Source organism: Coffea arabica, chromosome 8e, assembly GCF_036785885.1.
Source record: "Coffea arabica cultivar ET-39 chromosome 8e, Coffea Arabica ET-39 HiFi, whole genome shotgun sequence".
NCBI lineage: Eukaryota > Viridiplantae > Streptophyta > Magnoliopsida > Gentianales > Rubiaceae > Coffea > Coffea arabica.
Genome location: NC_092324.1, coordinates 4,703,994 through 4,766,912, shown reverse-complemented (window position 1 = coordinate 4,766,912; position 62,919 = coordinate 4,703,994). Strand labels below are relative to the sequence as shown.

Sequence of the window (62,919 nt, the reverse complement as noted above, 5' to 3'; positions counted from 1 at the left end):
CCGATCTGGTTTTGGAATAATTTATTGACCAAGCATTGGTAAGTGGCTCCGGCGTTCTTTAGCCCGAATGGCATCGTCCGGTAGCAGTAAGTTCCTTCCTCGGTGATGAACGATATTTTTTTCCGATCCTCCTCAGCCATCTCTATCTGGTGGTATCCCTTAAAAGCATCCAGGAAACACAAAACATCAAAACCAACAGTAGCATCTACTAACCTGTCGATCCTTGGCAGGGGAAGCAGTCCTTCGGGCAGGCTTTGTTGAGATCTGTAAAGTCAACGCACATCCTCCAGGACTGGTCCTCCTTCTTGACCAGAACAGGGTTGGCTAGCCAGGTCGGGTAGTAGACCTCCATGATGATTTTGGATTCCAGCAGCTTTCCGACCTCCTTTCTGATCACCTCATTTCTCTCTGGAGCGAAGTTCCTCTTCTTCTGCTTCACAGGCTTAAAGCGGGGGTCTATGTTGAGGTGGTGGACGGCCAGGTCGGTCGGGATCCCAGGCATGTCCTCTACCGTCCAAGCGAAAACCTGGGCGTACTCCCTTAGGAGGGCCTTCAGGTCATCCTTCTCTTTGGGCGGTAGCGACGCACCGATACGGATTATCTGGTCAGACCTGTCCTCCCTCAATGGGAATTCTTCGATCTCATCCTGAGTTCCCAGCTGCCGGTCCTCCTTCCCCCGGGATGTAAGGCTCCAAACTGGTCGCCTGAGCGACCACCTTCTCGTGTCCCCGGAGCATGGCGAGGTAACAAGCTCGGGCCACCTCCGGATCTCCATGCACCTCGGCAACTCCCCCCGGGGTGGGGAACTTGACGCTGAGGTGGAGCGTTGAGAGAATCGCCCGGAGGGCATTCAAAGCGGGCCGACCTAGGAATATGTTGTAATGGGATGGCTGTTTGACCACCACGAAGTTGACAGGGATGGTCCGGCATTTGGGTGCCTGATCTACCGTGACCATCAGGGTAATCATCCCCTCCGGATTGATGGGCGGTCCGGTAAAGCCTACCAGAGGTGTCCGGACAGGGGTTAGCTGTCCGTCCTCCAAGCCGAGCTCCTTGAACACCCTGTAGAACAGGATGTCCACTGTACTTCCCTGATCGACGTACACTTTCTTCACCCGATAATTATTGGTGACGACGTCTATTACGATAGCCTCATGATTTCCGGCTGCCAAGGGAACCGCGTCCCTCGGTCCGAAGGTGATCTCCTCATCCATGCGCAGACGCTTCAGTGAATCATCTTCGTCGGGGGGAGGTCGCCTGTTCTTCCGGGCTGTATGGCTGTCTCCTCCCATGGGACCCCCCGCTATGGTGTTTATAACCCCTGCCAGGTTCTGAGTGCCCTAGTTGGGGGAGTAGCCTCGGGCCGCGTCACGCCGATCAGGTCGGTCACGATGCTGGCCCTCGCCTCTTTCTCCACGGTAGGTGCGTCCCGACTCCTGGCCTGGGCGACCTTGCCGCACAAATCGCCCCAAGAAGCCGCGCTGGATAAGATTCTCGATTTCCCTCTTTAGGGCCCAACACCCCTCAGTGTCATGCCCGACGTCCCTGTGGAAGGCACAGTACCGGTCCTGGTTCCTCTTATTCCGAGGCGTGCCCATTTTAGGCGGCCGGTCTCCCAGGCCCTCTGTCTCCATGACAGCTAGGATCTGGGCCCTGGGTCGAGTTAGGGGGGTATAGCCTTTCTCCAGGATCGGTGGCGGAGCAGGGGCTTTTTCCTTCGAGTGCCGGTCAGACACATTCTTCTTGGTCGGGGCATCCTTACTCTCGGAGGGGTTTCCCTGTCCTCTCCGGTCTCCGAGCTCTCGATCTGATTCTCGTTGGCGGCGGTGTGAGCCCGGGTCAAGAGCTCTCCCAGATTCTTGGGGGGCTGTTCGACAAGCTTGTAGTAGAGCTCCTCTACCCTTAACCCGTTCATGAAGGCAGCCATGACCACATTTTCATCCTTGTCCCTAATCTGCAGGTTTTCTGTGTTGAAGCGCGTCATGAAATTCTTCAGGGACTCGTCCGGCTTCTGCTTGATGGCCATCAGGTGAGCCGCGTTTTTCGAGTAAGTCTTCGAGGAGACGAACTGGGCGGCGAACTGTCTGGCCAGCTCGGTGAAACTTTGGATAGACTCTGGTGCTAGGCCCTGGAACCAGAGCCGAGCCTTACCCTTCAGAAACATGGGGAAGGTCTTGCAACGGAGTGCATCCGCGGCGGTTTGCAGACGCATGTGCGTCAGGAAGACCGAGAGGTGGTCTTCCGGGTCAGTCGAACCATCGTACAGCTCGATGTTCGGGATTTTAAATTTCCGAGGTAACTGGTAGTCCTCTACCTCTCGGGTGAAGGGGGAGGTTGCGTAGTTGTCCTCGTACAGTTGTGGTCGCAGGATCTGCTCGAACTCGTCCCGGACGGGCTGCCATTGGGGAGGGTCCCGCGGCCGGCTCTTGATAGACCGGACGGGGAAGCGCTCCGGCTCGTTCCGCGCAAGCTTCCACGAGGAGGGATTCCTCAGTCGGCCCCCAGCGGACCGGTCGCGTGAGTATCTCTCACTGTCCCCGACCACCGAGGCCGCGGCCTGGGAGGAGTCCGCGGTCGTTTCCTCCTAGGGGGCTGGTCCCGGGACTCGTCCTCCGAGGGAATGGGGAGCGACTCCCTCTCCTTCCCCTTCGCCTTAGAGGTCTGCGCACCGCCGGCCTCACCCCCCTCTTTCGCCTGCCGGATTATGTCTTCCAGCATGGGGAAGTTCTTGGTTACAAACTGATAGATCTGCTGTTTCCGTTCCCCTGAAAGGGCCGAGCCCCCGGCGCCTCGGGCCGCCTCGGTCTCCATTCGCCGGCTCCGGGATCAATGTTATCCACGGTTCGCTTGGAACGCGTTTTCTCGCCATCAACACAAATACTCGTATCTTCGGTTCCCACAGACGGCGCCAACTGACGAAGCACGGAACTTCCCCGGACCGAGCTGACCTGATGAGCTCGGGGTGCTGATGGAAGAGCTGGTTCCAAGCCTGCAAGATAAACAGGAGAGTGAACTGGCAGGGGCCCCGAGGTTGTCCCCGAGGGCACTCCGACGGCCAAGTTAGCTTGCCGGTGGACGGAGTTTTTAAGAGTAATGTACTGTGAGGGTAATCTGCCAATAGTGAGCGTACCTTGTACAGTTGGTATGGGTTACCATTTATACCTGTTTAGGAGTCCGACATCCGTACGTTCCGGGACTTGCCCTGGATAGCTCCCAATCCCGCGCTGAGGGGGATTCTCCCCGCCCTCTGCGGGGTAGCTCTCGGGAGCCTCCCGGAGCCCTAGTCGCCGTGCGCCCTGAGCTGGTTCCCCATGGGCCCGGGGGGCAAGCCCAACTCGGATCAACCCTGGGCTGTCACGTGTACAGGCCCAGGACGGGGCCTCTGTATAGCCCATTCTGATTGTTCTACTTTCTCCTTTGGGCAATGGTTTTGCCTTCATCGGAAATTCGGAATTCAGAAATAGCATTGGACCTAAGGATGAGGCCCCTGAGGAGAGCCGCCTATCGGTTCTCTGTAGTTTGAAAAATGAAAACAAGAAGAAGAAAAACAATAATAAAGAACTCTTGATAAAAAAAAGAAAAAAAAAAGCATAATGCGGTATCAGTAATTTGATGGTTTTTAGATATTTGAATTTGTAATTTTAATGAGTAGTGACTACTCAGTAGTTAGATGGTGGTGGATTCTTTTTGTGGTTCTCAGAAGGATTCTTGCCCGATTTCTACAAACTACTATCTGTTTTCGTCAATGAAGATTCTTTGTTTTTTTGGGCTTCAAAAAAAAGATTTCAAATTCATTCTTAAACTTTGCTTCATAATCGTAACCGAAATTAAAATACAAGTTATAAAGTTCACTTTTTTTTTAATCTTTTCATTTCTGATCAAAAGAAAAGGAAGACATCGGAGATTCAAAAAGAAAGGCAAAAAAAAAAAAGAAATTTACTCACTCGTCGGGACGTTTTGACAACAATTTTCGAGCAGTTGAAATCTCAAATCAAAAGAGAATAATGACAATCCACAGCAGATTGAACGCCATAGCTAATGCTGCTTTCCTCCCCATCCCTTGTTCTTCTTCCCTGTATAAAGCTGTTTAGAATCAACGCTTAATAAGTTTGGGCCTTAATCCCTCTCCCATTTTGTGCTTATGTACGGATGGCAGCATGGCTCGGTAATACTGCTGAAGTATTCACCAGAAATGCGACTATTTGTGTATACTAAATTAATGTTATAAGATGTCCAATACTTTAGTAATTGCATACTAAATATTACAAGAATTACAATCATCGGACACAACTGTACCTTCTTGTGTTCCTTGTCTTTTACGTGCTGATGATTAATTTCTATATAGGTAAGACAGTAGCACACTAGAGCCTCCATTTTATAGAAGTTTCACTGACTAAAAGATTTAATTTGATTCTCTATAGTATTCTATTAATTAGCTACTATACTATTCCATCTATTTTTAAAAGGATTCTACTAGGGGTTCTATCATGCTTAGTAGATGTATTATGATGGAAGCAATATTCCAACTTCTGGAAGCAGGACTTGTTTAAGTTGCAAGAATGTCTCCAAAGCATCCAAATGGATTCCTGAATCTGGATGGAATTTGTTTAAGTTGCAAGAATGTATCTATTCCACCTAACTCATTTTTGTTGTGTATGTTTGTCTTTCTGTGGCTGGCCGTTCTGTTTGCTGAGTCCCGTGCTTACCTTACTACCAGGATGAAAGGAACTAGTTATAGCAACTTTCTTGGGACAATGATAGCAACTTCCGGTGTATCATATGCTTTGCCCGAGTACTAATTTCCATTTTTTTTAATCAACTACCTCTGGAGTAGTAGAGAGGCTTAAGAGTTTCCTTGGGTGGATAAAGGATCAAATCCCTTGACTTGCATTTTTCTCTAAGATTTTCTAGAAAAATTTATCAGCAGGTGCAAAGGTATTTATCTAGTTTGGTGGCTGTTCAGTCATCTTCGAGTTTTCCATTGATCTCCTTGGGTCCACCGCATTGCAAATAATTTTTTTTCCTTTTTGTTTTCAACGAATTGAAGGGGAAGAGAAGAGAGTTTTTGAATGCTATTTGTAGAAGGCGAGCTGGACTCTCTCAATTTTTAGAGCTTATAATAAGAAACGCCTCAAACTAGTGGAAAACCACTTCTGTGACAATTTTAATTACTTATCTTTCATAAAAGTTAGTCAGACAATTGTTTCCTTCAGTCATCGAGCCAATTCTGCCTTACTACGATCATCTCAATTTACCCCATTTCACCCTGGCAGGAACCAAAAACATCATAGTTACTTCATCGATCGTTAACTTCAACGACATGCAAATCTCCAGATTGAACCAATAACATTTCAGCTATGATCAAGCCATTATAAATTTCGTCGCATTTCTTATAACTTCTTGCGCTGCTAGATTAATAGTGCATCATAAGACAAACGGCTGTGTCCAGAAAGTATTCACCAATTAATATAATGATCTTCTTTATGAAGAAAAAGAAAGTTTTGGTAGCATGTTCGAATCGTTTTCTGGGCGTTGATAAATGGAGCCGAAACACTCATGAATTTTTGTATATGGAATGCGGGGCGCCGTCCATGCTGCAAGCCTGCAGCTAAGAAAAATTGTTTATTAGCTGATTTAACTATTCCAGAATTGATTAGATAGAATAAGTAGCTTGTCCTGTCAATTTCGTCTCTATGTTTCTTGGAGGCAGTCTAGTTTCAGAATATATAAAATATAGTACGGTATTGGTTTGAAAACCACGAAGTGAATGTAAGGAACCTGTCAACAGCCTGCTTTAAGTGGCTTGCGGCTAAAAATATTGAGGATGAACGTCAAAACTTCCCTATCCCTTGTCGGGAAATGGACTGAACTATTGCTAGTATTATTGTTGTTGAAGAATAAAATAACTTTTGAACAAATTACAACAGTTGTGTAATATTAGTTTGTTGTTTATGTAAACTCCATACATAACAATTGTGTCTTTATTATGAAATTATGCAAGTGGTTAATAACTAATTATATCTTATTCACAAGATACTACAGTTGTATTAACAATCGTTTTTGCCCCTTTTTCATCCATTCTTGATGTCTAGGATTTTGAGCACTATGCAAGTTGATTCTACTGAGTCTATAAGATTATCTACATTGGAGTTTACGAAATAGTCAGACGAATTTCTCTTTTTTGCGTGGAATTTATACCTGTTGAGAAACTGAAACTCATTGCCCAAACTCACCAGTAAAAATGCTTTAAGATTTCACTAGTGAAAATCTTTACTCACAATTTTTGTCGTCCAATTCAGAAAGAGAGTGACTTGTGAAGAGGAAGTTCTTAGATCAATCATATCTCTCACTTACAAATTATTTTTGCTATACTCTATACTCCTCTTCACCGTTTCTCTGTCTCGCTTTGCGTCCTTCAGTCTCTCTATTTCAACATTTAGCCTTCCTTAATTTGAATAGGCTTCAAATGTGATTCAATTTGCTGCTAGCTTATATTCAGGTCAGCAGAAACGATATTTGTATCCCAAATTGCTCTTAGAGCCAAATCTACTTGGATTAGACTGCCTTCTCACCAATTTTTCCTTATGGATCCCGCAGAATAAAGTAGTTGTGCTTACTCCCATTACCGCGAGAGGTTTGTTCAACTTCAACAATTCTTCGGGAGTTGGAAAAATAAGTGATCTTTGTCTTCTTCATAGGTGACCATCGCCAAGAAAATGTCAATCAGAGGAGATTAGTGTTTAAAATCAATGATTTCAAAATAGGACCGTTAATTGAACCGGCGAGGTGTTCGGGTCGCGGTTCAACTCCGGTTCAAAGATTTTTTTTAAAAAAATATGTTATATAAAAATATATATATGCATAGAATAAGATATTCAATGGACTAATTTAAAATTTTATTTGATAAAAAATTTCATATTTTTAAAGAACTTGGACTTTCACAAACAAATTTTTTAAATTATAAGTTCATACAAATAAATTTTATCTCAATTTTATCTATCAAAATATAATATTAAATGCTACCTAATAATACTACAATATTCTGAAATTAAATAAAATTCATGTCTTTAACAACTGGGCATTGTGAATTTAAACTTTAATCATGGCTTTGGAAATTAAGGATTGCAACTTTGTTAAAAGAAAAAAGAAACTTGGAGCCTGGATGAAGTTGGGAAATTAGAAAGTGGAGATGTAAACTTGACAAGCGGCAAAATATGAAAAGAAAGTGAGTGAATGTGACACTTAGTGACTAGTTTTTGGAGTTAATAAGAACCTATTCTTTTTTTTTTTCAGTTTAATAAACAAAAACAAAAAAATTGCCGGTTCAACGATTCATTCCAGTTTGAACGGTTCACACGGTTCTCTTCAGCTTTTAAATTCAGTTAATTCAAAGTATGAATTGGATGGAACCATGACCGGTTCGCTGTCCAACCTATCAAACCGACCAATTCAACCCGAGTTTTAAAACACTGTTTAAACTTAGTGAATTGACAGCTCAGACATGGAGCAGATTCAAGTTACTTTTAGGTGGTTTACCTGCATTAAATTATTTTTGCTACCATCTTTTGATAATGCGAAGCCTCATAATAAACAGGGTCGCTGGAAAATAGTTTTGGCTAAGACGCCCATTTTTGTTTTTAAGACAATAATCTTAGACTATGTATTTCAAGTACAAACGATATTACAGCTTAAATTTGATACTTTCTCTTTTCCCAGAAACTTTTTCTGATTAACAACAAAAGTCCTACAAGGGGTTATCCCCCATAAAACAAACACAACAAACATTCTTGACGAAGATCACGGTAGGCAAATACAAAGATAAACCTGCTACACCAGTAGATACTTGATATATAGTACTACTACAGCATTTTTTGGCCAAAAGGGCAGAACAATGTGAAACATATATACCCCTTTATTCTTGCAGATATACCATAGTTCTAAAATTTTTGTTTTTCTTCAAGTATGGGGATAACGCAAAGTGGAACGGCTTTTCTCAAGGTTAAACCAAACTGCTCTTCCATGTCCAATTTCTCTGGAGCTATTCCTTCAGGCAATCTCCACCTAAATGCTTGAATACACGAAGCCAACATCAGACTAACCATCCTGATAGCCAGTGGAATTCCAGGACAAATTCTTCTGCCAGCACCAAATGGTATGTACTCGAAATCCCTCCCTTTAAAATCCAAACAGGACCCTAAAAATCTCTCAGGAGAAAATGAAGCGGGATTTTCCCAATAACTCGGATCTCTTCCAATGGCCCATGCATTCACTAGAACTTGGCTGTCTTTAGGTACGTTGAAGCCAAATACTTGAGTATCCTTGTTAGCTTTGTACGGTATTAACAGAGGAGTAGGGGGATGGAGTCTCATGGTCTCTTTCACCACAGCTTGAAGATATGGAAGTTGATCAATGTCTGAATCCTGAACTAACCTTTTAAAACCAATTTTTTGAATTATTTCATCTCTTGCTTTTTGCATGGCTTCAGGTTTGCGAAGAAGTTCAGCCATTGCCCATTCTACTGATATTGCATTTGTGTCACTTCCAGCAATAAAAAAGTCCTATCATTATTAGATCAATGTCATGGCAATGATGATATAAGCTATACTAGCTAAATGCAAATTTGGAATCTCAAGTACCGGTGGGGAAGAATTATAAAGGGATCAATTTCTTGAAGAATTAATAATGAGGAGTTGAGGACTGCCAATCGACTACCATCAGTTGTCAGATAATATTAAGAAGTACTATGACTCGTCATACTATACGTTTATTATTAAAACTCTACGTCCTGATCTGGTTAATTATTCCAAACTCAATTAAGAAGCATTATGACTCGCTGATTCTACATTTAAGTTTATAGACTATCACAACTCCAACAAGTCCCTGTCGTACGTGTTGGTTAGTTATGCATAATCTTCCTGACCTCTCTATATAGATTAATAATCCCTTTTGAGACATATATCTATAGATTTTGTAGAGACTAGAAACAGAAAAGAACATATACCAAATAAGAAGGCTGTCGAAGTTAAATTTTCTCCGACTCCTTTTGCTCTTTAACAATGTTCTTTTTTTTTTTTTTTTTGTAGAAAGTCAAGAATATTCTAAATTAAAATCCTTTCAGCATGAAATGGCATGTAAATTTATGGTTTGACTAATTTGATCCCATGAATTAGTGTAACAGAAAGAGAACTTACTGTACTCAATGACTTGATAGTTTCATGATTAAATCCAGACCCCTCTTCTTCGCACTGATCAAGAAGCACATCCAAGAAATCATCTTTTCTACTCTCCCCAGATTTTCGGGCCTCCAATCTCTTGAAGATTAGGTCATCAAATATTTCATTCAACCTTTGATAAAAAGGTCTAATATTTTGTTTCACTCCTTGCAAGTCAAGCGGTTTTATCAGTGGAAAATAATCCGACAAATTTGGCTTCCCAGCATTATGCGTGATCCCCAGAATCAAATCCTTAAACTCCTGAGCATTCTCAGAGTCTAAATCCACTATGTCAATGGAAAACATTGTGCTGGATATTACATTAAGCGCGGTTGCAAAAGAAGCCCGACCTATGTCAACTGGAGCTGTCGAGTCAGAATGTTTTTTGAAGTACAACATGAGATCTTCAACTTTTTTGTGCCTCAAAGGCTGAAGCAAGTCTAATCTTTGGTTGGTGAACATTTGAGTGGCGCATATACGTCTGTAACTGCGCCACCGCTGGTCGCCGGGGGCCCATGCTAGAGACGTTTTATGGTAAGGCTGAGCGGTGACCACACAAGGGACAGTTCTGTCTGAGAAAACTTGTTCTTGTTTTTGGAGGATTTCTTTGGCTGCTTCAGGTGAAGAAGCTACAATGGTTGTGATGGAACCGAGTTTCAGAGTCATGATTGGGCCATGAATTTTGGCTAAGGCAGCTAGTGATTGGTTTGGTCGAGGTCCAAGCTCAAGAAGCGAACCAATTATGGGAAGGCCTTTAGGTCCTGGTGGGGTTTTCCTGGATGAAGAACCGTGGAAAAATGGTTTCATAATGAATAGGAAAAGAGAGATACAGAAAAGAAGGATGTGTAGCTCCATTTTCTCTCTTTACTTTCTCAAATTAGATTGTGTTGATTGCACTTTGTACTAAACTTATGCTTCCTATTTATAGAAATTGAAGAGGTGAAAGTTTCAATGACTGGTAATATAGTTCCGGTTCCAATTGGAGATGGTAGCATGCTGGAATCTTTTATGGGATTTTAATTTTCGATAATGGAGAGAAGATGACTAACTAGAGAAGAAGTTAACTATATGCAAACAATTGTAGTCAATGCAGGGCATTGTAGGTCGTCGTTTGGTCTTTAATTTGAAATAATTTGTGACACCTCCAGCTGTAGTTCTAAAGACTAAATCATAGAATACTGGCTCGAAAGCTACACTCTCTCTTTATTCTAGAAAAATCCTGGTGGAAGCAATATCTCAACTTCAGGAAACAGAATTTATTTTGATGCAAGAATGTCTCTTCTAATTCTTGATCCTTCTTTGTGTACCGAGCACCCAACTGCGGAGTCGTGCATATGGAGGAAATATGGTACGGCAACAGATCGAGCACCCCCTGCCGCTCTTCCACCAACTCATTTTTGTCTGGATCTGTTTTGTTGCTAAGTCCTGTGTGCTTATCCTAGTATGAAGCTGAAAGGAAATGGCGAGCAACTTTTTGGACTACCTTAGCAACTTCTCGTGTTTAATGGACCGGGGAGGAACGATTGTTAGATCTACTGTCTGAACGTGTAACATTTTTTATATATTTTGTAACTCTAAATAAATAACTTGTACGTCCTTGCAATAAAAGCATAATATTCCGTTATTGTACATGTGACTCTCATGAAGAATGATTGTATCTCTATTATAAAATTTTACAAGTAGTTCACATAAAATTATAACTTATTAAAAAATATTATATCGTTCAGGATCATTGTTACCGACAACCGTTTGTACCCTGATCCGTGTTTAATATGCTTTGTCTAGATTGAATTGTCTTTAAAAAATGATTAAGTTGAAATTTGCATTGTCATCTTCTTGCAAGAATCACGAAATTAAATTGTTTATGAACAAAGATTATTGGTCTTGCAGACTTAACGGACCCGTGTACCTTTTCCACCAAAGTTCAATCTGCATGAGCGGCCGAAAGACAATTATTTGAAACCTAAGCACAGCGCAAACTTTCCCTTTCCCTTTCGGGTTTGAATTGCTTAGGGTGAGTTAATCCGGAGAGTTTGAGAGGCTTTAACTTATAACTTCACAAACTGAAATCGTGCATAGTAACTATCCTGGTTTTCTCATGAAATCACTTTAGGTGAGTCAGTCACCAGACAAAACAAAAAATAAAATTTTTGCCATTGGAGGAATGTATCCTCTGATCTAGAGATGGGTTTCTCTCTCTCAAATTCTGTTTGTCTAGTTGGGCTCTCCCCTACTATAGATTAGAATAGAAACAATGTGTAGATGTTACCGATTGATAAAAAAAAAAAAAAAAAAAAAAACTATCTTGTTTTCAAATTGACAAGTCAACATTCTTAATTAAAGCGTTCCGCCCATGAAATTATTTATCCAGGGGCACAGAGTATGATGTAGTGGTTGTTTTACATACAAATTACTTGGATTGAAAAATTTCTTAGTTTGCAGAAGAGATTTAAGTGTTTACTAGGAACTTTAGTAAAAAAATAATAATAATAATAATTGGAACTTGGTTTTTAAACGTCAAACAAAAAGTATAAGAATATGGTGGCTTCATGTTTCTTCCGATATTGGGTGCATCTTACTCTTGAATGTCATGCAAGAATCGAGTTGGAAGACCATTATTTGCATTCATCCAATTGTATTAAGATTAAAGAATCAAGATATTACCACTGGCCTTATGGTCAAGTTCTTTGCATGTCAACTAAACATTGCTTTTAAAAAAAAATACATGGTTCTTTATTTTGATTCTCGTATGCAATTAAGATTTAGTATTATGGGGAATATTAGCAACTCAAATAGTTTTTGAAAGGATTTCCTTCATAGAGGTTTAACGGACACTCGATAATATACTTGAATTACTATTTAAGTGCACGTGCTTTAATTTATAGTCCCTTACATTTATAAATTTTAGGTATAACTTTTTGAAAAAAAAAAATCAATGCCTAATGCTCCTCTTAACGAATACCAAACTATTGGACAAATTCTTTTTCTTTTTTTTTTAAGGCTTTTTCCTTAAAAAAAAGAGAAAAGAGCAAGAAAAATATCTTTCCACGCCTAGTTTCATCAAATCAAGTCCCTAAGGTTCATTGCAGTTGTTTTCACGTCGATTTGTCAGACGTACGATGTGAATACAGATGACTTGTTATTCCTGACTTAAAGCCCCACGGACTAAAGAGAATTTGGAGTTGCTAATGCATCTTAACCTTGGTTTGTTTATTTTTTGATTCGAACACAGATGAACTTGTAATGAGCTGAATTCCGTAGCTTCTAATTTCAAATCTTATGTGGTTATTTAGTCTAGTTTAAGCCAAGTTCGAATTATGGGTAATGCTCAAGCTTTTCATGGTGCTAAAGGCTTTAATTAATTTTTCCTGACGTATTGACTTATCCGGCTCTCAGATTTTCCACAACTAAGAAGTACTATAAATTACAACTAATTGCATCCGGCCATGATTTATTTAAGGAGAAATGCAGTTTTCGACCCTAATATTTGGCTAGGTACCAAACGGGTTGTTAATGTTTTGACTAAAACAAATTTGATCTCCTTAATTCAAAAATTCTAATGGTCAAAATCACTTTGCCATCAATCAATAGTTCTGATTTTGCATTTTTTGTCTCCGTTTTTTGGAATTGAATAGTTAAGGTCCCTGAAGTTTCGAATCATTTGTCTCCATTCACCTTTTGGCTGTAGGAATCATGCCAAAAAGTATCTTTCGTATGATTGACCGGGTATGTGCTAATTTCTTGTGGGGGACGTCTGAAGAGTCTAGGAGGTTTCATTGGATTCGGTGGAGAGACTTATGTTTCCCCCCAGAGGAGGGTGGCGTTGGGTTTCGGTCGACTGATGATACTTACAGGGCTTTCTCCTGTAAGTTGTGGTGGACCTTTAGGCAGAATCTCTCACTGTGGGCTGTGTTCATTGAGCCGAATATTGTCATGACACTCACCCTTGTCAGGTTGGCCTCAGATCTCCTAGTTCAGCAGCGTGGCACCGCATGTTGGACATTAGGGGATTTGCGGAGTTATTTATACTTTGGAGACCTTATAGTGGCTTCTGCCACTTCTGGTATGACAACTGGACGGGTTCAGGTGCATTATATCTTCGAGCGGAGGTGCAGGATCATTTGTCCTTCCACGACTTTATTGTGGGCAGGGCATGGGATAGCCGTTTGTTATCTCATGTCCTTCCGCCTGATTTAGTCCAGGCTGTGGTGGGCATGCCAATCCCCGGTACCTCTTCGGTGCACAAGATGGTGTGGACGGGGTCATCTTCTGGGAGTTTCTCATTATCTTCGGTCTTCCAAGAGGTGCGGGAGGCTAAACCCTCGTCCTTCATGTTCAGGCATGTTTGGCATCCGCACATCCCTCTAAAAATTACCTTCTTTATGGTGCGGTTGTTATGGGGACGGTTGCCTTTAGATGATATTTTAACCCGATTTTCGATTCACTTATCGTCTAAATGCTTTTGCTGTGTGGAGCCTACTGTTGAAACACTACAGCACGTGTTCATGTCAGGTGATATCGCAAAGGCAGTTTGGACGTATTTTGGGTCTCTCGGGTCTATCTCTGGTCTTAACTTGGCTCAAGAGCATTTAAGCGTACATTTGGCTAATTGGTGGTACAAGCCTACTAAGTCCGCAAGGCTAAAATTTGTCTTTCGGCTCCTACCCGTTTCTGTGTGTTGGAATTTGTGGAAGGCGAGGAATTCAGCAGTGTTTGAAGGGGTTATCAAGGATGTTCGATCCGTTTGTCGAGCTGTTTTTCATAACTTGAAGGACGCTTACTGGATAAAATTTGGTGAATTGCAACAGGTCGCATCTTGGCCCCAATTCTTGGGATTGGTGGAGCAATGGCCTGATATGTTTAAGTTTCGTCTGGTTCATTGGCAGCCTCCAGGGTTGGCAATGTTTAAACTTAATATAGATGGGTGCTCCAAAGGAAACCCAGGGTTGAGTGGTGGCGGGGGAATTCTTAGGGATGGCTTAGGGAAGTTCATCTTCGCTTTCACTGGTTGCTTTGATGTTGGTACTAGCTTGCAGGCCGAGGCCAAAGCGTTAGTGCTTGGGCTGCGTCTGTGTGCCCAGAGGAACTTTTTACAGCAATTGATTGTTGAGTCGGATTCGCTAGTGCTCATTCAGATTCTGAGGAACGGTTACCAATGTCCGTGGACGATTAGTTATGAGGTCGAGCAATGTTGTGAGTTCTCTCAGGGGAGTATACAGTTCAAGCATTGCTATCGTGAGGCTAATAAGGTTGCGAATGTTCTGGCCAATGTGGAGTGTGCCTTGGTTGAGTCGGTATGTATTTATGAACATTTCGGAGACCTTCTAGGTGTAGCTAGAGGCGAATATCAGTTGGATAAACTATCATACCCTTCTATTCGCCGACGTCGAGTTAAGTAAGTAGGTGTCTTGTAGCTGGCTTGTATTGTAGAGGTCAGGCTTTTGTCCCCCTCAAGAACCTTTTTGAGGCAATAAAATCGATTCTTCTTAAAAAAAAAAAAAAAAGAGCAAAATATACCAAATGTAAGACAAGTTGATAATTTTATAATTTTTTCTTTATTCACTTAAATAGGTTATCAATAAGTTTCAAATGAAATAGGCAATTTCACAAAAGTATTTGAATTGTTCAATAAAGTTATCAATGCTGATAAACATTAAACAATTGTTTTATTACTTTATCAATCGATCATTAGGTTTGAATAGGAAGAAAACAGTTTAAAAAACAAAAGGAAATTTTTTTGGTTTAAAAATAGCTGAAAGCACTTCCTATTGATACTTACCTTCACTAGTTATTTTAATCTTAGCTTCATACTACAACCGTAGAAATCTATGCCCACAAGTATTCCAATTTCCAAGGATTTGTACAATTGTAGTTAGAATAGCGTTATGTGTTAAGAATAGTATTCTCCCCTTCTTCCACTAATATTTATTTATATATTATACACCATTATTCAATTGTAACTAGTTTAACAAAGAATTCTTCTTTAGTATATTGTAGTGCCTGACAGGATGTCGATGCCTATGCAATAATAAAAATTAAAAATAAACTTAGTTGCCAACCGGAGCAATCAAAACCCAATTTGAAGTACTGGAGTAGGGACTCTAGGTGTGCAATAGGTTACTTGATTTACCCTGTTTCCGAAGAGTTTGCTTAATCCGATATACCCAAATGAGATTGTTTATTCACAAATAATTATTGATTTGTAAACAGGGCAAGTAGGGCCATCTCCTCAGGGATTAGGGATATTTGTCTCTTTAAAGTTCCAATTGACAATGGGGGGTTTTATCGGAATAAAGTTAAAAACAATTAAGCAATTCAACTAAAAACGAATAATTAACTAGTACGAATGTAGACAGGAATTAAATCAAGAATAGATAAATTCTAGCAAAGGATACAACTTCTCAGACACAGTCCATTCATTCGATCATTGATGCAAGGGAGGTTCACTTAATTTATTAATAGATTAGTTAGAGTCGCCGACGAGCTCTGACGACCAATTTTTCCTTAATTTATTGCTAACCAAGGTACGATCATTGATCGCCCATAACCAGAAAATACTCTTAGGTATGATCGTAGGAATTAATTCCCCAATTGCATTAATAACTAGAAAAACTTAACTCCAATCAATAACACGCTACGACGGTTATTTAAATTAGATTGCACGTTCCCCTAGTTTATAAAAACGCTAGTTGCCACTAATATTAATTGATTAAACAATTACGGATTTAATTGACTAATTTGGTAGGAGATTAATAAGTCACATTGAACATCCGACCCTTGACATCCAATTAACAAAATAATCCCATATAAATTCAAGTAGACAACGTGCAAATATTAACAAATTAAGGAACACATGAAAACTAATTGGATCTCACAGATATTCAGCACTGCGTCGTCACGTTCATCCTTAAGTAAATGAAAACCTTAACCACGCTGCACAAGAAAATCTCCACGCAATTTAATTGAATTTCAAGACATCACGTTTTTCACTAAATAATCAAGAAAAAACTGTTTCTCCAGTCGGGACTATTGTCGAACAAAAGGAAAGCACCAAAAAGCAGTGTTTTGAAAACCGGACCGGACCGGCCGGTTCGACCGGTCGAACCGCGAACCGGCCATGGCACCGGTCCGGTTCCATGCTTAGGTTGACTTTGCCAGAAAACCGGTCAAACCCGTTGAACCGCATTGAACCGGATTTCGAATTTTCCCTTTTTTTTTTTTTTTCAAAATGCTTCTATCAAGATTCAAACTCAAGACCTTTGCAATAGAAAACCAATGTAATAACCATTGCACCATCACATCTTATTTGTTTTTTTTGATAATTTATTTATATAAAACAAACATCTATATTTCATTTTTCCATTTTTCTTACAAAATCTCATTCTCTCGTGACTCTTTCTTTTTAATTTTCAACTCTCTCTTTCTCTCTCATCTTTTTTTTTTGTCACTCCCTTTTTTAATCAAACCTCTTTAGTTTTAATTTATTGATATTTTCTTCTATCTTTTAATTTTGTTTTTGTCCATTAAATTGAAAAAAGTTAAAAAAGAATTATTTTTCTTTAACCCAAATTATTTAATGCCACAACCACTCACTTTTATCTCATTTTTTGTTTCTTATCAAGTTTGCATTTTTATTTTCAATTATCTTGACTTTTTTCGAACTCCAAACTTTCTTTTTTAAATTACAATATTTAAATCTCAAATATGTAAATTAAAATTTAAGTTCATAATGTCAAATTTTCATAGACGTGAATTTTGTATAATTTCAAAATATTGTGATATTTTTGGGTTGGATTTGAGATTTTTTTGGTAGATATAATTAAAATTGAGATGAAATTTATTTGTTTTAACTTATAATTTAAAAAATTTATTTTTGAAAATCCAAATTATTCAAAAATAGTGAACTTTTCATCATATAAAGTTTTAAATTAGTCTATTGCATGTCTTATTTTGTGCATATATATATTTATATAAATTATTTTTAAAAAAAATCATTGAACCGAGGTTGAACCGGTCCGACCGGTTGAACCTCGATCCTTTCACCTCACCGGTTCAATTGACGGTCCAGGTTTTAAAACATTGCCAAAAAGGCCGCACGAAAAACTCTCCCTAATCTGAAACAATGACTAACTTGCTCGTGGTCCCCGCCGAATTGAGAAAAGAGTACAAACGGTAAGGCTCTGCCGAATTCCCTCTTTTCCGTTTCCTATTGCTAGTAAAACTCCCTGTACAAGTCAACTACCAAATACTAAAGACTACCCATCAGCAAACGAAAAAGGGGCCTCCTTGTAGTTGTAGCACTATGTGGGGCCCGACTGGTAGATCCGTTGGAGGCTTCTAGCGTATGGAGACTTTGTCGTCAGATGGTTTTTTTTTTTTTTCATACTTTTCTACTCCACTTTCTGAAATTAAGTAATATACCAAATATAAGTATATGTTAACAATTAAAACAAGATTTGGCAAGGATAAAAGGGAGAAATTAACAATAAAATTACTAACAATTAACACCCTATCAGTGCCAATAAAGTGCTTTTAGAAAAATTTTATAGACATTTTAGAACATGCCTATCATGTATTCAATTTAATTCACATTTTATTTCACTTTAAAATCATATTTATATTTATTTAAAACCTAAGGGACCATATTGGTTGAAACTCCAAATCTTAGGGATAAAAAGTGCAAAGTCATACGTTTTGACTAACCATATTTTAATTTTGACCGTTACTTGTATAACATTGGAAATTTTGGGGACCAAATTTGTTTTGGTCGAAATATTATGTACCAATTTAGAATATGAGCCAAATTTTGAGAACCAAAACTACATTTTATTTCTTTATTTAAAGATTAGGAAAATCTTTAAGTTCCTGTCATGAATATTGACTTAAATAGTAAAAACTTCTCTTATATGCATAATTTATCATATTTTAACATTTGTGTACGTATGTATGTATATAGTGTATGTATATACCAACATACACACACACACAATATATATATATATATATATATAATAACCGAAAGTGCGTACAAAGGAGAAAAGTTTCAAAATCAAGCAAAAGCCAAGCACGGAATACTACTGAAACTACCAAAATACAAAACTAAACAACTAGCTAAATTCAGAAACTGTCTGGTTGACCATATTCTATACAATGCTCAGTTGTCCATTCTCCTTACTGCGTTCCATGATAGTATTAACATCAATCATGATATTATTCCTCAATGCCACTTCCGCAGGCCTGCTGATATTCCTCAGTACCACTTCTGACTTCAGTTTGTTTGGTTTCATTAACTTATCATTCTGCTGCCGAAGATTGACTTATAATTCTTCGGACTTCAGTTTTTGATATTTATGTTGCTTACAACATTTTCTGTGCAGAGCATGTAATCAAGAGTTGGCAAGCCACAGAGTTTATTTGGTAATTCCAAGGGTGATCAATTTCTTAAGAATGTTACTCTGCTAGATGCATGAGTTAAAGCATTACTTCTGCCTCTAGGAAATCAATAAAAGTTCTTGACAAACACAAAATAAAATAACAAGAAAAAAAATCAAAACATTCAAATTTATGTGGTGCAGAATTTTACTGTAAAGATGAAGAATGTAAAACCTTAGGAAAATATTTCTAGACCTACAAGCACTATTACAAACAATACAAGAGAAGAAGTAATGAGCACAATAAACCAAATTTCCCACTACAAACTCACCTGGGTTGCGCGCTTTGGGTTTGTTTTCTTTTATTATTATTTCACTTAAATATCGATCCTGATTTTAGATAATCAATTTTTTTTTTTGTTTTTACATCTAAATTTTAGATTTTTAATAGTAAAAAATACTGAAATTCATAATCTACCAAAAAGTTTCAAAAGATGATTCTCATCATTCTCTAGGAAATCTCAAGTCCAAGTCACCGACCAATAAAAATGTTCTGGAAACTCTTCACCAAGTAGCCCTACAGCAGCCCGTGACGAAGGGCAGCCAATGGAGTAACCTGTCTCTGTCGATACGTATCATGACTCATTAAATGCTGCTATATTTTGGTTATAGACTATTAAAACTCTCAAGTCTCTGTCGAAAAGATTGACTTAGATGCTCCTGCTAACATTTTCTTCCTTCTTTGCCATAATATATATTACCGCCTAAGATTGACCTGAAGCTTATAGGCACAGTAGCTATATGATCAATGAACCATGTGATTACGAAACATGGAGCTTATAATATATATCTTTTTTTTTTTTTAGACTGAGAGGTATCCGGACCTGGGCAGAATTACCTAAGGGGGCCAGACTACTCCTCACAAGTTGTGAGAGCCCGTCCCAAGGATCACAGCACGATAGCACCCGAGAATCGAACCTGAGACCTGCTCCTAAAGAAGAGACTACGGAAATCGTCTGAGCTGCCGGGGGAACTTATAATATATATCTACCTCATGACTTTTCTGGCAAATATCAAGGGTTAATATACAAAACGGGCAGCTTCTGGTATAGAAGCATATAAATAAAATAGCGAGTGATCGATCCCTTTCTTTTAGTAATGTGTGATTCGTTTAATATAAAGCCAGACTTGCTCTTTGCATGAGACACCAGGCAACACAATGGGATATATACTGATAGCATTAATCTCTATGTATATCTATGCAGTCATAAACTAAGGATTTAGAACTGCTTCTAATTGTGTATGGCTTTCCACTCTTTGCCCATAAAAACATTTTATCAGTGGAAAAATAATCAGACAAACATTTATAACGTTTTCTTGATTTATAGGATTTCTTTGGCTGTTTTAGATGAAGAAGCGATCCTGGCTGTGAAACGGATATGTATAAAAAGATGGTCAAAAAATAAAAAAAAATGATTGAAAAATATATTTATGATGTAATAAAAATTTTTATTGCAAATAAAGTTCAATCCAAAGTCATTTTGATTAAGATGACAATCTTACACTACAAATTATTCCCAGTACAAACATTTGAACAAATACTACTGATAAAGCAACGCGTGAAACATAATGCACTCATATTTTTTGGCTTCCAACAAGAAGACTAGGACAATACGATAATCTAAAATTTGAGATTTTCTTGAAAAGTAGGGATTGCACAAAGTGGAACAGCTTTCCTCAAGGTGACACCAAATTCCTCTTCCATGTCCAGCTTCTCTTGAGTTGGCCCTTCCGGTAGTTTCCACTTAAATGCTTGAATAATGGAAGCCAACATCAAATTGACCATCCTAATAGCCAATGGCATTCCTGGGCAAATTCTTCTTCCAGCCCCAAATGGTATGTATTCAAAATCCTTCCCTTTGTAACCAGAGTCAGACCCTAAAAATCTCTCAGGCATAAAAGATATGGGATTTTTCCAGTAATTTGGATCTCTAGCAATCGCCCATGCGTTGACTAAAACTTGGCTGTTTTCAGGTATGGTGAAGCCAAAAATTTGAGTATCCTTCTTAGCTTTGTATGGTAATAGTAGAGGAGCAGCAGGATGGAGTCTCATGGTCTCTTTCACAACAGATTGTAGATATGGAAGTAAATCAATGTCTGATTCCTTCACTGATCTTTCAAAACCAATTTTTTGGATTATTTCTTCTCTTGCTTTTTCCATGGCTTCAGGTTTTCGCAGCAGTTCGGCCATTGCCCATTCAGTAGTTATTGCAGATGTGTCACTTCCAGCAATAAACAAGTCCTATCATTGTTGAATTCATTAATCAAATTGTCTGATAAACGGATATGAAAATGATAAATGCCTATACTGGCCAGTAGAGTGTGACAATTCGTCAAATTTGGTTGGGGGTTGAGTGTTTGCATTTAGTACTACTCTTTTTTTTTTTTCTTTTTCTTTTAGTAGGGCATGAGTAGGAGATAAAATAAGTGGAGAAGAACAGACAACTTTAATTCTTAGAATCTCAACTTTAATTATTAGACAAAATATTTCTCCTACTACTATTAATTCTTAGTTTTCATTTTTGGCAAATTACATGTGTCAATGATGTTCAACACTCAAGAGGTCATTTGAAATCCCTGTTAATTTTACCATACCTTAATGGCGTTGCACATATTTTGGGGGATTTTTGTTGCTATTGTCAAAATCAATTTCCGAATACTCTAATATGTTTTTGGAAAATGCTACCATCTCTTTTGAATACAGAATTAACGATTTTAATTCACTTACATCTTGTCATGTTATTTATCATTTAGTGATTTAAATTCTTAAAATAATCTAAAAATAGATAGCTCTTACTTCATATTTAATGATGAATTTAATCTCATCAGTACAATATTCTAAAGCAATATAGGACTTCCCCATGTTTTATTATGATCTATATGTTAAGAAGGTGGAGGTCACAATACGTGTGTGCTTCATAGGAGTAGGTGGGCGGTATCTTCACTTATTAGCTTTCGGATTTTCCCAATTTAGAAGTATTATTATGACTCATCACATGTCACTATATTTGCTTACAGCCTTGCAGTGTTATAACTCTTAAGCTCCTGTATAAAAATAAATAAATAAAGGGTTTTCTAACGAGTGTCCATAGAACATTCGTCCTACATTCCACCCAATTTATTATATACATACACATACTAATAATTATTACTTTCTCTTGTATTTATATACTTTTTTTAATTAATTCCCTTGTATTTATATATTTTCTCTAATTAATCTTATATTTCTGAATTTGACACCTGAAATACAACTTAACTTTATTTATGGGCATCCGTTAGACAGACCGATAAATAAATAAACAAATAAACACTTCTAGTCCTGACACGATCGACCTAAATAATTTAATAATTCAATTATATGTTTCCACCGTCTTTACCGACATATAATTTGCTACCTAAGGTTGACTTTTAAATTAGCTATTGCAGCTTATGACACGCGGAGTTTTTAAAAAATTATCTAGTTCCCGAGTCTTTTGGGCAAAACGTGCAATCAAGATTTTTATTCTAAGGGGCAATCAAGAGTTTATTGTGATAAAATCTTCTCCTTCTCCTACAAAAACCTGAGATAGAATCTTGTGTGATACCTAAACAGTCAAAGATTTGCTACAATTGCATCATAATCAGACATGTTTTGGCATGGTGCAGCACAGGTAACAGAATTGAGATAGTGATTGTTTAAGCCTATTTGTACTATCTTATAGCCAGACTAATGTTTCCGGATTGGGGAGTAAACCAAATGAAATTTCGGTTCACGGTTCGAGCTCGGTTCAAAAGCTTAATTTTTTCAAAAAATTTATTTTAGTATTGACTATGTTGGATGAAATTGAAATATTTAAAAGAAAAAAATAGTGAAAATCGGTTGAACCATTAGTTTTTATTGATTTTGACCAAAATCAATCAGTTCTTGATTAGATTTAACTAGCTCGATTAACTTTTCGAGTTTGATAAGTTTAACTGATCAAATCGGCCATCGTTACCCCCTTTTTAAAAAATGATGTAAACTCCCCACAACTGCCCCACACATTAGTTTAATCGCTCAATTGTGTTTGTGAAATGTGTCTATCATTGTGAAGACAGAAAGTAAACGAAACAAATATATCCAAATAAAGAAGACAAGTCAAAAGTTTTCTTGTTCCTCTCTTTCTTCTATGTAATAAGTTTCCACACAATTTGGTTCTTCCTTCTTCACCTATTAAAAATGATAGTATGATAAAAGAAGGAAGGAAGAGCAAGGAAAAACCGAGGAAGCTAAAAATGGGACCTATAAGTGAAAACAGTAGAATTTCTACTCTTATGTAAGAAATCATTCTATGAAAAGTCAAGTTTCACTTTGGATGCTTGTCGTACGTCAGTGATCCTCGAACCAAGGAGTCACGATTTTTGACGCGGCTATAAAACTGATTAGGTGAAGCATCATCATGAAATGAATACACAAATTTTAAGGTCGGGAAAAAAAAAAAAAAAGAGAGATTCTAAAAATAGTCCTTGACGCAATTTCCAAGTTCATTGGAGTCCTTCACAGCTTAATCTGAACCTTCACTTATATACCTAAGTCTCAAGGGTTGAGCACTAAATTATTACAGATATTAGCAAGTACAAAAAAAGAATTCTTGTTTGACTTTAGATAATATTGTAGAGATCACCAAGAATGATTTGGTCCATTTCTATAATTTTTCCTTATACCGTCGTAGTAATCAAATGGTGTTTGTTAGTTCCAAGGACACGATTGATTTTAAAGATCTCAAAGTCCAATATTTTCATTAAAACAACTGTGATTATGCTATGAGTTATACATGTTATATCAATAACAGAAAAACTTACCAGAATCAATGGCTTGATAGTTTCACGATTAAATCCAGACCCCTCTTCTTCGCACTGATCAAGAAGCACATCCAAGAAATCATCTTTCCTGCTCTCCCCCAGCTTCCTAGCCTCCAATCTTTTCGCAATGACTTCATCAAATATTTGATGCAATCTTAGATAAGAAGGCCTAATATGACGTTTCACTCCTTGAAGATCAAACATCTTTATCAGTGGAAAATAATCCGACAGATTCGGCTTTCCTGCATCCTCCATGATCCTCCAAACTAAGTCCTTAAACTCCTGAGCAGTTTCAAACTCTGGATCCACCATGTCAATGGAAAAAATTGTGTTCGACATCAAGTTAAGCGTGGTGGCAAAGGCAGCACGACCTATATCAACCGGTGCACCCCGTGCAGAATGTTTCTTGAAGTGCAGCACAAGTTCTTCAACTTTTTTGTGCCTCAGGTGTTGAAGGGAGTCTAATCTTTGGGTGGTGAACATTTGCGTGCTGCATATACGTCTGCGGTTGCGCCACCGCTGGTCGCCAGGGACCCATGCTAGAGTGGCTTGAGGGTTAGGCTGTGCGGTGATCACATCAGGGACAGATCGGTCAGAGAAGATTTGTTCTTGTTTCTGGAGGATTTCTTTGGCTGCTTCAGGTGAAGAAGCTACTATGGCCGTGATGGAACCAAGTTTCAGAGTCATGATTGGGCCATGAATTTTGGCTAAGGCAGCTAGTGATTGGTTTGGTCGAGATCCGAGTTCAAGAAGGGAACCAATTATGGGAAGCCCTTTTGGACCTGGTGGGGTGTTCTTTGGGGCTGAGGAAGCATGTAGAAATGGTTTGAGGATGATTAGAAAGAGAGGTATGCAGAAAAGAAGAATGTATAGCTCCATTCTCTGTTTTCAGTTCCCCCCAATTTGGTTGTGCTTGATTGCACTGTGCAGTAAACTCATGTACGAGTGCCTCCTATTTATAGCAGGAAAGTTTCAGTGACTTGATAATACAGGCTGATTATTTAATCTTTGTGGGGTACATTAGCTACAACAATATGTTTTGTTTACAGATTTTACTGAGTGCTCAAATGGACATCCATTGTTAGTGTTAGTTTCACGAGTAAATTGGTCTGAAAGATAGATAAAGAGCGGTTAATATGTAAGTAAGGGTTCGAGACCTAATGACTTAAATTTTTGGGTCAGACTTGGGTTCCTAACTTATATATTGGGCTCTTTGGTGGACTCTCTCGATGTGTTTCCCCCTATCAAATTGATATTAGAATTTCAGGTTACTAGACTAAGTTACTCGTGGGCAAGTGGATTCTTCTCAGAATTGGACCGGTGAAAATTCTCTTCTTGATGGTGGACCAAGAAATTTGGTTGGTGTTAGACCAAGGAATCAAAGATTGGAAGGGGTCCAGAATGCAGTTTGGATGTTAAAAAAGAGTGGGTCCATATTTGGGAGAAAAGATAACCTTAGATGATAAGGTGGGATTACATTGAGTATTAAAGTGGATTCGAAGAAGGGTTTGTAAATTTGGATTTAATGTGAGAGGTTACTCATAAAGGGGGAGATTTGTTAGATTCATCAATAAAAGATTGTGTCCCACATTGATCCGCGAGATAGAGAAAAAACAGTTAATATATAAGTAAATGTCCGAAACCTAATAGCTTAAGTTTTTGGGTCAAAATTGAATTCTTGACTTACATATTGGGTTCTTTGATAAATTTTCTCAAGGTGTTTCTCGTTAGTACAACTAATCTACAAATTACATGTACAAATTTGTATTTATAGCCCTTTCAGTTTTCATTTAAACACCTTCCCGATAAAATGAAACTTTTTAAATGAACTAACAATTAATGTCCCTGCTAACGATTATCCAAAAAATAATAATAATAACATAGTGAAGGGGGAAAAGTGAAAATAACATAGTCCTAATCGCTTTTTGGGCTTTAATAATTAGTATATTGACAAGGAAAAATGAAGGAAAGGGAATACAGAAAAGACAACGTACTTGAAGTTTTGTATGCACATGCAACATTTGTCATAACTATTGTAGAATTGATTAGAAATACTAATAGTTAATGGAGCTTTGCCCATCAAATGGACTGATAGTACATGTAACTAAACACACACAAAACCAAAGGAAAAGGTGATGTTTTAAAACTCGGATCAGTGATTGACCCGATTGAGCCTCCGATTCACGATTTTACTGGTTCAACAGCCGGGTAAATTGTTCAGAATTTTTTATTTTAAAAAATTTAAAAGATCTGAAAAATCATCGTCTCCCTAGCAAGTGATGACTGCCCTTGCATAAAATCTTACCGGATCCCAAGTTCTCCATGTTCACCACGTCACCCACATAAAAGACTTAAAAACATTTTTGCACACATTAAATTCAAAAATATTATCTTCCTAAAAATTTAAAATAAAACTTTTAAATCTCCTAAAAAAATTTGTAGATAGCATGAAATTTCACATAGACACTATAATTTTTTCCAACCACAAAAATAGTAAAATTCACATCGATAGACTGTAATTTTCTCCAACCATAAAAAATGAAAACTTCAAATAAACAAACAAGAAATTCCAAATCAAGATAAGAAACTTCCAATCCATCCCAAAAAAAGAGAAAGGAAACAAATTGAAAACAAATATAAAACTTCAAACGAAAATGGAGTGCAAAAAAAATCAACATATACAAAAGAAAGAAAAGAAAAGAATGCTTCAAAGTATTGAACTAGAAAAGGTGGAAGAAAACATCAACAAATTAAACTTAAGAGGTGGATTAAAAATGGTAAAAGAAAAGAGGAGAAAGTGTAGATTTGAAGATTAAAAAGAAAAAAGAGTGGAGTGAGGATGAGAATAGGGATTTGATTAAAAAATAATGGATGTGAGAGACTGGAGAGAGATTAGGAAAATTAAAGTGACGGCTAATGCAATGGTTAGGGTTTGCAGTGCGGATAAAATAGATGTAGAAATTATTTTGGTATGACGAACAATCAAAGGAAGCTTTGCTGCATTGGCTTGCACGTTTGACTTCCAAGCAAGGATCAACACCAGCAAAGGATTGTGCTTTTTTCAATACTTAAAAACAGATTAAGAGCAAAATTGAAAATCAAGAATGATCGGTTCAACCGATTTTACCAATTTTGACTGATTTATTTGTTATTTCGGGACTTAATATAGAACCAAATTAGTGTCATGACCTATTCGCGATTCAATCGATCAAACCGACCATTCCAATCCGATACTGAAAACACTGGGAAAAGGTTGTCCCCACAATTTGTCTCTATCTGTCCTTTTACGTTTGTCTAGAAAAGTATCAAACGATTTTAATAATTTAAGACACCTATGGATGTGGATGTAATAGTAAAGACTAAGGCACCGATGTAAAAGTAAAGAATAAGGCACCGTTTGGATTGAAGGAAAAAGAAGGAATAGAAAGGAGAGGATTCTAATGGAAAAAATAAATGAAAGAAAGGAGAGTAGATAAATCCATAAGGAAAAGAAACTATCACGCATTAGTTACATTTTTATCCATAATTTAAAAATCCAATTTGTAAATACATAATAGGTTTTTTTTTTATGAAATTTTAAAATTAATCTTGATATTCTTTTCCTCCATTTCCGCCCACTTTTGGATGGAAAGTAAGCTATGTTAGCTAACAAAAAAAATTCAAACTTATCCCTCCCTTTTCCTCCCAATCCTTTCTTTTCCCTCTTCAAAAATCAATCCAAACATCAAAAGTTTTATCCCTCCATTTCCTTTCCTTTCCTTCCCATTCCCCAAAACAAACAGTGCCTATAACTCAAAGTGCACCATTGGTTCAAGAAAGAATTTGTTGCAAGAATGTATAGAACTCTTCCCTATTTCCAAATGATCCAACAGGCAATCGGAAATGGCATCAAATACTTTAATTGCTAAAAGAAGGCCCGCCCCCCTTTTACCTATATCTGTAGCTAAGTCCAGTACTTACATTTGTATCGGGCTGAAGGAACAAGGTATCTAGGAACTTATGCAGTACACATGGATACAGAAAACCCTTTAACTTTGATCTGCATTCCTTTGGTTTGGATGCATAAGTTTGTTATATCTGAGGAGAGGAAAGTATAGACGCACATGGTTGAACTTCAGAGAAAGGTTATGGGAGGTTACGTGTTGAAAATTTATTAAAAATTTGAGTTGGATCGAAAATCAATTAAAGACAATTAAGTGTTGCCATGAAAGAACAAGGGCAAAGAGGAAAAGAGAGTTCATGGGAGTTTATTATGTTTTATACTATAATACTCGTAAACATCGTAGCTGGCAAGTTATACAACCATATATCGTTTCGGAAAAAAAAAAAAGTTATGCAAATTATTTCCAGTACCAACTACTATTGCTGATAAAGCGTTATTGTCCAAATGGGCAAAAAACAAACGTGTAAAGCATAATGCACCAAATATTCTTTCAATACCAAAACTAGAACGTATATATATTATAATCTAAAGTCTAAAAGGATTTTCTTCAAAAATAGGGATAACACAAATTGAAACAGCTTTCCTCAAGGTTACACCAAATTGCTCATCCATGTCCAACTTCTCCCAAGTTGTTCTTTCAGGCAACATCTACCTAAATGCTTAAAGAAATAAGCTGACATTCAAATTAACCATTATGATAGCCACACTCCAAGTTAGATTTTTCATCCAGCACCAAATGGTATGTACTTAAAACTTAGCTTTTTTAGATATGTCAAAACCAATTTTTGAGTATCCTTTTTAGGTTTGTATGGTAATATTAATACTAATAGAGTTGCAGTTGGATCAAGTCTTATGATCTCCTTTGATCAATTTTTTAGTATCCTTATTATTAGGTTTGTATGGCAATAATAGAGGTGTAGTTGGATTGAGACTTATGATCTCCTTTGAATTGATCTGTCAAAACTAATTTTTTTGATTAATTTCGTCTCTTGCCTTTTCGCCTGGCTTTAGGTTTGGGAAGAAGTTCAGCAAATTGCCCCATCAGCTGTTATTGATGTATCACTTCTAGCAATAAAAAACTGATCATAATAGATACTCAAATTGAATGAAAATGGACATGAAAATGACACGGAATGTATTTCATACTTTGGAAGGTAAAGTATTCAAAAATATATCTTAAGGACTAAAGTGAAAGTTTGTCTATTATTTTAAGGATCCACAGTGAAATTTAGCATAGTCAAAATGACTTAAACCCTATTTGATAACCCAATTCAACAATTAAACTTAATGGATTCAGATTTTATTATGTTCAGATGCGTTTGATAACCAAAAATTGAATATCTGAATTAATTAAGTGGCACTGAATTTTCTAAGCAAAACTTGCTTCTAAAAATAAGTGATAAGCTATTCACTTATCACTGAATGTGATATACACTCAAATGTATTTGATTTGATACTTAACAATCCAATAATTTAATGAATTCAGATTTCAATTTTCAGACTTCAGTTTTATCAAATACACCCTTAAATAGATTTAAAAAATTAACGAATTCTATATTTACTAGCTAATAGAGTGTGACAAATTGGTTGGAAATACAGTTTTGCATTTAGCACTATTTGTTTTGGTTTTTTGCAATTTAGAACTCCTAACTACCAATTAGAAAAAAAAGAAAGAAAGAAAGGATAAAAAAAACTCATTAAGTCCAAGTCAGGCTGTTACAAAAATCGGCTCAAATAGTTAAATACTTTTTTGGTAGGAAAATAGTTAATACTTCAATTATATGTTTCCACTGTCTTTACCCTCATATGATTTGCTGCCTAAGGTTGACTTTAGGATTAAGCCATGGCATGGCATTGGCAGCTATATTTTTAATCATGTGCTTATGACACATGGAGCTTTTAAAAATTATCTAGCTGGATACATTTTTGGGCTAACACATGCAATCAAGATTTTTATTCTGAGGTGCAATCAAGAATTAATGTGATAAAATCATGTCCTTCTGCTACAAAAACATGAAAGAGCAACTAATCCATACCTTCCATTGATCTGCTGATCATTCCTAAAAACTCAAACATTTGCTATAATTGCATGTCTAATCAGACATTAGGCATGGTGCACTCCGCGTAACCCAAATGAGTTACTCATTTTCTGAACTTTTGACTGTCAAGTTTATTTATTCCTTTCTTCTTTTTTTTTTAACAAGTTCCCATTTCCTTTGGTTTATTCTTCTTTTGCTGTTATAACAAGGGTTTGGCTAGCGGATGCCTAATGGGTACTTGTTAAAAAAGAGTTTTTAACAAGTGTTAGTTTTTGGATAAAAGTGTTATTAATTTAAGAAAGTGGCCAAATGTAAAGGTATAATAAATGTGAATATGTATATCTGTATGCCAAATTTGATGCAAATTAAGTGTAATAGTGAGTGCTCATTAGGTTGCAATTAGGAAAATCCTTATAATCATACGGTAAGAAACGGAAAAAATAAAAGACAAAAGAAGAAGTATATAAGAATAAAGGAGGACGCAGAAAACGATAACCAATGAGTGAAAAACAAAACTTCAAGCTATTAAAAGTCAAATGTAATTTTGGATATTTATTCTTCACAACTGATTAGGTGAAGAAATTATTATGAGTTATGACAGATGGAACAGCAATAGCCTTTGACGCAATTTCGAAGTTCATTGGAATCCTTCACATCTAAGTGTGGTCCTTCACATTTATGCTAAGTCTCACTGGTTGTTAGGTTGAGCATTAAATTATTTCATTTTCGATGTAAGCAACTAGAACAAAAATCTTGTTTCACGTTAGAGGATATTGTAGCCATCGTAGAAATGATTTCTTCCATTTCTATAGTTTTCCCTAAGTCGACCATCACATTAATCAAATGGAGTTCGTTAGTTCCTAGGGCACAATTAATTCAAGAAACCTCAAAGTTCAATGATTTGATCTAAACACCTACGATTGTTGTCTAGACAAAGCATCCTTCAATCTTCTACGATACTACTACCGTCAATCATAATTTTGGTTTAGAATTTGTTGCTAGGGGTGGCAATGGGGCGGGGGATCCCTCCCCCATCCCCACCCCGTTGACTATTAATTCCCCCCCGCCCCCACCCTGTTCCCCGCCCCCCGCTTGCCCTGCCCCACCCCATTTCCCCCGCGGGGCACCGTGAGGTTAAAAAAAAATTATTATATAATTTTATTATAATTAAATTTGAGCAAATAATCAAGTACTAAAATATCAACATATCACCAAATTATTATTCATTGTAACTTCACAATTGAAACTCATAAAAATAATTAAACAAAAGTTATTTGAATACAATCTAATATGATAAAACAAATATAACTAAAATAATCAAGTTTTTACTTTTGATACAAATACAATCACTAAATTATTATTGTGTTTTTTTTAGAAAAAGTGCTATTGCATTAAGTATAGTTAGGAATTTAATATAAATGTATTAATAAATTTAGTATAAATAATTAATAATTTTTATTAATAGATATGTATAATTAGTAGTATAATTAACAATATCATTATATATATAATTATGCACATATATATATCTTTTTTTTTCAAACGGGTGGTGGAATCCCCGCCCCCACCCCGTTTCTAAACGGGGAGAAAAAATTCCCCCCTACCCCAATAGACCCTGCGGCACCCGCACCCGATGTCATCCCTATTTGTTGCAAGTGTGTGTAGAAATCCATTTTTAGTTCCACAGCGTCCAACTGGCATTTGTTCATTAGAAATTGCATCAAACACCTTAATTCCTCGCGACCAATAAGGCATTTCACTGCGCTGCCCTCTTTCCACCTTCATTGTAGCTAAGTCCTGTGCTAATATTTGTATCAGGCTTAAGGAACTAGCCGGCTAGGAACTTTGTTGGGAGCCTTAGGGATTTATGCTGTGTAATTTACTTTGCCTGGATATAAATCTCATCTTGATTCGAAAAAGAAAAACACAGGAAAAAGAAAAAGGAACTACAAGGTAAAAGCGTTGATCCTTGATTGTTAAACATTTAAGACTTCACAAGTGATGGCCAAGTGTGGCAGATCTTAAGCAGAACTCTCGATTGAAAACTATTTCTCAACAAATTTGTGTAAGTTGAGGTTTCATTTTAAAAACAATTGCCATTAAATTGAGAGGTTCAAGATCTAGACACCTCTTCTCAAGTGTGACTCGAGCTGAACAGACGTAGACTGGATTGGAAAAGAGAGCCTAGAAAAGCCGAGTTAGCTTTGTCATGGCAAAATCTAAATAGGTCAACTGAGTTGGAGCATTGTCATTGTAACAATTTATGAAGCCAAGTTCAATGCATTAGAAGAACCCAAATCATGTGTGGGTGAACAATGATGCAGGACTAAAATTCATACCATGTTAAAGAACTTTGAGTTTCTATCATAAAACTAATAATTGGCATTAAGCGGAGAGGCCCAAGATTTTTATTAAATTCTTTGGTCAACCGGGTGGGATTAGTTTGTTTAACAAAATCAAAGAGGAAGATCGGGGGTTGGTTACTGATGGACCCAAATTAATAACAAATTATAAACCCACAGAAAAATATTCAAGAATAATGAGAGAGTCAGAGAGAAATTTTTCTCAACTATTCACACGGCGTGGCTGCGTGGCTTTTCTTTTTTCACACCCTAACAGAAGCTTCTGACACACATTTTACAATTGATGCAGAGGCTATATTTAATACATTCCTTGTGCCTTGCGTATTTGCACAATTAATAGTGCTATACCTTAATGGAAGTAATCCCACGTGCGTCCGTCTATAAAACTAACAATGCTACTAACATTATTAACTAATAAACTAATGCTATATGGCCAGCAAATAAGTCTAACCAATAAACTTGGTTTAATATTCTACATAGTCTCTCTTAAACCAAGCTTCTCTAATGTGGTCATACCCAACATCTTCTTCAACTTGACAAAAGACTCCGTTTTCAATGCCTTGGTGAAAATGTCATTCACTTGATCTTCAATTCTGCAATATTAACTTCAAATTTCCTCTCTCGAACCAACTCACATATGAACTGATATTTGATGTCAATATGCTTGCTACACCCATGTAGCACTGGATTCTTGGACAATTCAATTGCTGACTTACTTTCACAATAAATCTTCGTAGGATCAACCTGCTTGTGTTGTAGAACACCAAGTATGCGACGTAACCACAAAGCTTGAGTAGCACTGTTAGCTGTTGCAATATATTCCGCCTCCATTGTAAACAATGCAATCACCTGTTGTTTCTTCGAACTCTAGGAAAACATGCCAGAACCAATAAAACATGCATAACCTGAAGTACTCTTCCTCTCTATTGTATCACCTGCCCAATCACTATCTGTATAGCCAAACAATTCAACTGGATCACTTTTTGAATAAAAAATGCCATCACTACGAGTACCTCCAATATATCTCAAAATCCTCTTAGCTACCTGTTAGTGTGACTGAAGTGGATTTTCTATGAACCTGCTAATCAGACCGACAGCAAAATTGATATCTGGTCTTGTAGATGTTAAATATCTCAAACTCCCTACCAAACTTTTAAAGTAGGTGGGATTTGCATATCCACCACTGCCTTCTTTGGTTAATCTCAATATTTCTTCAACTGGTGTCACAACTGGCTTTGTTGCATCCATCTTGAATTTCTTTAAAATGTCACCGGCATGTTTGTTTTGAGACATAAAAATCCCACTGTCAGACTGAAAGACTTCAATTCCCAAAAAATATGACATGAATCCCATATCTGTAATCTCAAACTGCTTAATCATAGCCTCCCTGAACTTTGCAACCATCTCCGAATTATTTCCTATAAAAATTAAATCATCTACGTACAAGCACACAATAAGAATATCATCACAAGTAGAAGATTTAATATATAAAATGTGCTCATATGGACACCTATGAAAATCACGAGTCTGAACATAGGAATCAATTCTTGTATACCACGCTCTTGGGGCTTATTTCAATCTATATAAAGCTTTCTTCAATCTATACACTTTATTTTCCTGATCTCTTCTGACAAATCCTGCTGGCTGCTCTATATACGCTGCTTCATTAAGAACTCCATTCAGGAAAGCTGACTTGACATCCATTTGATAAATTCTTCAATTATTTTGAGCAACTAGAGAAATTATCATACGGACTGTATCAAGTTTGACAACTGGTGCAAACACTTCAAAATAGTCAATCCCGGGTTCTGCTTGTATCCCTTCACCACTAGTCTCGCCTTATATCTATCAATTTTTTTATTGGGTTTAAATTTTGTCTTGTACATCCACTTCACTCCAATGACTTTTTTACCAATTGGAAGAGAAGTAAATTCCCAGGTGGCATTCTTCTCTATTGCATGAATTTCTTCCTCTATTTCTTTCACCCAACGATTATTACTAGCTGCATCCTCATACACAACTGGGTCACAATCTCCAAACAAAGCAAAATTAACAATATCTTGGTCAGAAGGAATATCATCTGGTGTAATAACATAATTTTGCAGACGAGCTGGCATTTGTCGCTGATGTTGGGGACGTCCAGTTAACCCAGTTTGTGGACCCTGAGCAACTGGTGATGGCTGAATATCATAATTATCCTTCTCTTGCTGATAATTTAGAATCACCTCTGCTGTCCCAAGATCTCCAGTAGACCAATCTCAAATATTTCTTTCGTCAAAATTCATATCTCTACTTACTATCACCCATTTTGTCACAAGATTATACAACCTGTAAGCCCGAGAGACTTCACTATAACCAATAAATACACACTTCTCCCCCTTATCATCAAGTGTTTTTCTTAATTGATCAGGAATATGGGAATAGGCAATACATCCAAAAACTCTGAGATGACCAACAAATGGTTTTCTACCACTCCAAACTTCTTCAAGAGTTTTTTCGGGAACACTTCTAGTAGGACACATGTTTAACAAATAAATTACACAAGAAATTGCCTCTGCCCAAAAAGATTTTGACATATTTTTCACCTTCAATATACACCTCGCCATATCCATAACTGTCATATTTTCCTCTCTACTACTTCATTTTGTTGGGGAGTGTACCTGGTAGCCAACTGATGCTGTATCCCATTTTTCTCAAGAAAACCATCACACACCAAATATTCCTGACCCCTGTTTGTTCTCAAAATTTTAATCTGACACCCACCTTGCCTCTCAACAAAAGTTTTAAAAATCACAGGTATCAGATTTTTGTTTCAAAAAATATACCCAGGCTTTTCTACTAAAATCATCAATAAAGGTAATAAAATACCTGCAACCACCATTAGAAGGAATCTCCACAGTGCATAAATCTGAATGAATAATTTCTAATGGTCTTCTGGTCCATCATGATTCACCAGTCTGAAAAGTATCCCTATGTTGTTTTCCCAAAGCGCACATATCACAGACTCTATCAGGATTTCTAATATTAGGCAATACACCAACCATTCTTTTATTTGTAAAAAATTTCAAACTATCAAAATTCAAATGACCAAATCGCATATACCACAACCAATTACTGTCATCTATCACTGTACTCAAACAAGAAAAGTTGGCACTACTCAAATTTAGTGGAAATAAGTGATTTGAAGTCATTGGTACACTGGCAATCATTCCAATATTTTTATCAAAAATTGTACATATACCATTCCTGATACAAATATTTTTTCTCAATCAACTGGTCCATACTCAACAAATTTTGATGCAACCCAGGAACATAGAAAACATCAGAAATAAAATCAGTGGATCCATTTTTCAGGCTAATAGGAATTTTTCCCTTGCCAATCACTGGTTTATTCCCAAATTTAATTTCACCACAAATAGATTCGTCAAGTTCAACAAATAATTCCTTCTTGCCAGACATGATTACTATAACCTATATCCAAGTACCATTTATTTTTATCAACTACATCAACAGTATTACAGGCTAATAATAAAGTTTCAGATTTTTTATTATTATCCTGCACCTGATTGTCAACAACATTAGCCTGAAAATTTCTGTCTACATTTTCTCCCAATCTACATTCAAATTGTCTATGACCCAATTTTTCACAATTATAACATTGAACTCTCTGTCCAAAATTATTCTGATTAAAATTATTTCCTCTGCCTCTACCAGGACCACCTCTAAAAATTGAAATTATTACCTCTACCATGTCCAGAATTTGATGTACTTCCTCGGCCTCTATTATTATTGTCACGACCACTTCTGTTATTGTAACCATCTCTGCTCCTCTGACTGAATTCGCCATGCTCCCTGACATCATTATTGACTCTCAAATTTAACTGCACCTGCAATGCCTTCTCTATTGTATCCTTCTCCGGGGTATCCTCCAATTTTTAATTAATTCTTTGTTCATGCAGAATTAATGATCTATGCAAATCTTCAATATTCAAATCCTCCAAACCTTTCGTTTCCTGAATTACAGCTACCACATTATCAAATTTCATGGGTAGGGTATTGAGAACTTTCTCAACAAATGTTCTGTCAGGAAGATTATACTAATTGAGTTTCATCTCATTTCTAATATCTGACAAACGAGAGAAATAGGACTCAATAGATTCAGACTTTTCCGTCGTCACAAGTTCAAATTTTCTCTTCAACATCATCCAATTATTTTGTTGGACCCTGTTAATCCCTTTGTATGTTTTCTCCAATATATCCCAAGCCTCCTTTGCCGTATCAGCCGTAGCAATTTTTCCAAAAACTGACATATTAATTGCCTGATGAATTTGTGAAAAAGCCAAGCTGTCTTTTGCCGTATCATCCTCACTAGCATCTTGGGCAAGTGCAGATTCAATATATCGATCTAATTTACATGCCTTGAGATGGGTTACCATTTGTTTCTGTCAAAAATTAAACTCTGCCTTTGTTTTGAGTTTTTGGACAGAACAAATAATATTGGGATTAGGGTTTGCCATACTTCAATCTACCGTAGCTCTGGTACCACTCTGACGGATCCAAATTAATAACAAATTATAAACCCACAGAAAAATATTCAAGAACAACGAAAGAGAGGTAAAGAGAAATTTTTCTCAACTATTCATACGGCACGGCTGCGTGGCTTTTCTTTTTTCATTCCTTAACAGAAGCTTTTGACACACCTTTTACAATTGACGTAGAGGCTACATCTAATACACTCCTTGTGCCTTACGCACTTGCACAATTACTAGTGCTATACCTTAATGGAAGTAATCCCGTGTGACTCCGTCTATAAAACTAATAATGCTACTAACATTATTAACTACTGTAATAAGCTAATGCCATACGGCCAACAAATAAGTCTAACCAATAAACTTGGTTTAATATTCTACAGTTATTAAGGTAGTGAAAGAGCTCATTATCTCACAAGACATGTAGAGATTAGTCTCAAAATGTATGGGAGTTTTCATGCTCCAACTTTTTTTCAGCCAAATCTTAGGGTTGATTTATAACTAGTATATCTGAATAAAATTTCATTTTTTCATAAAATGGGCTTTGACAGAAAGATTCAAGTGTGTGTTCCTTAGCTTAGTGAGGGACAAAGGGCAATATAGTTTTACAAGGTAGATGAATCCCTTGTTGACAATACAAATGCAATATAGTTTTACAATGTAACTAGCTTATGTATGATGGGGTAACAAACACATAGGATAAGTGTGGTAAGAAAAATTTGCTATAAAGATGGACTTGATAAAAGTTTATGACACTGTTAGATGTGATTTTCTGTCTGAGGTGTTGGAATTTTATAATGGATAATTTCATAAACCTTCTTTGAGGTTTTTAACAATTTCATTTAGCTTTCTTGAAGTTTTAAAAATTATACATATCTCTCTTGTCATTTAAAATGACAATACTACCCTTAAATATTTTAATGAAATTTCCCTGTTTGGTATGCTTATACTTAGAATGACTTTTAAAATTATTTTTTCATTATTTTTCCTTCTTATTCATTTTTTTAAAAATTTTTTGCCAATAAAACTATAGAATTACCATTATTACCTCTAGTTTCCATTGTAATAAAATGTCGAACTAGTGATTTTTTTGATGAGTTAACTTTATATGCAATCCAATGTTTTGATGATCTTTGTTTTCTATTTTTTTGGTATTAAAATTAACAATAAATAAAAAAGAAGTGACCCAAAATCACTACTAAATTATGATAATCCCACTACTCAAAAAATTCATAAACTTTACATGAATTATTTCAATATTTTCTTTTCTATCTTATAAATCTAAATCCATAATAAAATACTATCAAAAGTATCATATCATAGTGATAAAATTATTATTATTATAGTAGTTTATGAAATAGTAGTTATGGACATGAAAAATTTGGCACATTTTTCTTATAATTATACTAGACAGTCTTATAATTGTATAGGAAAAATAAATTAAAACTCATTACATAAGGGCATTTTAGATATTCACTTAAAAATTTGACCAAGTCAATATTATTCAAAAGTTTTGTTACTAAAACTAATCAAATCAAGGGAAGTAAGTGAAACTTTTTAAACTTTACGGGGAGCTTAGTGTAATTATCAGAAATCTTAGGGGAGGTTTCTGAAATTATCCCTTTTTAAAAACACTTTCCTCTGAAATTTATCACTTGGTTGTACGACGGGGTTTTACTACTCACATTTCGTTGCAGCTCCCCAGCATGGGTTCCTTAATACTAAGGAAGTTTTTCACATATGTTTGAAACTAGACCTATCAATTGGGCCTAAAGAGTGGGACTTTCATAAGTTTGAGTTCAATTCATTTAATTTGTAATATCTTCGAGTTTCAAACTATGAGTTTTGGATTAATAAATATAAAGTTCATACTCAACTTACATAGTATTCGAGTTGTGAGTCTTATTTGGACTTAACTCAAATTCACTTATTACTCCTTAATTTTCTTAATATAATTACTATAACTATTAAGTTGTAAAACTAATTTAATATTTACAAGACTACAACATTAAAACTAAACATGAACAAGTAATAGTACTTAAAAAGTATATAAGCCAAAATTTTTTTAACAATATTTATATCTAATTTGTTTAAAATACATGAAAAATAGTAATACAATATCCAGTCATAAGCCGATACATCTTCAAAAGTTGGAACTTCTTTATAGTCTTGTGATTTGAATCCAAACATGCTTGATGATTTGTATTTATAGACAAAAAAAAATCAACCAATATTATGCTAACACAAAAATTTACTCAACCAATAAAAAAAGTTAGAGATTTAGTTATGCATTACTAATATTATCTCTCAAGAAAACTCGTAGAAGAGTCTTCATATGTATTTTTGTATTTTATAATTTGTATATATTTAGTATTAATAATAATACATTTGGATGTATAGTTATACATAATATCAAAATATAAATATTATATATATAGGGCCGGGCCTATATTGGATTTGAGTCTAATGAGGTCCAAACTCGTCTCATATTTAATTCGGACCTAATTTTTAGATTCAAACTCAAACTGACTCACTAAAATGTAGGGTTCATCGAACTTTTTTTTGGGTCGAACGAGCCGAACTTAGGTTAGTCCAGCCCCATTGACAGTCCTATTTGAAACTCTAATACAGGAAACAAGTTTTGATTTTCATACTAAATGCCAAAAATTAGCCTTGTACATGTAATATCTGTTGTTAATCTTATGTTTTTCTTTTCTTTTCTTTTAGCTTTGTTCATAATAAATTTAGAGATTTTCATACTAGACAAGTTTTTATATTTAACTATTTAACTTTTATTAAATACATTAAATGTGTATAACTATTTGGCTTAAAAAAATAGAGTTAATCTTATATATATTGATGGTATATTCAATATCATGTTTAGATGCATGCCATATATATATGTGTATATATATATATAATTTGAATTTCAAATTTAAATTTAAATTAGTTGCTAAATAGTGACGGTGTCTATAATATCAGTGTATAAAAGATTAATTCGAATATATATAATTGTTGTGAGAATGAAAAGCAAAACAAAATTTAAAATATTAACGTGAAGTGCTAAAGGGTGACATGAGACAAAATTTGTCATTGCGATTTAAGATATCAAGACAGACACCAATATAAGCATTTCCTCTTACATGATAATTATCGCAAATAACAAACTTATACAAGACTTAAATTAGATAATATACTACTTGTAAATAGCCAAAATACGAGTTTTGTGGCTTCAACTAGTTGAAACATATCTGAGTACAGAATTAGTACTATATATGCCATCGTCATTGTCAAAGAGGGCTTCAAAGATGGGAAACTATATGTGCCATCGTAAATGACCAAATTTCTAGTAATTAATCTTTTTTGCAATCATTGTATAGTTTCAATCATTTAATGAACGAAACCATTTTTCCCTACAGGCATACACGTGGTATTTTTGTTTGGAACAAGTTCATTTTTTTGTTTAAATTCACTACAAATTTATGCTTTAAGAATAACATTGTCCTGTCTAAAAATCGATAATTCTTCGACATTGATGTTATCACATTATATTTTAACTGTTTATACATTGTTAGTGCATAAATTTTTTTATACTAACAAGTTTAGATTATTTCACATAACATAAATTCAAACTTTAAATTTAAATCATAATCATGTGTCATACATTTAGAACTGTTAATATAAAAAAATCATTATACTATCCATGTATAAAAAATCAATTCTTAATAAAAGGATAAATTGTACATGTTTAAATTTTTTAGGGCAAAAGTGTATTAATTCTAAAGCTCAAGGGACAAAATGTTATTGCTAGTTGAGCATAATGTGATATTTTCTGAAAGTTAAAAGATAAAAAAAGATATTATCAATGGAAAGTTTTAAAACTTTAAAAGGATTAAGGCACGCAAGGCTGGATGGCAGGAAGGGGGATTGGATTGAGTTGTAAAGTGGAAAAAGAAAGCCGTAAGTAAGGAGTTTTAGATTCAAGTCCTCTTAATTAATTTGTTATTGTAAAAGGTCCAAATTAAGGTAACCCAAAATTCAGGGACTCAAACGTAATTTAACTTATCCGTAATTTACAAAAAATGCAGGGGCATTTGTCCTAACCTCAAAACCCTAGAAAACTCCCATTCGTTTAGCGTTCCATACTTAGGGGATTTCTGGGGTTTTGCTTCTGCTTCAGCAATTTTGGGTCCAAAAACAAAATCGCCAAGAAATTGCTGTCATTGGTAAAACCCCAGCCCCCAAAAGCCATGGAAAACCCGGAAAAGGTAGCTCATAAGAAGCAAAAGAACAAGTACAAGAGAAAACATGAACAAGCTGAGGAAGAAGCTGAAGCAGAGGCGGTGATAATTGCCACAGAGTCAAAAAAAGACAAGAAAAAGAAGAAGAAACTGAAGCAAGATGAGATTTTGAATAATGGGTTGTCCCCAGAATTTGATGAAAAGGCTGAAATCTTTGATGGGTCAGCTGTGGAATCCAAGAAAAAGAAGAAGAAACAGAGACAAGAAGACTTTTTGAATAATGGGTTGTCGTCAAATTTTGATGAAAAGGCTGAAATAGCTAATGGGTCAGTTAAGGAATCCGAGAAAAAGAAGAGAAAGAGGAAGAAAAATGAAGAAGGAGAAGAGGGTGTGAAAGACAGCTTGAGTAACGGGCTTTTGGAGAAAAGTAAAGAGAGCAAGAAGATTGGCGGGGATGAGGGAAATGTGGAGGTGAGTGATAGTAATGATGGTGTGATTGTATCTGGAAAAAATGTCAATGATAGCAAGTACAAGGCTTTGAAATCATTTGCGGATTCAGGGCTTCCTGATAATGTGCTGGAATCCTGCAGAAAGTTCGATAAGCCGTCTCCAATTCAGTCTCATTCTTGGCCTTTTCTGTTGGATGGTCGCGATTTTATTGGCATTGCAGCAACTGGATCCGGTAATTGTTGGATATGTATAGTTGATTTGTATATATAATTTCTTATGATGCTTAGTTTATGTTTTGGTATATTTGTCTGATCAGGTAAGACGTTGGCATTTGGAATTCCAGCTATTATGCATGTATTAAGCGAGCGAAAAAGTAAGACATCGAAGAAGGTTATTCCACTTTGCCTTGTACTTTCGCCTACAAGAGAGTTAGCTCAACAGGTATGTATTCTCTCATCATTTTAGTGCTAGAAATTGTGTCTGCTATGGTCTCAGTGTTTGTATGACTACCGAGATTATGTGTTCTATTTAGCTAATTTTCTAGGATGAGTTGTCCTGTTTCATATATGAAAATATGGCCCAAGTAAGCTTCAAGGCAATTGATTTTGGTTTGATGTGAAATCATTCAAGGGTATGTGTCATACTTCAAATTTTTTGTTAATTAGCTGCTAGATTGGTATCAGAATAAATTGTTTAATAACATCCTTTTTTTAATGCATATGTGCTGGTCAGTTTTATCCCTGACCTGCATTCAACCACGGGAGGCATGTCAACCACGGGAGGCATGTCAGTGTGGCGCAAAACTGAAAACTGTTATTGGTAGTAGGATGCTGCTTGAGTCCATTACCTGCATCTGTCAGCTTTATATCAATTTAGCTGTCATGATACGGGCATTGGTTTCTGTGCTCATACATAATCACAAATTACAAATTCATATGCATTCCCACCACTATGTTAGGCTGCAGTATAATATGTGGGTGTAGAGAGTTGACTGCTTATGTATAGGTTCAAGATTCTCAGCTTTCAATTGATTGGACCCTAAAAGATGCTACTATAGTTGGCCAGAGGATTGTTACTAATGTCTTGGTTTTTCTATTTCCAGTTGAAGTTCCTATTTACCTTCTTTTCTCTGAGAATTTCTTATGGCATTTGGATCAATTGTGAGATGAAGAGTTCACTTGGCAAATAAAAGGTCTTCCACTGTCCTTAGAATTACAGGCTCTAATCATTTCTTGATCTGCTTGCTAATTCTCTGGTAAAGGAAAAAAATTAAGAGGCTTAATGCTTTAGTTGTTTGAAATTCCTGTGGTGAGAAATATTGCACCTTAATGAGTCAACCATTTGCTGAAGCGTAATTTCAATTGGCTGATATAATTGATATCCAAGAGATACTAATTTTGTCAGTTTTTAAATATTATTTGGATTATGGTGGTATAATAAACTATTCTCAAATGCATATGTTTATATTGCTGTTTTATGTCACAACTGATGCATGGAAAGGGAAAAAAAGGTGTGTCTGGTATATCATCGGCCAAGTATCTAGATAAAGGTTAAAGAGGGAAGGGACTTTGGATGGTTGTACATTAAAAAATATCTCTAAAGGACTGTATAAGCATGCCTTTTGTTTTTTTCTTTTAATTCTTAAATCTGGGTAAGAAATTCATGGTTTTATAACTTTCATCCTTTCCTAAGTTTCCTTAGCATCTCAATACAGCCAATTGCCAAATAAAATACGTTAATGTGCAGATTGCAGATGTACTTTCTGATGCTGGACAGCCTAGTGGAGTGAAGTCTGTTTGTCTATATGGAGGAACTTCAAAAGCACCTCAGATATCTTCTCTAAAGTCGGGCATGGTATGGATCATTTCATTTTGATGTTTAAGCACATTCACATGTTTAAAAAAGGATATGTAGAATACTAAAAGTTTTAACTGCTTGTTGGCACTTGAAAAGTACTGCTAATCTCAACTCTTTTGCTATTAGGTTGTTTTGTTGACTCTGGAGGCATAAAATGTGTTATAATAATGGACTTCCCTAACTGTATGATTGCTGAAGAGAAGACATGTTTAATTGTTGTTGTGAGAGTGGCTTCTTTATTTGAGTAACTGAAACATAAACTGAAATAAAGTCAAGGCAGCACCAATACAACTTTCTCTGAGGGGATTTACTTGCCTATATTCTGCGAAGTTCCTACCTTTTTCTTACCATTTTTTGAGTTAGAAACCTTGTAGTCCTGGGATCTTCATTTGAACTTAGTGTTTCTAGGAGGTAATATGATTAATTAGTAATCTTTCATCCCAATTATATTTTGCTCCCTTCACTGCAGAAAAACTTCAGACTTTTCATCGAAAGTTTATCTCGTTGTACCAAACTATGAATCTTTTATGTTATTCTTGCTTTTAAAGCAATATTGTATGTGTGGAAGGTGAATAGCAATCATACATCAAAGGTTATAGAGCTGCTTTTCTGAAGAGCTTTACATTTTTGTAATTTTATGTTAGCATAAATGGTCCTAGTTGAGATGTAAGCAGATGATTTTGTTGCAATATTCCTTGAGTTGAATCTATGCATTTTTATGGGGTTGGTATTCTGGACAATTGGATCATGAATTGGAGGTAACTTTTGTTACGGAGCAATGTGTGTGATCCTACTGTTAGTAACTAAAATAACCTAAAGAGTTGCAGGCTTAATTTGTGGTATTATCATGAGGTTAATTTGTGACTGCTAATGACTGGCTGGTAATTTGTGTTTCCAAATTTTTCTCTCATTATGGACTCTTAAACTCATTTTATCTGGTAAACTATCGTATTTCTTGTTTATGCACATGAGTTTCTTCTTTTTAGGATTTAGTTTTAATTTATAAGGATATGCCCAATCTGTTCTCTTAATATATTGTTCTCTTGATCTGGCTGGAGGATGTTATGTGGAGTATGTTAACATTACATCTTCTTTTTTCTGCCAGGATATTGTTATTGGAACACCAGGTCGTTTGAAGGACCTAATCGAAATGGGAGTGTGCCAGCTCAATGAGGTTTCTTTTGTGGTAAGTTAGATATTGCTTTTCTGCAAAAGTTGGCGGCCATTTGGTTATATTTTTTTGTCATTGTATATCTTGTGTATCAAGTTTACTGATGAAAGAAGCATCAGAATGTCTTTTCATTGTTGGTTGGGGCATCATAATGTCAGGTATCTCCCCTTTGCACTACTGGTGCTACTCATGTAGATGTGCTTTGCTTATTCTGGAGGCAGGCTATTGTGAACAGTCTTTTTAGGAACCTTGATGGTTAGAAATATGGTGACAACTCAATTTAAGATGCACGGCGATTTTGACTAGCCTAAGTCCACTTGTTAAGATGGGTTTATGAATTGGGTTTGCTAGGCTGGTCTTTTTATTTTAACAGGAAGACATGATCTTGACTAATGATCTCACTATGCATCAGGATCCGGATGCATATAGATACAAAGGGTATACACACACACAGATATGTATGTGTATATAGATATATGCACATATATATATCTATGTGTACACACACACACATATATGTTTATATATATATACAGGTTTAAAGTTTGTCAAAAGGATGAGGAGTGGTAGGATAAGATTTACTGGATGAGGCCCTTTCATCGAGATTTCAGACAAATACTGGATAATGAATTTGCCACTTAGTACAGGCCCTATTTGACACCTACATCTATGATTGTGCACTAATAGAGAATTCTTGTGAAATAGGTTGGAGGTTCTGGTGCATGGTAGATTTTGAGTGTTACCTTCGCTTTGTATCCTTGTTGGATTTTTCATTTCTTCCTTCTGTGTTAGGGTGTGGTGGTTTTCTATGATGGTTTCATTTTGCATGCCTTACAGTATATGTCAATGTGTGTATTTGGTCTTCTGATCTCCTGTGGCATGTCATTTTCTTCATTCATGCTGATTATGATGCTTATGAGTTGAAAGGGCAGCCCATATATCTTTATTTTATGTTTCTTTGTGTTAAGGCACAAAGAAATGCTGATCTTGCAAGAAAGTGTTCAGACTTTCCTGAATTAAGCTGTAGTTTGTTGCTAGCTGTTGCAGTTAATGATGGGCATGGCTAAGTAGCATTTTAATTTGCATGACATAATAATTTCCTTTATTTTCTCATATAGTTCCAACTTTTTCAGGACTTTTCGTTCCTCGTGTGTATAGTTTCCATACCTTTCTTTTTTTTTTTTTGGGTGGAAGGGGGGCGGAGCACTAGGAGAAGTATACATTCCTTTTTCTTTTCTTTTCTTTTAAGAACTTCGGTAAGCTTGGGTGCTCTTACACGTCACTGTACAAAAGTTGTTCTAGCTGGTTTCTTGGTCTGACCTCCTTGAACGAGATTGCAACTGTTACTCTCAACTGAAGTTATGAATTTGTTTGTGTGTATATATTTCTTAGCTTTTCATGCCGCATAGGCTAATATGCAAATACTTGTTGATAAATGAATGTGAGATTCATGTGAATTAGACTTTCTTTGTTGCTGTTTAAGTCTAAAAAAAATAACTACGTACTCCCTACTTTTCGAAATTAGGTGTTAGATGAAGCTGATCGGATGCTTGACTTGGGTTTCGAACCAGAAGTTCGTGCTATATTGAGCCAGACATGCTCTGGTATGAAATTCATTTTCCTACTATCATTGCGCTTTGATTCAATAAAAGTATGAGGTAAAAATGAATTCAATTTCAATTAACCATGATTGAATGTATGAATAATGATCCATAGCTTTTTTGACGTACCTTGTATGGTTTGAGCTTCTTTGTTTGAGCATTCTTTCTTTTGCTCCTTTACTTCTTTGCTAAAGTTCTTTCATAATAGTATTCGTTAAGGTTATGCAATAGTATTTTTATTTATCTTTATTTTAACTTGACTTCTACCACTTGCATTTTCTCTTTATGATATTGGAAGTATGTTATTCTAGTGGTGCCCTTAGATTTTGTATGGTGTCCTGATTCTTGCGCATGTATTTAGTTCCTTATCTGTGAAAGATTATGCCTGAAACCCAAGGCAACTTCTCTCCTATTCTTTGAAATTTTCATTTTCACTTTTATGGCCATCAGATGTGAATTTATTAAGTTAATTTCTATCTTAGTCTGTACTGGTATTTGAATCATGGCAATCTTGCAGCTCGTCAAATGCTAATGTTTAGTGCAACATGGCCTCTGCCAGTTCACAAGTTAGCTCAAGAATTCATGGATCCAAATCCTGTTAAGGTATGGAAATTTGATTGGAGTTCTTTGTCGTTATTGTGCACTCCACTCTTGTAATATGAATCGTGAACCTTGTTCCAGGTAGTTGTTGGGTCTGAAGATTTGGCTGCCAACCATGATGTCATGCAAATTGTAGAGGTATAGATTAGTCCTTGCTTAAAGACTTGGATTGACATTATAACAGCAATGTTCAGTGAAAATTGAAATGCTTAGATGTTGTCAATGCGTTCACTTTTTGAAGGTCTTGGATGATAGAGCACGTGATGAACGTTTGACAAATTTGTTGGAGAAATACCATAAATCTAGAAGGTATATATTTGCCAGTTGTATACTAAGTGCAGTTTTTCTTCTTAACACTAACTTCAAATATACTCATAAATCTTTTGTCCTCTTCGATGTGTAAAATCCACCAACAGAAGCTCTTTGTGAATATGTTGCAGAAACCTTTTGGTAATCTAGTATCATGAATTCATGATCAGATTGATTTTGTCATTCTGGACAGAATATGTCGGCTTTTGACCTTGAGTTTGACCAACCTCTACCTCATTTTGTGCACTCTGTTGTTTGAAGCATTTCTGTGTTCAATTACAGTCTTGATCCTTGGGAATGACTTTTCTTTGGTTGGGGGTGTTGATGGTTGTTATGCATCATTCTGTTTATGCATTTGTATAATGGCTTCTAAAGCTTTCTATTTTATCAAGTGTTTAAAGAATGGAGTAGAGCTTCATCTTTTCCTTTTTCTCATTCACATGTTCAATGATATTTTTGATGTCTCTTTTCATTTCTTGTGTCACCAGGAACAGAGTGCTAGTTTTTGTTCTGTACAAGAAAGAAGCATCTCGAGTTGAGAATATGCTACAGAGAAGGTAGAATTTAATTCTTTCCTCTTGTTGAATACTTATTGAAGTTGGAAATGAATTGTTCTTTTGCAAAAACGTTAGCTGCAATTTCTAGTTTCTAATCTTGTGTTGAATATATCAGAAGAGAATGATAGCTATGCTTATAACATTGGATTGGTCCACATAGCATATATAGTTTGATGTACTTTCCCCTTTACAATCTTTACCAGTGTGTAAGATTTTTGTTTTGGTTATAATAATTTTATTTAACATGTGTTTCTTTTAGTTTTGTTTTGGATCTATTTTAGTTTTGTTTTTGCTTGTTCCAGGGGATGGAAAGTTGTTTCTATAAGTGGTGATAAAGCACAAAATGCCCGTAATCAGGCCCTCTCCCTGTTTAAGGAGGGAAGCTCTCCTCTAATGGTATGAAATAATTGTGGAACTTGTATTGTGCACCTCTCTTTAGCCTCTTGTTTTCTAAAGTTTTTTTCGCGATACTTACTGAGTGTATGTGTTTCTTGGGACGCTTTTACTACATTTGCTTCTGATATATGAAGACCATGTTGTTCTAGGTCAAGTTTCTTCACCTCGTACCTGCTTTTAGCTTTCAGTGCTGTTTTGACATGGTTTACGAATACACCTCTTTCCTTTGTTTCTCCTCATCTGTCACCTTATAGTCTATCTTTTACATCTTAATATTTGTATAACATAATATATCTTTTTTCCTCTTTTTGTCTTTGTTTTTCATAAACTCATCTCATTGAAAACATGCTGCTGTACTGCACCCATGCTCTTCTCACATTCAGCTAGCAAAAGAGGAAGGGTGCACTAGAGTCACATCTCCGTTTGACACTCCCACCCTACTCCCCTGTTGAAAACGGAAAAAAAGGTTCCTGTAGATGAATGCATGGAGAGAAGATGGCTAATTTTGTTTAGATAGGAGAATGGGTGAATTGAAATAAGGACTGGTGGTGGAGATTTAAATATGCCACCTGACTTGTAAAGATTGAGAGGGAAAACAAGCAATACTGTGGTACTTTTTTCTTATTTTTAATGTCAGAACGTGGTGAACTTATCAAAATAGATTTAAAAAAGAAAAAAAACTGGTAGCTCACAATGCCTTTGTGCTGACTGTGCTGTTGTGGTGCTGCTGATGATATTTGTTTTTGTCCCTTCCGAGATATATTGGGTATTGCTGTTTGGAAGCTTGTTCTCATATTTTTCCGGTAATGCTTTTTTTTGCAGATAGCCACCGACGTGGCTGCTCGAGGATTAGACATTCCTGACGTTGAGGTTGTAATCAACTACAGTTTTCCGCTAACAACAGAGGATTATGTACACAGAATTGGAAGGACTGGACGAGCTGGTAAGAAGGGTGTGGCTCACACATTCTTCACAAAAGAGAATAAGGTAATTTTGTAAACTGTGACAACCAATTTTTACCATTATTTCACACTTTCATTTGTCTACTAAGGTACTGTTAGATTTCTACTTACGGCACTTGAATTTTCTGTAGGGACTTGCAGGGGAGTTGATAAACGTCCTCAGAGAAGCTGGGCAGGTTGTTCCTGCTGCCCTCTTGAACTTTGGGACGCATGTCAAAAAGAAGGTGAGCTTTGTCTTTATATTACGAATTGTCACTTGTGTTTGACAGTTGCAAAAGATTTCGTGTGGACTTGTTAGAAATAAATAAATTGTTCATCAGGTCTAAAAAGAATATCCATAATCAGGTAAAGGGAAAAAAGAAACTTCATTCAAGTGTCTTCCAGTTTTGATATGATTCCAGGGTAGTAGTAAACTGGTAAAGAATGAATGCATGTCTTGATTGGAAGACATTCTTGTTTAGATGAGCAGCATTCAAACATGCATGAAGCGCAGCATGTATGGATTCCTAGAATCAGAAGGTTGAGAGTTAGGTCTATGCAGTTTTATGCAAGGTTGCATTCTCACTTTTCAGACACTAAACATTACTCTTTTCAGGAATCCAAGCTGTATGGTGCACATTTTAGAGAAATTGATGCAAATGCTCCGAAAGCTACGAAGGTAAAATTTGGCGACTCTGATGATGAGAGTTGAAGATGAAACGAGATGATGTCTGCCTGCAGTGGACAGCAGTGATTGTTGGCATCTTCAGGCTTCAGCTGGTATGCAGAGGCAAATACAAATCACAGGCAGAGTAGCAAGCAAAAGTATCTCAATTTTGACTATTCATATAGGACACACTTTATTATTATTTTTTAACTCATTGTAAGTGTTAACAATTTCTTATTAATATATAAATGTTGGACTAGCCACATCGGGGTAGGAATTTTTTGTCTTTGGGGAAAAGAAACTGAACAGCTGCTTTCTAGAATCAGGTGGGAAAGAGTGTTTTTTTTTTTTTTTTAATCAATGTAGCATCAAACAAGCTGTTGAAGATGATTATGCACTTGAGGGGAATTTTTGGGGCTAGTTATCTTCAATTGAACATGAACAAAACTTTTGTATCTTTACATTAAAGTGAGATTGCTATTTTTAGAAGTTTTTGTGAAAAAATATATTATAGCGATTTGATGTACGTAAGCATAGTTATTAATCGATCGGTCAACCCGGTGAACCGGCCATGAAATTGGGCCGGATTTTTAACAAGATCGTTTCTACATTAAATTCGTTGACTTTTCAACGGACTAGCGGTTGAACCGGTCGGTTTTATGAAAAACCCGATCTACGGAAAAATTTTGACCTCATGCAAAGAAGAAGACAACCATTACTACTAGACCAACCAACCATTTATTGGTTACTTTGCTCTTATATTATGTATTAGAGTCTTATTCTTATTTTATTTCCTCAAAACAAAATTTATTTGAAATCTTTTAATAACATTTTTATTATTCCCTGAACTCTATAAATTATGAAATTGACTTAAAAATAACATATTACACAAATTATTTTAATGGCAAATATTATTCTTAATAAACTTTTGCACTTAAAATTCATAAATAAACTAGATAATTACACTTAGATAAAATTTTATACTTGAAATTTGGTGGATTACTAATTAAATTTAGGTTGTTAATTCTTATAAAAATTAATGAATCTATAATAAATTAAACTAACTGAATATTTATTATGGCATAAAAAATTATAAAACATAATATTTAAATATATGTAGTGACCCACCGGTTGGACCACTCACCCACCGGTTGAACTAGTAACCCGTTGACCCACCTCTTTCACCGGATTCCTCCTCGGGCCGGGTTTAATAACTATATACGTAAGGTAAAAAGATAATTATTCCAAACAAAGAAAATTCAGAAAAAGAGGTTTTATTTTTTCCGCGGAGACTTTAGATGATAACAAAAGGTTTAATAGATGCATTAATGAAAATAAAAATGCTCGAAATCTTTATGGCAAAAGTTGTCCTGGAGCGAGTACCACAACTCCCTGGTTGAAAAACATGCAATATGCAAATGGATTATGAAAGGAATTCTTCAAAAACACGCAAATATGAGTTTTGATTCTAAAAACAGTGGATTCTGGGACAAGAACGTGATATGAGCATTTCCCCCTGATTTTCATTAGAAATGCAATAAAGATAATGAACATTCTCAAAAGATTGTGAAAATTTTGAAGCAATTCATTTTTATATAAAATGTGAATTTAGAAGCTTAAATCACAAGATTTGAAGTCACAGAAAATTTTAACCAAAAAGAAGAGGAATTACGGTTGCTGCTTGAACATCATCCGAAAATGACGAAAATGACGGCTGAAACAATACCGCAATTGAATTTGTATACTTGACCGTATTGTATCGGAATTTATTCTTGACCGTATTCACGAAAATGACGAAAATGATAGATTTGTAACGGTCAAGTATTGACGAAAATGACAAAAAAATCATTTAACATTGGTCAAGTATACGGTCAATTGTTAAATTAAAATCTATCATTTAATAATTGTTAAATCATTGTTAAAATCTATCATTTGTTAACAATTGTTTAACAAATCTTGACAAATCTTTTCGGATTATTGTAATAAATTGAATAAATTGTTAAACAATTGTTTAACATTTGTTAAATTATTACAAATCTTGACCGTATAAATTATTAAATGATAAATTATTAAATCATTATTAACAATTTTTTTAACAATAATGGTCAAATAACCTCTATCAATCGTTAAATTACACGGTCAAGTATTGACGAAAATGACGAAAAAATAAAGAATTTATCGGATGGTCAAATATCCAAAAATGACGAAAATGCGGTATTGTTTAACGAATTGGTCTTACGGTATTGTTAGGTTGCTGCTGTCTCATAGATAGAGGTTGCAATTGGTTCCCTGTCACAGGAATTGTTAAAATTTTGAACTGGAAGGGCAGCCACTGGCGAAAGGATTTTGTTGTTGCTCAATGTTAATTACGTAAACATTTCGAATAATTTTAGGAAGGTACTTAAAGGTTTAGTTATGTGCAATTGAATTTGTAGGGATACTTGACCATATTGTATGTTGAAACTAGTGGTGTTAAGATGTCTCTTAATGGGATGGCTATCGTTTTAATGATAGATTCAAAAACCTTTTTAGCTATACCTTATGACCCCAATGTAATACTTGATTTTCAGCCTTAAATAAGAGCATGTATAGTGATGTTTTATCTCTAACAATTTTTGGGTTGCTGTTTCTCAATCTTTTCTGATTTAGAATACAATGGGAACTTAATCATGCATGTCCTTTCATTATAGAGTCAAAGTCTAAGGTTGAGGTAATATTGTCAAAGTGCAAGCTCTAAAAGTTTTACTTTTGTATGGTGCTAATTTTTTTACAGAGTTTGAAAGAGTCAAGAAAGCAATTGTATTATCACAACTAGGTTTAAATCCTAAAGCAGACAGCCAAAGATTTATTACTTCGATTCGTTTGTAAGAAATCTATTTGTTTCTCCCTTGACCAATGAAAGTTATTTTCCTAAAATTCATCTAGATGATAATAGTCTCTTCCCATATGACAACTACTTTAAGAAAGTGAAAGTTCTGTTACATCTCTTGACATAGAAAGTACATTGTCTCCTTAATAATTATCTGATTAACATCTAATGTGTTTGCAACAAGCAGACTGACTAAGGAGCATATGCACAGGGGTGGCAATTCGGGTCCAATCAGGTTCCGCCAAAAAATCTGTTGACCCGAACCCGACCCGTCAACCCGTAACGGGTCAGTATATCTAACACGAACCCGAAAATTTTGGGTTGGCGGGTCGACCTGAAATGACCCGAAAATTAATTTTAATTTATTAATTTATCACTGTAAATTCTAATAAAATCAATTTCTCACAAAATTAATAACATCATCAAGTAATAAAAATTTAAAATCAAATCCAAAATAAATTAAACACTGTAAAAGTGTTTTATTCCAAACCAAATATAAAATAAATTAAAACGAATTATATTATTTGTCCAAATATAATAATTTTAACTTCATACAAGGTAAATAAATTCATTTAGGATTAAGTAATTAATGCCTTTGAAAAAAAAGAATGATTTAGTTTAGTTAGATAAAATAATTTTTATGTTTGTTAAATTATTTTTAATTTGTAAACGGGTCATATCGGGCCATATCAGGTCACCATGGGTTGACCCGAAATTGACTTGTTTTCTTTTCGGGTTCATCGGGTTCGACCCGATTCTGACCCGAACCTCCAAAGCTTCAACCCAAACCCATTAATTTCATGTTAGATTCGTGTCGTATTTTCGGGTCTTGTCAGAAATTGTCACCCCTACATATGCATGTGCATTTCATGCATCCTCTTTTCCTTTTTGGTTATTTTGACAATTTCTGGTCTTAATATGATCATTCCTACCTTATATAGGCCTTATGTATATATGAGATGTTTCTTTTTGATAAATATTCCAAGATGGGTATATATGAGATGATAAGCTAATTTAGAGAATAGCCTCTAAAAATTCATAAAATTTCAAGATTTATTTTTTTAGGCCCATCAATAGGTATGTTGGATGAAAACTTATTTATGTTAAGCTACTCCTGACATGTATATCAATAACAAAAACCACTTTTAAGTGTTTTGTCATTTCAAGATTTTTCTTTTTTTTTTAATTTATAACTGTTTGGTCATTAGCTAAAAGACTTCAGGATTTATTGTTTGTTAAAAATTGTCAATAAAACTTTCCCATCAGAGGAGAATAAATAAAACCAAGGGCAAATCTAATGTATTCAACAAACCAAAACCTACCAACATTAAAAAGCATACATAAATTTTGATAACATAACAAAGATAACTTTTATGAAAAAATTGCAGCACTCATGTAAAACTAAGATGAGCATACTAGATTACGGTGAAAATTTACCACAAAAAAAATTATTAATGGCTTTAAAATTAAAGTATAAATTGCAGCAAACAAAAACATGAAACAAAGAAAGTAACAACAATTACATCTTTGATAATGAATGAATTTGTGATTGTTCACAACGAGATTGCATAATTTTGATGATGAATATACAAAGATATGAGTGAGATGAGCCAACTTAACTTTGTTTTGTAAATTGGATGTGATGTGTAAGAAAAGAATGCATCATGGTATCTATTTTCTTCCTTTATAATTAGACATGACACAATTTGAAAAGCATCTTTTAGTTTTTGAGAATGCATATACTAATCAAGGGTAAAAAATAGAAATCTAAATAATGCCACAGAGAGAAATATATTTAATGCCCATGGTACTTATAGTTGAAGTGTACAATTAAACGACCAACCATACAAACATCACTTTCTATTCAAATTATTGATCAGGGTAGAGGATAAATGCTATGAATTAGGCCTCAATTAATTATATGCTTTTACATATTTTCTTTAGTATAGCACACTTTTCTTAGTAAACTTTATTTAATATGGCTTTATATGTAAAAGTTTTGGATTAATCTTTTATACATTGATAGTGTACACACTCTTATCATTATTATATGCATGACACATAATCTAAATTTGAAATTCAAAATCCAAAATTTGCATATATGTCATATATCTAACCACAATAATGTATACACTCTCAATTTCTATATCTTGCAGCCATCATCACCCTCATTTTGTGCTGTCTCCGGGGCCAAAGGTCAGCCTATCAAACCCCATGCCTCAGAAAGACATTTGCCATTTTTACAGAAAATCATACTGTAGCCGTAACTCTATCAGGATCATTTCTTATAAAGTTAAGCTCAAATCCTTTCAAGATAGAGTACATCCTTGTAGCTTTTCTATATATAGCCACTGAGGGAAACACACGTCCAACAAACATGTCAGGATTTTTCTTTTCTTTCTCTTCATTAAATTTAGGAAACTAAATTTCTTCTTCCTCATTAGAAGAATTTGCCACAACTTCTAAAACTTTATTGTCACCAATATAATAATCTTCTAAAACTTTCTTTTTGTTTCGTAGCAGCCATACAACTCTTATATTCATCACTAATCAACTCAGCATATGCAACATACTCTCCTAGATTAATAGTAGAAAAATTAACATAATCTTCATCCTCACATGCATCTCCATATCCATCACTAAAAGTGTCACCATCTAAGAAATACTTGAGGTTAGAGCCATAATCAGTAGATTTTTCACTCTCAGCAATATATGTGCTATTAGAGTCACTACTAGAATGCCCATCATCAACATCATCATTTTGAAGATGATCAATTTCTAGGTTATCAATTTCAATATTATGTACTTCAACATTAGCATAATCACTACCATCTAGCCACATACCAGGATTAAAAGGAGCCATGGCTATATCGCCAACAAATATAACAATTCGAGACTAATCCCTATACATACCAAACATTTCAAGCACTATGTTATTACTATCAATGAGCCTATGTGTGTCATTTGGGAGTTTAAAATATAGCTGCATGTTAATGGGAAATTTAAACCTTTTCAGAACATCCCTAATCACTGACATTAATGTATAGTCTACATCAACTTTGTTAATATAATCAACAAAAAAAATATCCCACTATCCCCCCAAAAAAAATATCATTAGTTATAATATCATTCATGTCTCCAACAATGATCCATCTATCCCCCAAAGTTGTTTCCTCTTACTCTAAATATCCCACTGTTTCTTTCTAACACTAATATTTGTGCTCTGGTACTCAGGTCATTTCGTCGCAATTCTCTTAGGTTTCCTGTTCAGCAGTAGTTTCTATTTGTTTGTATGAAGCCGCAAGTTCAAAGTAAAAATTTAGCATGTATTTGATTTCTTCTTTTGGTCTGCCTAGTCTTCTATGTGATTGAGTTCTATGACCTGTTCAGTTGCACTTGTTCACTTCTTTCTCATAATTGGATCGCTGAAAACCAATGATTGTTTGTTCTCTTCAAAAAAACCAAAATTAGATAACTTTTACATGCTTATCAAATTGGATATAAGAACCAAAGTAATTAATTTCACCAACTTTGTTTTGGTTGAATGAAGCCTTCTATTCTGGTTTTCATTGGTTTTTTGTTTTCAATTGTTGGTTGAGGTATCTTTTTCAATAAGATAGCAAGACTTTTGAAAGAAAGCATCGCTGATGGAATTTTGGTTATGATGATCCAACATTTTTTTAATATTGCCTTAATGATATTCTCTTTTATATTTTTCAAAAGTTTATGGTTTCATCTAATTGTTAATCAAAAAAGTTGGGTTTCTAATAGAGGGTTTATGATAGTTATAGTAAATTAAAGGTCCTCCAAATTACTGTCATTAGTCAGTATGCTAGCATCTTGTAGTTAATATGCTTGTCAAGATTGTCTGTCAGATTATCGAATTGTTGTGGATATTAATTTCTAATTCATGTGCTCTTAGCAACTTTTAAGTGAGCAAAGTGTTCGAGTAAAAGTGAGATTCAATGTATTCTTCTTTGATCACCTTTTCTTGCACCATATTAGAAAAAAAAATGTGCACCATATTAGATTTTTGTAATTTTTAGGATGTCTTGCTTCATGAGCTGCATCTGTAATGACTTGTATACTACTTCATGAGTTGCATCTATAATGACTTGTATTTAATTTGTATTTTGAATTTGTATTTTATTTTTATCTTGAACTTTTGATAGTGCCTCATGTTTTGGAAGGACTATCTTGGCGTAGAGGCTTGTTTTTATTGGTGGCTTTGATTGTTCAGGCCATCCAATATTTTATTGAGCACCCTACAAACTTTAGGGTATTTAGGATTCTCATTTCATTATGTGGGGCCACTGGGGTGTTCTTATTTTTTAGGATTTGGTTTGGGCATCCCCTTGCAGGGTGGTATTTGAGTACTAGTAGCTCTTGTCATACCACTCGCAGTCATTTTCGGAGCTAGTTTTGGAGGTGCTGATGGAGATGACGAGTAGATGCTGATGGAGATGATGACAAGACTAACAAGAAGTACTGGCTATTTTATTTTAGTTAAGAACTAGATGGTAGGCACGAGAGAGATGAGGACAAAACTAACAATAATTAAATGTGTTTCTTTAGATAGAGTTATGGACGTTTTTAGATGGAGTTATGATGATTAATTAGAGATGTGGCAAAATAGTAGCTTAGTTGGAATGAGCTACTAATATAACTAGATTGGTGGAACATTGTGAATATTTTTGCTTGAGGTAGTGAGACGATGAATACACGCAAGTACATTTCCAAAAAAGTCGTTCAAGAATAAACATTTGGCTTTTTGATAAAATACAACTTTTTGGCCAAATTTTACAAGTTATTAACCAAAAATGTAAACCAAAAGCAAGAAGTAAAGGACAAACTTTTTATATCACTTGAATATTTGCTCAATATTTAAATTTAAAACGTTATTTTAGACTCTTTCATTCTATATTCATACCTTATATGGTTTTATACCTTCATTTTGAATAATAAAAAATTTGATAATGCATTAATGCATCAAAATCTATTACTATATATAATATAATACTGTTTCTTCCCTTTTTTGTGATTCCTAATACACCTTTCACCTATCTTCCCTTCACCTAAAGTCCTATCATATCACCAATTCCGCAGTATATGGTTATTCCAAAGGAAAAGTCCTATCTTATCACCAATTCCTCCTTTTAAGTTATCCTATCACCAATTACTATAGTTATTACCTTCTTCTCATCTATCTCAGCCGCTTGGCTTCACCTTCTTCTGTCAATCCTTGGTCTTCCACTCTAAATTTCCTCCAAGAGACTTGCAGAGGTTATGCTAAAGAAAAGAGACAAACCAGTATTTGTCTCATCCTTTTTTGTCTCTTATAAATGCAATTAGACCCGCAATTTAAAAAGAACTCATGTGTGCATATATTTAGTGATTATATCTTCACTTATGCAATTTTGTTCATAATGGAAAATTTGATCCTAAGTTTTTGGAGTTCGGCAATAATTGTGCATTTGGCTTACTCTAAAATTTTAGAGTTTGATGACGATGATGATGACGAGGAAGAGATAGAGAAGGAAGCAGGGAACATAAATCAAAGGGTTAAAAACAAAAGAGCCCACTGTGGTATACCTAATATATAGAAAAGCCTCTTGTGGTTTCAAAATATACAAAATAACACCTTATGTTTTGTACTAAATTATAAACTAACAGAATTCGTTAAACTTAACGAAAATGACGGTTTCAGCCGTTAAATTTATCGGATTCCTTTAAGTTTACCGGATTCCGTTAAATTTACCGAATTCCATTAAATTTAACGAATTCTATTAATTTACAATTTAGTTTAAAACACGAGGTGTCGTTTTGTATGTTTTAAAATCACGGAGGACTTTTTTGTATAATACATACACCACAAGGGGCTTTTTTGTTTTTAACCCATTAGTAAAGTTGTACCACTCATGTAGTCTGTATTTGTAGTTTCTATGTAATTTCTTCTAAAGTTGTGCTGCTCATATAGCATTAGTAAATCCTTAAATCTTTGTCACAAAATTAGAACTGTATATTTTTTTTTATTGTTTGGCAAATACAACACTAACAGTCCACGTTAATTAATTTTTTATTTACTTTTTTTTTTAAGAGAAGGTGGTATCCCAACATTGCCAGAATAATCCACCTCCTAACTTGCAGAGCCCTGCCCAAGGATGCAAGGGCAATACCACGGTAGGGTTCAAACTAATGACCTACAGAATACTACCGCATGTGGTTATCAGTCGAGTTTCTGGTTGGGGGCAGTCCATGTTAATTAATTGGTGATTCATTTCTTGCAATAATATTATCAATTGGAATTTAAGGAGATAAAAATAAAGGATATATGAAAATACATTAATTTTTTTTTTGGAATTACAAATCAATGTTTTAGCACAATCAAATGGAGTTTATCCCCAACAAGATGTTGGCATTGTCCAAGGCTGGGGCTTTGTATGATTCTTTGGCTTTGCCATGTATTTTCTCCAGTCATCAATCATCACTTTCAAGGCATGGATTTTACCATCTAATTTAGTACAACAGTTTGCATGTATTGTGCAAACTGCATTAAGGTCCTTACTTGGCTCACATATTCCTCCAAAATAAGCTGTGTCCAGAAATCTGATTTTCAACCCAATCTTACTGATAAAAGGATCAAATTTGATCTTATTAAGCACATCCTGATCATGGATCGATGGATATGCTTCTCTGGATTTGCACCAAAACTTATAAAATTGGATTGTCATGTTATTTGATATAACATAGATGAAGCCGCTATTTGGTGAGTTGTTCAAGTCAGTAGAGTTGAACCCAAATTGATCGCATGCAATTTGGAAATCTGCATCTGAATAAAATCTTCGAAATGGATCTCAAAACCACAGTATATCAGCATCCTGAGTTTGAAACAGAAAGAAGAAAGAAATTTAGACATTAATGTGTCAAATTTAATTTTTGCATGGCTTTTGAAAAGCTATAGTATATTTAAAAGTTAATCTTATGTACACTGATATTACATACATTATCATAGTCGAATGTATAATACATACATTGATAGTTTTTTTTTTTTTTTGGTTTTATTACCCAATCAGAAGCTTACAAGCGGAGACCAGGACCGGTCATCACGACGATCCTTTGATAAGCCTAATAGAAGGAAAGCCTAGCATATTCAACCTAACTTCCCCCCTTGCTAGCTGTGGGAGAGAGCAGAGTTGGTGATACACCCTTATATGATCCTGCAGATGCAAGATACCTACATTAGCTAAGATGTCAGCCACTTTGTTGGCTTCCCTAAAACAATGCGATCCGCGACTAGCTGCCAAATTTGGTGTACCTCTCTTCGAATGAGCCATGGACACTGGAACCTCCGTTGTAGTATACCCACTAGAACCAGCGAATCTGTCTGCACTTGCACCTGCACAAAGCCTTGCTGGAAGCATACGCGAAGCCCCGTTGATAGTTAAATTTGGGTGTACACAGGCAATGTACATCTAATTGTACTTTGAAGATTAATAAAGCATCAACTCACTTGGTAGTTGACATGTAAATACTATTTTGGTTTCACATTTATTAATCATTAGAGAAACATGCATAAACATTTTCATTCATGATTCTAAAGTTTACATCTTTATATTATTTCTTTAGCATTTACCTTTTAGTTTTCCAAATTCCACTACAAAAAAAGGAAAATGATGCTTTACTAATATAACTAAAAATATTAATTACGACAAATTAAATTATAGTTGTACTGGTTATTCTAATGTGTAAGGGAAAAGAACCATCCAACCTTAAGTTTTGTCTAATGATAATTTCCTCCCCGAAGTTTGGTTAAAAATGGGGACACTCATGGAGCGGAAAATTATTGGGTAGATCCAATGAGGCTCCATTTCAAAGTAAATCATTCATAACCTTCATTTTATTTGTAATCTTAATTAATATATTTTATTAATAAATGCAATTTTGGTCCCCCAATGTTTAGTCTGTGTATTAAATTGATCCATAAAATTTTGACCAAAATAATTGCTTGTCCCCAAAGTTTCTTATGTAAAATCTCCCATATTTGTTTATCTTAATCCCTTACCATTTTCAAAATAAGGATTTTGTACAACAAACCAATATCAAATTGAAGGGAAATAAGGTAATTAACATGTTGCAAAGTCATCAACCTTGGACAAATTTACTATAATTTATTTTAAACTATGTATACCATAAACCATAACTAATAAAGTGTGACACAAACAAGTATCAATGATAATTATTCTTCTATATCCCAGCAGATCCGTTTGGATTAACCTATTTTTCAAAAACAAGTTTCTCAAATACAATGTTACAGTAATACACAAATAAAAACATCTCAAAAAATATTTCATCCATACAATATATCAAATATTTAAAAAAATATTCATAGTAAAAGTTTTTCATATACACTGTTATAGTAAAATATTTTAAAAACACCTTCAAAAACGGTTAATCCAAATGGAGAAATATATCTGATATTATTTACGCCTAATTACTGCATCATTTCCAAATTTCACAGCTCACAAAAGATTTCTACTTGGTGAACTCATTTAATTCAATAAAAACAAAGGTAAATCTAAGATATTACCGTGAAAAATGATGATGTATCCCATCTCAAGAACAGTGCGTTGAAACTCAAGCTTTCTCCATACAATCTTTAGATAATCTTCGCTCATAAAATTTGCCTTACCAGAAAAATCAACCCCCTCTGTGGTTAGTGCAATACAATGCTGATGTAACTCCAAGCAACGAGAATATGCTTTTTAGTCCATGGCTCCAACAACTAAATGATTCAACAGAGCTTGTGCTTGATTCCCACTTCTGAAACCCTCAAGAAAGAGATCAAAGATTGAATTTGGTGCTGTCCATGCTGCATTTACTGTAGTTATTATAACTGTTTTGGTCACCGTTGCTGCTTTGCTCAGAATATTTTGCAACTTGGTTTCTGTATTTTCTTGATTAACCTTCATAAAAGAGAGAAAAAGAGTATATAAAGACAATTATTACAGGATGCAGATTAATGCCTACTCAATTCCTGGGAAAGGAAATGAAACTATAGTGCTTTAGGAAATTCGATAAAGTATTGGTCTAGCTAGTAGTCAATGTTTAAAACTCAGCAATTAGAGGTATGGGGTTCATATGTTACTAATTGTGATTTTATTTTGACTACATATTGGTGATAAGTGACTAATTTACGTAATAATTGTATGACATTTTATATTATTTTTAGTCACTTTGATTATATTATTGGAAGAAAATGAATCATTTTGGCTATAATTACTGAAAAATGCTTTTAAGTGATTAAATGAGGTTTTTATCACTTTTTACTTGGATTTTGTGCATTTTGACAGTTTTGACACATTTTCATATTTCGGCTATAACTTGAGCTACAATGATCAGATTGATATGATTCTTAAACCAATTTGAAGATAAGAGATAGATCTATAACTTTGGTGAAGACATCTGAATACAGTTTGAAGGTTTTTCAGGTCAAAAAGCTGAATTACAGTAGCTAATTTCTATTGGTCGAAGCTGAAACAGGGCAGTGAACAGTCAAGGGTATTTCGATCATTTCTCAGCCTACACAGATCCAAATGAGGTGATTCTTGATGCATTGGAAAGCTAGCTCAAAGGTCTACAAGTTTTATGTTTTGGTCAAGAGCTAAATCAGCTTTTATCATTGAGAAAAGTTCAGTTGAAGTTGACACAAAATCGGAGCAGAGCTGGAAATTGAACAAAAGTGCACCAAAATGTCACTGTAGCAATCCAGCCGGAACTTGGCCGAAATTGAACAAAAATGCACCAAAATGTCACTGTAGCAATCCGGCCGAAACTTGGTCAGATTTGTGGCCGGATTTCTGGCCAGATTGTGGTCAGAGAAGACTGCTCTTTATGCGGAAAACTTATTTTCACCTCCAACAAGACACATGCAATGCCAGACATGTGAGAACTACTTTGCAGTTCTAAAAGGGTGGTGTAGGCCTCATTTTCTTGACTTTTTTCATCTTTATATAGCTAAAATTTGCAAGATTGAGGAGAATAGAGAGACATACGAGAGAAGTTTGGAGTCTGCAGAAATGTAGTTCTTCCATTTTTCTTAGTATAGATTAGTTTAGCTAGTTATTTCATCCTTTTTGTTTATTAGCTAGATGGAGAAGATTGGAGGATGAAAAAGGCAAAGAGATGAACTCATGTGACAAGGGTTACATTCCTTTCCAATTCTTTATCTTATATACTTGATTCCAAGTTTAGTTAATATGCAAGTTCTGGATTTTGTGTTTAATATGTTTCTTTAAAGTTTATGCCTTGGGTTTGGTTGAACTTTCTATGATTGTTAGTGTTTATTATTTGGTTATTTGATTGCTATGATTTGAGAAAGTTATTTAGCACTTTGGCTCTTTAAATCATGATTAATCTGGTACCATTAATTGTGATTATCTAAGGTGTTGTTTTGCAATGAAAATTGAGATTTAACACTGGTTCAAGAAGTGCTAAACATAGGGAGTACACTCACGAGAGTAGAGGGGCACCTATGTGATTTTGTGATTAATTTCATGTAATTTCATTGAAGAAATGAATTTGTAGCTAATTTCATAACCATGAGAATAGGTATGGATTAGTTATGAGTATAGTTGATTCACTACGAAAGTAGGTTTCACATGTTTAAGGAAATTACACCGTAAATAGCCTAGATAGTAGTACTCAATGATCCAAAAATGGCAATTGCATGAGTAGTTACGGATACCATAACTTAAGGAGCTTTTATTTGTTATTTTGCATAACTTCAGTAGGTTTCATTTCTTATAATACATTGATAGTCTAAATAATAGAGAAGTTTTACTAGTGCCGGTAATTGTAATCTTCCTTGTGGGATCAACTCTTAATATCCTATACTCGCTCACGATTCGTATACTTGCGATAAA

The 62,919-nt window shown here is 35.3% G+C and overlaps 3 protein-coding genes and 1 pseudogene across 3 annotated transcripts; 1 reads left to right on the top strand and 3 right to left on the bottom strand.

The window, feature by feature from the left end:
• Positions 1–7,681: 7,681 nt before the first annotated feature.
• LOC113704424 (geraniol 8-hydroxylase-like) lies at positions 7,682–10,117 on the bottom strand. The gene is made up of 2 exons (XM_027226328.2): positions 9,192–10,117; positions 7,682–8,558 (listed from the first exon to the last, which is right to left on the bottom strand). The coding sequence occupies exons 1-2, from the start codon at positions 10,065–10,067 to the stop codon at positions 7,938–7,940; spliced, it is 1,497 nt and encodes a 498-aa protein (XP_027082129.2). The 5' UTR covers positions 10,068–10,117; the 3' UTR covers positions 7,682–7,937.
• A 9,990-nt stretch (positions 10,118–20,107) lies between these two features.
• LOC113703868 (geraniol 8-hydroxylase) lies at positions 20,108–24,404 on the bottom strand. The gene is made up of 2 exons (XM_027225352.2): positions 23,465–24,404; positions 20,108–20,885 (listed from the first exon to the last, which is right to left on the bottom strand). Exons 1-2 carry the CDS (start codon positions 24,341–24,343, stop codon positions 20,265–20,267), a joined length of 1,500 nt encoding a protein of 499 aa, XP_027081153.1. The 5' UTR covers positions 24,344–24,404; the 3' UTR covers positions 20,108–20,264.
• Positions 24,405–40,458: 16,054 nt separating this feature from the next.
• LOC113704031 (DEAD-box ATP-dependent RNA helicase 5) lies at positions 40,459–49,387 on the top strand. The gene is made up of 13 exons (XM_027225646.2): positions 40,459–41,261; positions 41,346–41,470; positions 42,776–42,883; positions 43,992–44,072; positions 45,583–45,661; positions 46,176–46,261; positions 46,340–46,396; positions 46,500–46,567; positions 47,056–47,124; positions 47,427–47,520; positions 48,343–48,507; positions 48,614–48,706; positions 49,078–49,387. The coding sequence occupies exons 1-13, from the start codon at positions 40,589–40,591 to the stop codon at positions 49,171–49,173; spliced, it is 1,794 nt and encodes a 597-aa protein (XP_027081447.1). The 5' UTR covers positions 40,459–40,588; the 3' UTR covers positions 49,174–49,387.
• Positions 49,388–58,392: 9,005 nt separating this feature from the next.
• Positions 58,393–60,966, bottom strand: LOC113704423 (uncharacterized protein At4g15970-like; annotated as a pseudogene).
• Positions 60,967–62,919: the final 1,953 nt, after the last annotated feature.

Bases quoted from the DNA above. Each gene is read 5' to 3' on its own strand.
- LOC113704424 (XM_027226328.2), bottom strand. From the start codon at position 10,067: ATGGAGCTACACATCCTTCTTTTCTGTATCTCTCTTTTCCTATTCATT. The intron at 8,559-9,191 runs GTAAGTTCTCTT...TAATAATGATAG, and splicing joins CTATCAAGTCATTGAGTACA to GACTTTTTTATTGCTGGAAG.
- LOC113703868 (XM_027225352.2), bottom strand. From the start codon at position 24,343: ATGGAGCTATACATTCTTCTTTTCTGCATACCTCTCTTTCTAATCATC. The intron at 20,886-23,464 runs GTAAGTTTTTCT...CAACAATGATAG, and splicing joins CTATCAAGCCATTGATTCTG to GACTTGTTTATTGCTGGAAG.
- LOC113704031 (XM_027225646.2), top strand. From the start codon at position 40,589: ATGGAAAACCCGGAAAAGGTAGCTCATAAGAAGCAAAAGAACAAGTAC. The intron at 41,262-41,345 runs GTAATTGTTGGA...TTGTCTGATCAG, and splicing joins CATTGCAGCAACTGGATCCG to GTAAGACGTTGGCATTTGGA. The intron at 42,884-43,991 runs GTATGGATCATT...TTTTTCTGCCAG, and splicing joins CTTCTCTAAAGTCGGGCATG to GATATTGTTATTGGAACACC.